Here is a 72,089-nt window from a genome sequence, read left to right on the forward strand (position 1 = left end):
TCGGTCAAATGTACTCGTCGACAGTCAGCTGTTGCTGGCAGCTGAGTGCGTTACGTGATGCTACTTCGGCCTCAGTAGGTAATTGAGTAGCAGAGACCTTTCTCGAAAAACCGTGCTGTTTTATGGCGCAGAAACATGGGTGATATTGCAGACTGATGCAGCAGCTCTTGGAGTGTTCGAGAGAAAGATGCTTCGGAAGATCTTCTTGGCGACGACTACCGCATACGATGGAACAGCGAACTCTACAAGCTCTACGCCGACATAGTCAAGCGAATAAACATCCAGCGGCTAAGCTGGCTAGGTCATGTCGTGCGTATGGATGAAGAAGCTCCAGCGAAAAAAGTGCGCGATGCGGAAGTTGGGGGGAGACGACGACGGGGAAGACCTTGGCTGTGCTGTAAGGATCAGGTAGAGAGCACACTTTCTACCTGAGGAGTAGAGGCGCGTGAAGAGCTGTGTTACGTCAGGTCCTAACCCGATAACGGGTTGGAGGACCAGTCAAGAGAAGAGAGACGTTTGAAGAAAACTCCAAAAGGTTAGTTAAGGTTGATGGGGATTTAGTAACCAACCATGTTGCTCATCAGAGAAAATCGATATACAATGATGTTGTATCTTAGATGTAATTTTTCTAACATTTTTGGTATGGCCGATACCTCTGTAATTCTCAACGTCAGCCTTGTTCCCCTTCTTGGAAATGGGAGTAATAAATGATTTTTTCCACAGATATGGAAAAAATGAATTTATAAGAGACAAATTAAATAGTTTCAAGAGAGGGGGAAACAGAGAAGAAGCACAGGACCAGCGGAAAAAGATTTCCTTAGTGATTTTAAATTCTCGAGAAAATCAGATTCTATTAATTTAGGGTTGCAGAAGATGGTCGAATGAGATATAGAGAATAGGTAAGGAGTTAATATTTTGTGTGCTTTGAAAAAATGTAGCGAAAAGATTGGAAATGTCACCAGCAGAATCCGCTTTTCGGCTATTCAAAATATAGAAAGTGGTGAGGAGTGCAATTTGCCCTTTGAATTAACAAAATCATAAAAGCGGCGCGGATCATTACGAAAGTTTAATCGGCAACGATTTAGATAGCCTTTATAGCATTCAGTGTTTACTAAAATACGGCATCATCCAAATCTGTGCATAAGTCCAAGGCTGGCCAATCAATACATATTATTCATCAAAGAATAATTGCATTTACTGAAATTGCGTTTTCCATTAAAATTATCGAAGGTCTTAATAGGGATCTTCGGGAGTGGAAAGAGGGTCCATAGCCGATGCAATGAACTCGACCACTTAATTTCTTTTATTCAATCCCCTAGTAACTTAAGCAGTAACATCCTTTTATACTTAACTAACCATCATTAAAACACTTTAACTAATACAATACTAATCACTCGCTGTGAGTCGGAGCACAGCGGCCTATTTCGGCGACTAAAATACCCCTCTAAGATTAGTACTTTATTACTACATTATTTAATATTAATTTCTGTTTTTTTTCCTTTTTTATACCCTGTACCCAAAGGGTACAAGGGTATATTAGTTTTGTGCGACTGTACATGTAACACACAGAAGGAGGCGTGGCAGACCCCACAAAGTATATATATTCTTGATCAGCATGACAAGCCGAGTCGATATAGCCATGTCCGTCTGTCCGTCCGTCTGTCTGTCTGTCCGTCTGTCTGTCTGTCTGTATGAACGCAAGGATCTCAGAAAGTATAAGAGCTAGAATAACTAAACTTGGAATACAGATTCTCCTGAGCCCGAGAAAGGACGAGTTTGTTCATTTTTTCCGATGCACCCCCCCCACTCCCCCCCTATTCAAGATTTTCTATAACTCCCGTAATTCTTGGATATTTTGAACTAAAATTTGGTAGACACATCCAGTTAGTGATTATATATCCGCATACCAAGTTTCATTATGATAGGTTTATCATAAAGAAAGTTATAGCCATATAACCAGGCCCAAATCACACATACATACATATATACAAGTACACAAACACGCATAGACACGATTCTGATGTAAATTTAGTTAATTAATTAAATTATTTAAATTAAATTAATTAATTAAATTAAATTTATTTATTTTTTTGTGGGGTGGTACAGGGTATTTAAGAGTTGAGCCTGCTCGACTTTAGCATTCCTTTCTTGTTTATGTTATACGTATTTTTTTTTGGTTTTCTTTGTGATACAAAATAAATAAAAGTACAACAGCTGCAGGCAGACCATGGGCAGAGATTACATTTTTGGCTATACTTTACAATTGATCTATCACTATAAAACTTGGCAAACGTACACAAATTCCAAGAATTATAGAAGTTATAAAAAAACACGAATTTCAGGAGAGTGGGGGGTGTATCAGAATAAAAACAATAAACTTGACCTTGGTTTTTCTAGCTCTTCCTGAGATCCTTGCACTCATACAGTCAGATGGACGGACATGGCTATATCGGCTTGTCTTGTCATCCTGCTCAATAATAATATACTTTGTGGGGTCTGCCACGTATTCTTCTGTGTGTTACATACATTCGCACAAAACTAGTATAGCCTTTTACCCTTTGGGTACAGGCTATAACAAACTTGGAGATAATTGTGTGTCACCGATTGGGCATGTCTGTTTGTTAGCGAAAATTTAAATCGTCATAAACTGTTATTTAAATTTATAATACGGAGCAGAGAAACAAAATGTAAGTACACATAATCACAAATAGAAGATATTTGCCAAATTTGATTGAAAAATTGCAAGAATTACGGGAGCTATGTGAAACAAGATAGAATGCTACAGTCGAGCAAGCCCGACAGTAAAATACCCTGTACTTTCCACAAAAAAGGAAAATTTAAGAAAAAAAATTTATTTACAAAATTGTTATTAATTTAATTAATTAATTAAATTAAATATAAAATATTCAACACATGCATGCGTGTATGTATGCAGCACAAAGTTGAACCAAAGCAGCAAAAACAACAACAGCTGCGGGCAGAGCAAGGGCAGCGATTTTATTTATGGCTATAACTTTCTTCAGAATTGACCAATCATGATGAAACTTAACATACGGACACATAATCACTAACTGGATGAATTAACCAAATTTGAGTTCAAAATTCAAAAAATTACGGGAGTTATGAAAAAAACTCGATTTGCTGGGAAATGGTGGGGGGGGGGGGGGGAGGTGCATCGGACTTAGGAGAATCTGGATACCAAGTTTCTAGCTCTTGTAATTTCTGAAATCCTTGCGTTCATATATGGACATGGCCACTTCGACTTTTCAGCTTGATCAAGAATATATATACTTTGTGGGATCTGCCACGCCTCTTTCCTCCTGTTACATACATTCGCACAAAACTAGTATACTCTTTCACCCTTTGGGTGAAAAGGACTTCTTCAATACGACTGCTGGTATCTTAAATAAACAACTTGCTGCTACATATACTTTGTGGGGTCTGCCACACCTACTTCTGCTTTCAGCTTGGTTTAATTATATCCTGTGGTGATCTTCCTCAATACAATTTCGTTTTCACAGCGGAAGCAGGATCGAGCCAAAAAGCTTTCAGACACGCCCTGAACTATAGGGAAAAGCACATCATCTGATGCGACAGTCTATCTACACTCCATGGTGTAGGCAATTTCTACAACCCTATCACTTTAGAAGGAAATGAACTCTACTATAGCTCGGCCAAGTTGGCCGGTAGGGCACCATGTGCGAAAATAATACCTGACCCACAAATAATATCGCAAAAAATATTGCTAAGATTTTGAAAACTCAAGAAATAGCATGGGCATCATTCTAACTTTTGTATAAGGTCCCTAACCAAAAAGAGCAAAATGCACTATAAGCCAATGTGGGACAGAAGAATCTGTAATGAACTGACTAGGGTTAGAACTGGTCACATTCTCAAAGGAGAATCTAAATCCAAAAACCAACCGAACATGTACTACACATTTGCACTAACTTCCACAACTCCAGAATCAACATTTTGTTGAGTCCAAGCCATCCAGCTTATTCATTCTCAAATTCTGTAATCTTTTCTATAAACTGTAAAAATATATAATTTAAAAGTTGTGGCGATGGCCAATGTACAAGTTCAATGCTACCCTTACTAATTTATTATTAGTTGTTATATTATTATTTATGTGAAGCAATTTACGTAATTAAAGAATAAATAACAAAAATATGTTTTTGAATACTTTACTGTATATTACTGTAAAACGAAAGGATTAGTAAAGTGCTTCTAAGTACACGACATTTTTGGTTATCATCATAAAGATGTTGATGTATGTATATGTACATCAAGAAGGGAAAAATATTAACACAAAACGAAAAATTCTTAAATTTTAATAGTTTTTTATAAAAGTTATGGGAAAAAAGCTAAAAAAAATGTAAAACTTAAAAAAATATATATTTGCATAATTAAAAAGTAAGTATTTAAACACTACAAACTTTGGATAACAATATTATTACTTATAAATATTAACCAAATATGTTGTTATGTATACGCATACATAAATATGTGTGTTTGTTTGTATAATGGGCGTATTCTTTCTGCAATTCATGGACACAAGTTGTTAATATACTAATTTCCGAAAAAACACCCAGAAATGCTCAAATCAGGATATTCATATACAATGAATTAAATTAAATAAAATTTGCTGCATAGCTCTATTCATTAAAAACACACGTAAATGAAACATTTATTGATTATTGTATTTAAACACTCACATTTTTAGTAATACATTTTTGACTTTATTTGTTTTTTTACTTTATTACTTTGTTTATAAAACATTTTGTGGTAACCATAATACTCTTCACAGCTTTAAATAATACAAGCACTAAAATACAACTTTGAATGAAATTTATTGTAGCCGTTTTCCAACCCAACCTAAGGAATTATCTCTCAGAACTGGATGTAAAACAAGCAAAGAAATGAAACTAATGCTGTTCATCCCTCAGTCTACTTGACATGAGAGTCGAAGAGTAAAAGTCCTTGTATTAGAGATGGTCATATAGTGAAATATTTTCATTTTAATTTTAAACTTTTACTGCGCTGATGAAATTCGATCGAATTAAATTTTATCACTGAAATTATAGAAATATTAGTAATATAGAATTCTGTGTGCAAACAATGTATTTATTACTAAATACACACCATGAGTACAATATATTAATGCGCAATTCAGTATAGTTCTCCAAGTATGGGGACATTCGATTGAATTACATATTTCCTTCATTAAAATCAATCAATTAAATTAGTATCTTTCTTTTTTTGGTATTCACTCTTAATCAGTAAGATAAGACATGTCTAAATAGCTACATATGTCCATCTATCCGTCATTCCGTCCGTCTGAACGAACGAAACGATCTCTGGAAGTACAAAGTTTCGAGTTTTTACATTAATTTTGATATTACATTGCAATAGTGCTTATGTGAACTCTTATCGAAATTGGTTAATTGTAAACGAAGTTATTGCCACAAATGTATTCTTAGCCCAAGATTTGCCCGCTGCTGTAGTTGTTGTTGCTGATTTGACTCATCTTTAAACTGCACAGACACACGCACACAGGCACGCACAGATGCGCATTAACACAATTTCCATGTAAATGTATTTTACTAAAACTGTACAAAACAAGTAAAAAAGATAAAGTCGGGTGTCCCGACATTGAAATACTCTGTTCATACATATGTTTAGAATAATTATAAAAATTAAAAAGTTAAGAAAATTTAAAACGAAATTTGATCGATTTTACCTCTCTCGGTATTCAACTCACGTAAAGGGTGTATAATTGCACATTTACAAAACAATTGCGTCTATGTGAGTGTATGTATGTCTATGCGCGTCTATTCGTGTCTGTGTGAGCATGTTTGCAGTCAACCAAAGCACCAGCATCAACAACAGCTGGGGGCAGCGCTTGGGCAGCAAATATATTTATGGCTATAACTTTCTGTTAAATCGGTTTATCATAATGAAACTTGGCATACGGACACATATTCACTAACTGGGGGCATTTGCAAAATTTGGGGGATGGAGGGGAATTCTACATTTTCTGTGTATTCACATGAGGCATCTGGGATTAAAATTTGGTGTCCCTAGCTCTTATATTCTCCGAGATATAGGCGATTAACGAATGGAAAATCGAGAAAACCCCCATAAGGGGGAAGTGGGGAAGGGGAGGAAATCAAAAAAATAAAGCAAACATGCACAGCGTACACACAAAACGCATCTTTTTGCAAAATTTGGTGTCTCTATATCTTATAGTCTGTGAGGTCCAGGTGTTCATACGGACAGACGGACAGGGCTAGATGGAGTCGTCTTGTCATGCTGATCAAGAATATATATACTTTGTGGGGTCTGCCACGCCTCCTTCTGCCTGTTACATATTTCAGCTCCCGTAAACCTAATATACTCCTGTATATTTCATGTACAAAGTATATGTGTCTATCTATGTGTTGAATATTTTTATACCCTGTACCCGTAGGGTAAAAAGGGTATATGAGGTTTGTGCAAAGTATGTAACATGCAGAAGGAAGCATCTCCGACCCCATAAAGTATATATATTCTGAATCAGCATGACGAGAGAAATCGATCTAGACATGTCCGTCCGTCCGTCTGTCCGTCTGGATGAACGCAAGGATCTCAGAAACTACATAGAAAAGCTGGAACAACCAAAGTTGGTATCCAGATTCTCCTAGGTCCCAGAAAGGACGAGTTTATTTTATTTTTTGGAATTTTCCCCTCCTTCCCCTGCTACAGAATTTCGTCAATAGCGTCCACATTTCAAATGCTACCTAAACCAAATTTTGCACACATAATTTATATATAATTGTCTACTGTTGTTTAATTGTTTATTCAAGTCGGTCAATTCTAAGAAATGTTATTAGCGAAACAAATTCTCGCCAGTACAACCCCCCCAAACTGCAGCAACAAGTTCGCTCTTCTTCTTCCTCTTTTTGCTGCTGCTTTGGGCGCATATAACTCAGTGACGGAAGTTTACCTGGGTACAGGGTATTACACTGTCGGGCTTGCTCGACTGTAGCGTTCTCTCTTGTTTATTTTATTATTATTATATATTATATAATAATATACTAATAATATATATACTATATTATTTATTTAAATAAATTTAAATTAAAAACAAACTTACTGTAGATTTCCGTTATGTATGTATATTCAATGCACATATATTCATATATACAAGTAGTATGTATATACTATAATGTTAAGAAGGAATTCTTGTGCATTATTAACTGATGTCGAAGAGGGGATAATTGACCTAAGCAGCTCACCCAGCCTACTTTTATTATGCTTCAACAACTTTTGAAATCACGAGCGGGGTGCATCACTAATTGGAACACAATAATATACCCCCAAAAAACAAACAGCTGATTTTAAAATCCGTAGAAGACCCATCTTTGCAGCATTTTATTTGCATTCTCATAACGTTAAGCTTATAATTTTACTTGAAATCGTTGAAATAAAAAAAATACCTTTAGTAGTTTATTGCCTAAAAACTCTGCTTTGTACCAAATAATCGGATGTATAGCATATACATATGTATGTACATATGAACAATAAAATAAGTGGTGAACCTTAGAGCTTTTGATTGAATTTAAAAACAAACATAATATTTTTTAATATTTTGAACTTCATATTTTAGAGACACATAAGCATGAAATAATTTTCAGGTTCGCATGAAAATGTGTACACACATACATACATATGTACATGCATATGTATGTTTGTATGTATGCATGAATAACCCTATGCTTAGAATTCGGGCGTTAAACCATCCTATTTACAGCATCCACTTAATTAGCGCATGCGCCTTCCAAAACAGTAGCTTCGCATGTTTTCTCAAACGCCTTGAAATGTTTGTTTACGTGGGAAATTTGATCTTGGTACTTTTACAGGTATTTGTGCTACAGTACTACTAAGTTATATTACACTTAAAATATTACAGGAGCCTTAATAAGTATTGGCCTCTATTTATGTATTTATCAATTTCCACCCTGTTCCAAAAAAATAAAAATCATGATACCGTTTTGTTGCATTGTTACATCCTACCTTTGTTTTTATAGCCTGTACCCAAAGGGTGAAGGGCTATACTAGTTTTGTGCGCATGTATGTAACACACAGAAGGAGGCGTGGCAGACCCCACAAAGTATATATATTCTTGATCAGGATGAGAAGACGAGTCGATATAGCCATGTCCGTCCGTCCGTCCGTCCGTCTGTATGAACGCAAGGATCTCAGAAAGTATAAGAGCTAGAATAACCAAACTTGGTATCCAGGTTCTCCTAAGTCCGAGAAAGGACGAGCTTGTGTTTTTTTTCTGATGCACCCCTCCACTCACCGGCAATTCGTGTTTTTTCTTAAAACTTGCGTAATTCTCGGAATTTTGAAATCAATTTTGGTAGGTACATCCAGTTAGTACTAATGTGTCATTCATTATAATAGGTCAGTTCTGAAGAAAGTTATAGCCATAAGTAAAATCGCTGCTCATGCGCTGCCTGCAGCGCTGCCCGCAGCTGGTGGTATATCAGAAAAAAAATACAAACTCGCCCTTTCTCGGACTTAGGAGAATCTGGAAACCAAGTTTGGTTATTCTTGCTGTTGAACTGGCTGCGATCATTGCTTTCAAACAGACGGACAGACGGACGGACAGACGGACGGACATGGCTATATCGACTCGACTTGTCATCCTGATCAAGAATATGTATACTTCCTTCTGTGTGTTACATACATTCGCACAAAACTAGTATGGCCCCTTACCCTTTGGGTACAGCCAAATAACAATACAAGATAAAGAAGAAGTACAGAAAAATTAATACGACCTGCAAGCATAGAGGAATCAATATCTCCGACAATCAATTTGTGGAGGAACAGAACACCAAGAACTATCCTACGGTGAGCTAACTCAGGCAGGTTAATAAGGAGAAGTCTACTGGAGTAGGAAGGTAATCGCAGGTTACGATCCCAGCTAAGACCACGAAGAGCAAAAAGAAGAAACTGTTTCTGAACCGACTCAATGATGCAATACTGAGGACACCAAACACATGAGCAGTATTCTAGCACTGGCCGTACTAGAGAACTGTAAAGTAGCTTGGTGGTGTAGGGTTCGTTAAATTCTCTCGACCATCGTTTAGTAAAACCAAGAACACATTAATGATGATGAAACTTGGTATACGGACTCATAATCACTAACTGGCGAAACTTTTCAATTTTCATTGAAAAATTCTAAGAAATACGGGAGTTTTGGATAATCAGAGATTGGAGTGGTGTGGGGTGAGGGAGGAAAATTCTAAAATACACATTTTCTGTATTTACATAAAGCACCTTGGACTATGTTCTAGATAGATATAGGTCTCATAGATATAGGTGATTATACGAACGGAAAATTGGACAATCCTCTATAGCATATTGGGCCAGAAAGCCGATTTTTTGGCATAAATTCGAAAGTTAGAGGCTTGAAATTTGGTACTTGTAATGACATGTATAAGAACTGTGTTAAATTTTGGACCGACGCCCACTCCTACCGCCCATATATGACACAGTTGTCACTTGTTTTTCAACTAATGTGTGTTCCTGTATTATTATTATACTAAATACAAGTACACTAATATTTATGACTATTTATGCTTTAACTTACAAATAATACAACAAATTTAGATGAAAACCAACCATTGCAAAACTCATGCCAAACATTAAATATTGGCATTTTGCATAAAATCTTTTGTGATCGCCCCACAGATAGGTTCGCATATTTTTAACACATTTTAATATACCCTGTACCCATAAAGTACAGGATGCGCCATCTTTTATGTCGATATGTAAATATTGAATAACTTTGTCATTAGTGAACCGATTGACTTGAGTAGACCAGTGTTGAAAACCTCAGTTCAAGAAATTGTACAGAACCAAATGAAATAAAAATATCTCATACTTGAAAATCGGTTGTTTATTTTCAAAGATATTCAATGTTTACGTACCGACATAAAAGATGGCGCACCTTGTATATATATTCTGGATCAGCATGACGAGAGAAATCGATCTAGACATGTCCGTCCGTCCGTCTGTCCGTCCGTCTGAATGAACGCAAGGATCTCAGAAACTACATAGAAAAGCTGGAACAACCAAAGTTGGTATCCAGATTCTCCTGGTCCGACAAAGGATGAGTTTATTTTATTTTTTTTAATTCCCCCCCCCCCCCCCTTCCCCCGCTACAGAATTTCGTCAATACCGTCCACATTTCAAATGCTACCTACACCAAACTTTGCACACATAATTTATGTATAATTATCTACTGTTGTTAAAAATTTCTAAACAAATTCTCTCCAGTACAACCCCCCCAAACTGCAGCAAAAAGTTCGCTCTTCTTTTTCCTCTTTTTGCGTCTGCTATGGTGCATATACCTCAGTGTCGGAAGTTTACCTGGGTACAGGGTATTTTAATGTCGGGCTTGTTCGACTGTAGCGTTCTTTCTTGTTTTTATATTAATTTCATCTTTTTTCTCTTGGCTTAACTATATTTCTTTAGTTGCTTAAATATTCAGCTGGAAATCGCGTCAGCATCCAAATATTGAGCAATGTTGAATAGCAGAATTCAACCTCAGCTAAAAAAAATTGCCCGAAGAGTCGCAAAAAGCATCTCTATATATATAGTATAAAACAGTTTGACTGACTGATTGGTGATCAACGTACAGCCGAAACGGTAAAAGCTAGGAAGCTGAAATTTGGACTTAAATATCCTTTCATAGTGTAGGTGCCGACTAAGGAGGGATTTTGCAAAATTCGAGCTCCAAAGGGGGGAAATCGAGCTCCAAAGTTTGTATGAAAAATCTAAAATTTTCACTACTTTAAACTTAGTTTGTTTACTCTCAGAAAAATTCAAAGAAAAACTGTATACTTGGTTTTTTGAAATTTTTTTTGGGGACTAAAATATGGATGTTTTCCTGTAAAAAAATGGGGCACAAAAGGAAACCGCGTCAACAGCCCACAGCACAAACGGCAAGAGCTATGAAGCTGAAATTTGGGCTCAAGGATCCTATAATAGTGAAGGTGCCCACCAAGAAGGGATTTTGGAAAATTCAAGCTCCAAAGGGGGGAAACAAGCTCCAAAGTTTGTTTGAAAATTCTGCATTTCTGCACTGATCAACTTTAAATTTGATTTTTATAATCTATAAAAGAATACAAACAAAACTGCATAATCGGATTTTCGAAATTTGTGGTGGAGCTTGAATTATTGGGATCTTAATATTTATTCACCTTTTCAAATGAAAAGTTTGTGTTATTAATTTTTTTCCGATCGATTTTAAAGTCCGTTTCCTATCGCGGATGGGCCACGTTTGACGTAAGATTTTGTAGTTGCTTGTGTCATTGGTCCACATTTGATTTGCCATGAAATCGAAGTGGTTCCGAATGGACAGTTTACAGCTGGCCATCGGTATACCGATGCTCTCCTTGTCTGGAAGGAGGGTAACGGTGGTACCTTCTCTTGCCAGTTCGTCGGCTATTCAGTTTCCCTCTATTCCCGATGGCCTGGGATCCAAATGAGATATACTGAGAACTGTGCAGCCATCTCGTGAACAGATTTGCGACAGGTTGAGTTCGATGTGATGTTGTCTAGGGATTTTATTGCCGCTTGGCTATCCGAGTATATGCAGATTTCTCTGATGTCTGTGACTGCGCTTGGCAGTATGAAGAGAGCTTCTTGAATAGCTGTGATTTCAGCCTGGAATACATTGCAATGATCCGGGAGCCTGAAGGCTTTTCTGATGCCGAGCTCTTCGCAGAAGACACCTCCGCCTACGCGGTTATCCAGCTTAGAACCGTCTGTATATATTTTTATTGAATTTTCGGAGCCTGGGGGGCCAACGTTCCATTCATCCCTGGAAGGTATGATTGTTCGAAAGGGAGTATGGAGGTACTCTTTTGGAGTACAATAGTCAGTGACAGAGAGGATTATGTCATTTCCTCTCAGGATTTTGGCGTGGCCAACACCTACCTCTGACCATTGGTTGGTTTCTCTCATGCGAAGGGCCGCCAGCGTGGCGTTCATTTTCCTCATGAGATGTGTTGGGAGTATTCCCAGAATCGCATCTAGTGCGTCGCTGGGGGTGGTGCGGAGTGCACCAGAGATCGTTAGTTCAGCTAGCCGTTGAACTTTATTTAGTCTCTGAAGAGACGAATGTCTCGTTAGCGATGGCCACCATATTGAGACTCCATATAGGAGTATGGGTCTGATAATTGCGGTATACAGCCAATGGACCACGTAGGGGGCCATGCCCCATTTCAGTCCAATGACTTTCCTACAGGTGTAGAGTGCGATTGTGGCTTTTCTCACTCTGTCTTCGATCTTCATGTTCCAGTCCAGCTTCCTATCTAGTATCAAGCCTAAATATTTGGCTGAACTGCTGAACGTTAAAGCTACCCCATTCATTGATGGGGGGTGAAGAGGAATAGTACCAGCTCTGTTTTGCTGGGGTTTACGTTTAGGCCACTGGACGTCGCCCAAGTAGACAGTATGCTCAGTGCATCGGTCATGCGCTCGCACAAATTTTGAGGGAATTTACCCGAGAAGGAGATAGTCACGTCATCTGCACAAGCCACCGCGCGGCATCCCCCTATCCCATCCAAGGATCGTAGGAGTGTGTTGGCTGCCACGTTCCATAGGAAGGGTGAGAGGACACCGCCCTGAGGCGTTCCGCTGCTTACATATCTGGATGATGTTGATAGCCCCAGTGTGGATTTGATAGACCGCCTGGTGAGAAGCTGTCTTACCAGTTCCACAGTGGAGTCGTCCATACCCAGGTCTGTAAGTGAGCTGGCATTTGGCATTTGGGGACACATTGTTGAAAGCGCCTTCTCTGTCTAGAAATGCGGTTAGTGTGTAATGTTTGGTACTGAGGGCCTTTTCAATACTTGAAGTAACGGAGTGTAGAGCCGTCTCTGTGGATCTGCCTTTGCAGTAGGCATGTTGAGAGCTTGACAGCTCTGAGAGCGAAATCATGCTTTTTAAATGGAGGCCTAGAAGTCTCTCGAAGGTCTTTACTAGGAAAGATGAGAGTTATGGGTCCATAAACCTTGGGGGGTGGTGTGCGAGGCTTTACCCGCTTTAGGTATGAAGATCACTCTTGATCTCAGCCAAGCTTCTGGGATTCTCCTCGTATGGAGGATTTTCTGAAAAATATCTGCCAGCCATCTGATGGCAGTATTCCCTGCGTGGAGTAGCTGTGTCGGAATGATGTTGTCCGGCCCTGCCGATTTATAGGGCTACTGATATGCTTCGAATATGAGGACCAATTTGTGCGTCTGGGATTCCTAGTCGTGATTGGTCTATCACTATTTAGAGATACCTCGAATTGGATGTATCTATGGTCCGAGAAAGAGTGTTCTGAGAGAACTCTCCACTTGGAAATGCGGTTATACAGTGCGTCTGACGCTAGAGTGAGATTAAGAACCTGTCTTCGATTTCTTATCACAAACGTTGGATCTGAGCCAACATTACAGAGCAGTGTGTTAGTAGACAGGATATAGTAGAAAATTGACTCACCCCGTGCGTTGGTGTCAGTGCTGCCCCACTGAGTGTGATGAGCGTTGGCGTCGCATCCTAAGAGCAGATCTATGTTTCTCTGCCTGCTGTCCTCTATAAACTGTCTCGTCAACGGAGGGGGAGATTGGCTCATAGCCATGTAGGCGGAGCATATTCTTATAGGCTTTGGCTTAGCCTCCATGCATGCCGCTGTGTTGTCGCCGTCGCTAAAATTAGATAGCAAGAAAATATTTATATTTTTCTTGAATAAATTTTTGCTTGTGCTGTTTGCTGTGATCAGCTTATACTCATTCATTCTCAATCCAGAAACCTTGCCTCTGCAGACCCAAGGTTCCTGAATGAGAACTATGTCGACATCGTCTTTGCTAAGACGATGCAGTAGTGCAGCTGCTTTGCAGTGGTGCAGATTAATTTGTAGAAACCTCAAGGGCATCTACATCTATCTCCACTGTTCTATCGGCCTCGTCGTCGTCGAGGATGGAGTCCTCATCATCCTGGCCTAAGGTGGCGAGCCCTCTCACGAGCTCTGACGTTTCAGAGGGATATCCCTCTAGGATATCCTCTTCGTCCGACGCGACCTCCATTCCAGGATTTTCTGGAACGACTGGCTCCGCGTCAACTAGTTCCGCGTTCTCCGTGGTTGGCTTGTGTCTGTGTGTCTCATCGGTAGACTCGTATGTCTACCGACTTGTAGGCATACCTCGCTAGACCACCGCTTTTGGCTAGCTCGTCCACAGATTCTTTTTTTATGACTAGGACGATCTGGCGCGTGGTCCCTTCCGGCTCCTCTACTTTGACCACACTCCAGTCGTCCGTCTTCATGTGAGGGTTGCAGAACTGGAGAATTTTCAAAATCTTCTCTGGCTTTTCCGGCTTAGCCGATACCCTTACTCTGGCGCGTGGTCTACTGGGTATATCACACCAGTCCACTGCTACCAGATTTGCACCTGGGTACACTTCGACAAGCGCCGCTATTGATTTTTTATACGCCTCGGCCGACCGCTTGTCGTGACAAGCGATGGCCTTGACTCTGCCCTGATGCCAGCCTGCATCATCGCAGATAGGTTGTGGTCCTCCATTCGAGACCAGGTCTTCTGCCGACCTCTGCCTTTTCGGGGCATTTTTGTGTCTTCTTACCGGAGCTGGCTTGAAATCCGGTAAGATTTTCTTTGCCCATTCTACCATCTTCCGACCATCGGGTGACGACTTGGGGGCAGAATGGTGCTTTTGCAGTATGTCTGCTGCGCGTCTCTTATCTAGAAACGTCGTTTTCTTTTTTGGTGGTGGCCTCGCCGAAGTGCCTGGCTCTGCAGAGTTACCAGCAACCTCCCCTTCGACTGCTGGCTTAGCAGCTTGGCTTAGCTACTTCGCCTTCGAGGTGGAGGGTGTCTGATGCTCTCCAGATTCTGAGACAACCGATTGGCTTGTCGGATTGTCTCCACCTGCACTGGCAGCAATGGGATGAGAGCTGTTGGGAGTTCCCATCCTGGTGACAGTCAAATCTATGACCGTATGGTTTGAGGGATTAGAAATCCCGTCCGGCTTATGGCGAGTTCCGGTCTCAGTGTTTTTGTTTGTTTTGTTAGTTTTTTTTTTTTTTTAAAGGTAGCATATTTGGTCTCACGAGTAGGCGGGAAGGGGTGGGTCACCCGTGGCATAGCCAGGGTACCACGGGAAGCCTGACTTAAAACTGGAGGCCGGCAGGTATCCAGAGTTCGCATAGTAGAGGCTGAGCACCCCCTCAGCCACGCATCTATCAGCCTACGCTGTTCCGCCTTGGATTGGGGAAAGTTTATAGAGTTTTCAGCTCTCGCCCGACTACCATTAGTCAGCACCACGAGGCAGAGACATGACCGTGCCAAGGGCCTGCTTCCAGCCGCCCTCGCAAGGAGAGTATAGTCGCACTTCCACTGGTGTATCACAATTACGGCGCGTACCACCTGGCTTGGTGATTACACGTTGATCCCCTTGTGATACCCATTGGCTGACGGCCGTAATCTACGTAACTAAATCTATAACTTTGCGTTCAAGGATTTTCAAAATATGCATTCTACAAATGCAGGCAGAAGAAACAATACAAAATATCAAACAGTTGGGGACAACTAAGTATACACACACACACACACACACATACAAGCAGCTGTTCGTGTAGTTGCGTGCAAACGATTGAAATAGCCAAAGCAAAATGTGAGACACTAATGTGTGAATGTACACACATACATACATATGTACACATCTATGTACATGTACACATCTATGTATGTATGTATGTTCATTCGTCTTGCACTGACAGAGCAAGAAATGTTAATTAATTAAAAATTATTTAACATTTGTAAAAGTAATTGGGGACATCAAATAGTTGGGGACATCATCACTCACACACAGAACAAGCAACAGTTCGTGTCTACGTATGAAAAAGTAAAGAGAAACATGCATGCATATGTACACACATATATATGTATGTATGCCTGTGTACGTACATATATAGCATGTATGTACATTCGTATGTATGTATACATTGGACAATCGAGCATTGTTGTTTGATTCTAATAAATAATGTTCTATGGTTTTAAATCAAATTTTTAAAACTAAAAACAACAACAACTGCAAGTCATGGGCTCGCGCTTCTTCTTTCATTTTGATCATTTACGCTTGTTAATTTCAAAGGCAAAAAAAAAGTTAACAGTTACCGTCGCTAGGCAACGACTGCGTAAGCGATAGTAAAGCAGAAACCGAAAGCGGACCTACGCATATTCTTCTTCACGTTGCGGGCAGATGTACGTATGTTTGTATATGATTTGTTCTAATTGATCTCAATAAATTATAGGATGTTATTATTTAAATGTTCTGTTAATTGCATTCAAACTTCGATGGAATTATTTATTGTATCGACGGATAGTTTATAGTTTTGATACTCTAACACATAGAGCATCCGACACATGCCCATCTCTAGCATCTCAGCTGATCGCATATTTACAGCGACTTGCCGTTTTAGTGTTAGCTAATAACGCTACAAATATACTTTGAACAAATCTAAGAGTCATTTATCGTTAACCCTATTTTGTGAGTTTATTCATGCGATTTACAAAAGCAGAAACACACCTTTTACATTCACAACAATCATATTTGGAATTGAAGACACAAATTAGTGTTGAATTAAAAAATGTAATACATACTTATATATGTATGTATGTATACAGCGGATTTAAATGTATCTACATATCAGCGTTGCTATTTGGAAAATGAACTCTTTAAAAAACTTTAGAAAGCGTCGAAAGAAGAATATCACGTAGTAATTAAAATTATAATTTTAAGCACATTTTACTTAGCCCAGCAAAGACGGGTAAGACCTGCTAGTATTTAACATATATTATAATAAATATTCAACTTTAATTTGGCAATATTTCTTTTTCGCAGAAAGTATCTTTTCAGTCCACAATAGACGGTCAACAAAAAAAATAAATTAACAAAGCCAGCGAGGCTGCAAACTGCTCCGCAGTGTTTAACAAATGCAGCTGTTTGACCAGAACTTTATCGCCAATTTGGGGTCGCCATTCAGGCTTCCTCAGATTATATTGGCACGCTTGGTCTTCGCTGGCCAGCCCCTGGTTCCTCCGCACCATCTGCGTGACAAATTGCATCAGCGCTGTGTACGTTTCGGGGCCGGCCGCAGTGGCTTCTGGCGCATCCTGATCTTTCCCATACAGCGTATGCGGTCATTTTGGCTGCTTCCCTAACACTGCCACCACGATACGCCAACAATGTTTGCGAAGAGCGGCACAGCACCACTTGGCTCTGCTTCAAAAATATTGATCGAGCGCCACTTGTAAGGTTGCTTTGGCCCTGTTATCCTCGCCGCTCAGAGTAGCTGCAAAACTGATCTTTGGGCACCAAGAAATATAGTTAGTGTTTAGGCACTAGCATGAGAACCTGTCGTCACGGACCTGCAGCAGATAGACGCCGAGGCTATTTGGTGACATGTGCGATTGCCACATGCGGCGATCCTCTGTTTCTTTAGGCGATCCTTTCTTCAGCAATACAATTTAATGACGGCAGCACACAGGTCACGTAGGCGACGGAAAAAGGGTCTTAGAAACGCGATAGTACTTATAAATAGAATTAAGACAACGCTGAGTCCTACAAACTCAGCGATAACATAAGTAAATTTAAGATGACGCTGCGCCTTACAAACGCAGCATATTATTAAGGGATGAAAATAATTAAAGAAAAGTATGCAGTTAGCAATAGCTGCGTGTCAGAATATTCTACATCGTAAAAGGGTACGCACGCGTTTTAGTGTAAACAGTTAGGCTACGTTTCGCTGTTTTTATAGCCTTTACCCAAAGGGTGAAAGGCTATACTAGTTTTGTGCGAATGTATGTAACACACAGAAGGAGGAGTGGCAGACCCTACAAAGTATATATATTATTGATCAGGATGACAAGACAAGTCGATATAGCTATGTCCATCTGTCCGTCCGTCTGCCTGTATGAGCGCAACGATCTCAGCAAGTACAATAGCTAGGATAACCAAAGTCGAGTTTGTGTTTTTTTTCTGATACACACCCCCCACTCCCCCGCAATTTGTGTTTTTCCTAACTCCGGTAATTCTTGGAATTTTGAACTCGAATTTGGCATATACATCAAGTTCCTTCATGTCATCATGATAGGTCAGTTATGAAGAAAGTTATTGCCATAAATAAATCGCTGCTCATGCGCTGCCTGCAGCTCTGCCAACGTGATGTAAATGTATGCTGTTAAAACTGAACATAAACATGTCTTCTAATTTAATTTAATTAATTAATTCCATTTTTTTAAATCATTTAATTAAAAAAAAAAAAAATTTTAATTTTTCTTTTTTGTGGAGAGTACAGGCTATTTTACTGTCGGGCTTGCTCGACTGTAGCGTTCTCTCTTGTTTTAAATCACGCGGGAATATTTGTGGTCCGCCTGATAACGAATTAGAATATACAAGCCAAAACATCCCAAACAATAAAAGTCAACATTTATACAAATCACTGTTGGCATTCAAATCTTAAAACACACAATGCTAAGGCGGACAACTTTTTCAAAAGCCAATGCGGGTGGTGTTATTTTCATAGTGTCATATACTTGTATACATTTATGTATTTAAATAATTACAGCTTTAAATGAATTATTCAATTTGATTATATTTCCTTATTTTTTATTTTAAATCATATTTTTCACACGAGTGAAGCTTATTGACCAGTACTGGATTTCTTTACCCTGTACCCTTACGGTGAAAAGGGTATATTATGTTTGTGCAATGTATGTAACAGGCAGAACGAAGCATCTCCGACCCCACATGGTATATACATACATACATATATTCTTAATCAGCACGACGAGAGCAATCGATCTAAGCATGTTCGTCCGTCTGGAGACGGTTCAGCGCACATTAACCAAACATGGTATATAGACGCTCTGTAAGAATCTTATGAATATTTGAATTTAACGGACTTATTATTTGCCATTATTAATTTGTTGAATTGGGTCACACTGAAGTAAAAATATGACCGCCTAGAATTTAAGTTTGTCATTGTCTTTGTAATTGCTAAAACGAACATACGCGAAAGAAATACAAAATTGAAACGAATTTATAATTGGAAATGAGAAGTGTTTTTATTGCCGCCGCTGAAACCTTACATTTTTCAATTTTGTATTAGTTGTGCAGTCAGCACAACTTTACAATTGTTTCGTTCTCAGTTTTAATTCGCGATCGGTTCGTCGTTTATAGTTGTGAAATAGTCGTATGCATATGTACAGTTGGTAGCCAACCGATTTACGTATGTGTGTATACAGGAACCGCCTAAACGTTTGTCTGAATATAATTGGTAGTCAACCAATATATTAATAGTCGAGTGCATATATGCAGTTGGTAGCCAACCAGTGTATTTGTGTGTGCAAACAGCCGAAACTCTGAATAATAAAATATAGTTGGTAGCCAACCAATATATTTCATAAGTGCGCCATTGCTCTCGCGCATTTCTTGGTATACATACGAATTTTCGCCGCGATGTTATATTCGTGGAGTGAGAAAGAACAAGACGACGCTTCCATTTCGCCGCGTTGAAAGTCACACATGTACGCACTGAGCTTAGAACTAGTTCCATTTGTGTGCGAAGATTAAAACTGGTAAATTGATTGGCACAGAGCCAACTAAAGACAAGATGTCAAGCTTGAGGACACTGCCAGAGTCTGTGCTACAGAGTCTGCAAGAAATCACCAATATCAAGGCAATGGTAAGACAAACTCAGCAAGATATAATTCGGTTAGACGAACGGGCTGTGACGTCAAAAGAAGCAGATCCAGCTCGCAAGGAGAATGTGTGTTTGCCGTCGTCATTAGACACACATTTTGGTGAGTTAGCTAAGAATGAAAATACGACGCAGGAAATTGACGGCCCGATGCCTCAATACAGACAAACGCCGGAAAGGTTGTACGATCTTCCACCCTTTTCTGGATCACCCGAAGAGTGGCCGTTATTTATTGCTAATTTTAACAATACCACGAATGAGTTTAAATATAACAGTCGTCAAAATCTAATTCGTTTGCATAAGTGTCTTATAGGCGAAGCTAAAATTACAGTTGCCGCTATGATGATATATCCGGAAGATGTGCCCAAGGTGATTGAGGAGTTGGAGTTTCGTTTTGGTCGGCCAGAATTACTCGTCGGTACACAGTTGGCCAAAATAAGGGAATTCCCAAAAATTCCATATAACAAACCGGATCGAATAATTCACTTGTCAACAAAGGTACGTGCTGCAGTCGCCTTTTTAAATTCCTCTAAATGTCGTCAACATTTGAGTAACCCAATGCTAATGGATGAACTTGTAAACAAATTGCTAAATGACTATCAAATGGATTGACTAAGATATGCAGATAAATTTCCCACAAGTCCCTCCATTGCCGATTTTTCAAAATGAGTATCCGATATAGCCAGAGTGGTCAGCCGTTTGCCAGCCATTACCGAGACATTTATAAAACAGCCGACTTTAACGAAACCTAAGCCCATGCTTCATTCAAATATAATTACTAATATTTTATTATGTCCTTTATGTAATAATAAGCACGCCCTGAGCCAATGTAAAGTATGGATCGAGAGTATGGATGTGTCAGCCCGTTGGAACATTGTAAAGGCCCACCGACTTTGTTTTGCTTGTCTTACTAAAGGTCACAACATGCAGAACTGTGAACAGAAAGTTAAATGCGGAATTGGAAATTGTACTCGCGTGCACCATCAAACGCTTCATCAAGTATCAGCCAATGGTCAGATTGCCCATTCCAATAACGAGAGACAAGAATCAGAAAGGCCAAGACCAATTATGACATTGATGCCAAATAATGTCTATAGTAATCAGTTGTTCAAGATATTGCCAGTTGTTTTGTGTGGTCCAAATGGAAAGTATGATGCGTTTGCTATGTTTAACGAAGGTAGTGCCATAACTATGATCGAAAGTAATATTGCGTCTAAACTTGGTTTAAAGGGTCTTGAAAAACCGTTGTCCTTACAATGGTACAATAATAGAATAGTCACCGAACGGTCCAAGCGTGTCTGCCTTGAAATTGCTGACAGTAATAATGCCTGTCGATTTGATCGAAAGGGTGTTCAGACAGTCAATGAATTACATTTGCCAGTCCAATCATTTTCTAAAGATAATTTCCATCACCTTCGTAATTTACCTATAGCGGACTATAAAGAAACCAAACCTGTTTTGTTGATAGGTCTCAACAATTTACACTTGGGATTATCGAGAACTATAACTGAAAATGGAAAAGTCGATCCAGTCGCCATTAAGACAAAGCTCGGGTGGTTGGATGGACCAATAACACTGCATGGAAAAACTGACACAATAGTGACGTATATCAAAGCCGTAGAAGAAGATGAATTGCAAAGTTTAGTAAAGGAATATTTTTCATCCGATCATTTTGGTATTTACAATTTACCACCAATTGAGAGTGTAGACAATAATAGAGCCAGAAACATTTTATTACAAACAACGACCCGGATTGGAAATCATTGTCAAATTGGACTCCTTTGGAAGGAGCACGTGGTGCTGCTTGATAGCTTCGACATGGCTCAAAAACGACTGACGAATATTGAAAACAGAATGAGCAGAGACGAAGAGTTTGCTCACAAGTATAAATCAGAGATGGAAAAATATATTCAGAAGGAATATGCACGAAAACTTACGCCAGAGGAACTAACCCATTCATCAGGAAGGGTATGGTATTTACCTCATTTTGCTGTACAGACTGTCCATAAACCTGACAAACTTCGTATCGTTTTTGATGCTGCCGCCACTGTTGCAGGCCTATCATTAAACTTGTCACTTCTCAAGGGTCCAGAACAAGCCAAGTCACTACTATCCGTGTTACTACAATTTCGATTAAACAAAATTGGAGTTGCTGCTGACATAAGGGAGATGTTTTCCCAAATTAAAATCCGACCGAAACAGTGATACAGATGAACCTATTCAACACTATGCCATGACATCTTTAATATTTGGAGCAGCGTGCTCACCATATTGTGCCGAGTATATAAAGAATTTGAATGCCGAAGAATTTCGTTACAAATTTCCCAAGGCTGTGGACGCTATCCTTAATCATCATTACGTCGACGCTTTGGTTATGAGTTTTGGCTCAGAATTGGAAGCCCTTGAGATTTGTAAACAAATTGTACACATACACCAAAAGGGTGGATTCGGTTTTAGGTATGTACTGGAACACCAACAAGGATGTTTTTCAGTTTGAAACAAAGTTTCACCGAATTCCAAATGTGGTAATGAGAGGCCTCAGGGTCCCGTCAAAGAGAGAATTGCTTGGAATAGGGATGGCCGTTTTTGATCCATTTGGGCTGATTGCTGACTTTCACATATATTCCAAAATAATCATACAAAAAACATGGCACTACCGGTTGGAATGGGATGATATGCTACCTCCAGAACTTCAAAAGGAATGGTATCACTGGTGGTCGGAACTACAGAATATGTCAAAGTTTCACATTCCTCGTTGCTATTCAATAAATATGAGCGAAAGCCCTCAATTACACGTCTTCGTTGATGCTAGCCAAACTGCATTTGCAGCGGTGGCGTATATTCGTATAACATATGTAAAGTTAATAAAAGTAGCCTTCGTAATGGGAAAAACTCATCTTGCGCCAACCAAGCTTATTTCTATTCCACGGCTGGAGCTGCAGGCTGCAATTCTGGATGTACGTCTTTACACTCTTATTCAAAAATACCACAATCTGTCGATAAGCAAAACAACGTTTTGGAGTGATAAAACAAAACAGCATTGGATTCACTCTAAACAACGGAAGTTTAAGCCATTCGTCGCTCATAGGATTGCAGAAATCATCGCCACAACAAGTCCGCCACAATGGAAGTGGGTACCCACCGCAGAAAATACTGCCGACATAGCAACCCGCCAAGCTGATAAGCTACAATTCTTCTCTGAAGGACCATGAATATCTGGACCAGCATTTAATAAAAAGCCAGAGGACTGCTGGCCACAACTTGATGTAAAGTCACCAATAGAACCAATCGATGAAGAAATTGTCGCATATTCCATCATACGTCTTTCGGGTCGACTTGCCATTTAATGCGCGAAATCACATAGTCTCAAAACTGGTGATGCGCCACTTTCACGAAAAGTTCCATCACCAAAACAATGCCGTAATCATAAACGAATGTCGACAAAGATTTTGGATACCGAACGCTAAATCCCTATTGAAGAAAGTACAACGTCAATGCGCTCAGTGCATTATAGATCGAAGCAAGCCGAGAACGCCGTTGATGGGTCAACTACCAGAAGATAGACCATTTACTCATACAGGAGTTGATCTTTTTGGTCCAATTAACGTTGCCATAGGTCGTCGCCGTGAGAAACGGTGGGTCGTCATATTTACTTGCCTGACTATTCGAGCAACGCACCTTGAAATATCCGAGAACCTGTCCGCAGATGCCCTCATAATTTGCCTACGAAACTTCGTAAACCGCAGAGGAATGCCCGACGTAATAAGGAGTGATAATGGCACAAACTTTATTGGAGCCCAGAAAGAATTAGCTGCGGAAAGTCGCCTCTTCGATGTTGAAGATGTTGTGGACCAAACAGCACGACGTGGCATCAAGTGGCTTTTCAACTGTCCCCTACATCCTATTACCGGAGGTATTTGGGAACGCCTTATTCGAATGTTAGAATCTTATGAATATTTGAATTTAACCGACTTATTATTTGCCATTAATAATTTGTTGAATTGGGTCACACTGAAGTATGAAATACCCGCCTAGAATTTAAGTTTGTCATTGTCTTTGTAATTGCTGAAACGAACAGACGCGAAAGAAATACAAAATTGAAACGAATTTATAATTGGAAATGAGAAGTGTTTTTATTGCCACCGCCGAAATTGCCACACTAGATAAATGTAGGATGTTGTTTGAAATTACAGTTTGACTTTTGTGTCATTTATGAAGTTTACTATTGAGTTATATTCTTGAACCGACTCATGCTTAAAGAAAGAGTGTAGATTGTTATATTTGGTTAGCGATGGGACGCGTTGTCGATTTGTATTATGTTTCAAATATGATGTGTGATGCGCTATCGGGAACGCCGCAGCTGTTACATTTGTAATCGTCGATAACATGCATTTTTGAAAGAGTGACTTTATCGAATGTGTACCCACTAAGCAGTCTGTTTATTAGTTTTATATTGTTTGAGTTAAAATTGCAGCTCTTATTTTGGAACCACGGTTTTCCAAGCGTGGTCGGAAAAAGAGCGCAGTATCCTCTGTTTTTCTCTGCCACGAATCTGGCGTACTCTAGTTCCCATTCGTCATGTATTAGACTGTACATGGTACGCACTGCATCCTTTAAGCTCCATTTTAGCACCATGAAGGTGCCGTCTGTTGTTGCTCTTTTGGCTGCCGTGTCCACGGCGGTATTTTACGGGAATACCCACATGTCCCGGTATGAAATGTAACTCTAGAGCTAAAACACTGGAACAGTTATTAAATTTTCTTTTTATGTTGTTTGCTATGGAATTGTTATGAGAATGATTTATTAGTGTTTGCACGCTGCCTCTGCTGTCCGTTAATATTGCCACATGGGAAATTCTCAACCAGATGGCATGATCAACCGCCTTTTCAATTGCAATAAGCTCTGAGGAGAGAGACGAGAGGATTTTGTTTGTAAAGAAACTATCTACAAACTCTGATTCTTCCTGCAAAAAAGCAGAGCTTGAGTGCTATTTAAATATTCTGCTTATTGCATTCAAACTTCGATATTTTGATGGTATCGGTGGCTTCAAATATCGAAAGTTTTACTCTAGCAAATTGAGATGAGAATTGTCAGTGCTTTTTGATCGTGGCTCATCGCTGCACGGCATTGACACGAGTGCCGAGTTTCATATTCCGAGTTTGTGCGTGACCGTATTGACTCAATATGGCACGAAAAGACTCAAATGTGAATTTAAAATTAGGATATACCCTTATAATTATTCCCCTTTTTTGCACATAGTCTATCTTAAAACGTTGCGTTATCTCTATATATAAAACAGTTTGTCCTGACTAATTGGTGATCAACGCACAGCCCAAACGGTAGAAGATGAAATTTGGACTCAAGTATCCTTTCATAGTATCCATCATAGTGTAGGAGCACACTAATAAAGGCTTTTGGAAAATTCTAGCTCCAAAGGGAGGAAAACGAGCTTTAAAAAATATTAGTTATAGTGGTCATGTTCGTTTAACGAACAATTTTTTGTCAAGAACAGAAAATGTTCATTTAAATACCTTAAATGCCTTCCTACTGGTAACTTACTTATAAGGTGAAAACATATGGGTAGGTTATGCACACACAAAATAAATACAATTGGAATCATTATATTGAGCCGGATTAAGACGGGCAATACCTGCTAGTATTAAATATTTACATGTTAGTTAATACACTAAATAAGGTAATATTAAGTGGGGAACATTGATTTGACTTAATTTCAAACACTTATAAATAGTAATTAAAATGTTATGCATTTTTGAAATTAAGTCATTTCAAGTCGACTCAAAGGTCCTATTAATTTACGACCCCATTAAAATGTGTATGGCCTCCACGTGGTGTTCCCTGGATACCGATGTAATATGTTTGCTCATATACAATATTACATCGGTAACAAATTTGAGCGGCGAATTAAAAAAAAACAATATATATTAAATTATCAAAAGATGTAGTATATACATACATATAAACATATATGTATTTTTATTTATTTAATTACACTTGTTTTACAAATTTTACCACATTTTGCGACCCTTAAATGTACTTATTTTCATATTAAATATCGGCTAATTTGCCAACCGACATTTTTACCAAGAACATAAATAAAATAAAATATTTTTAATTTAATATTTTTAAATTAATTTGATTTAAATGCCAACTGACATTTTTACCAAATATTTTGAAATTAATATGCAAGTCAAACAAAAATAAGAAATAGTCTATAAACAAAATTGCTTGTGCATAAATAAAAGTTGAGGCAGGTCATGACAATGTCAAGGCTACTGCCACGCGTTCATATATGAAGTGGCCGCATATGAACACAACATTTGCACACATACATATGTATGTAATTGTATGTATGTGTGCTTTTATAGGCATTATGAGAAACCCATACACTATTGACAAACTTCACTTGCATACGCATCCCAAAATACAATGCGACAGAAATATGGCAACAGTGTATGAAATTCTGATGCCCATGTGGCAGGTAAAATCTGAAAACGAAATTGAAGCTGCTGCTCGCAAACAGCAAAAGACCAAATGCACAAATACATATAAGCATATACATGTATATATGTGCACGCACACATACAAAGAGCATAAGCGGCGTGAACCGACCGTCTCTGTTGACTGTCTCTCTGCGAATGAAATGAAATTCGCTCACAGAGAGCACGAATGCGACAGCTCCCAGTCGGCTCGGAATATCCTGCATCTCTACAGATTTGGAGGGCTATAATTATTCACACTTGGAAACTGACATTTTGGTTCTGTGTCTATTAATAACAATAAATTAATGTCTTTTAACAATAATTCCATTTTCTTATTACAAAAATATTTTACATATATATTTTACATTTGTTCTTCACGCAAAAACTGTATTGTTTAATGGCCTCAAACTTCGCGAATAATGAATTATTTGGTTTGGCGATAAAATTCTTCTTAGTTTTTTGAGTACTCCTTACTTAAACAATATAAATACTCAATATATGAAAATTTAACGAAAAATATCGATTTTGATAATAGGAATGATGATGAAACATATTCTATAAACTAATGATTACAAATATATATATATCGATATTTAATTATTTCGATTTCTTAGCATCAACCCTAATTGGTGCATCTTCAAAAAGAAAAGAAATTCACGTCATCCACGCCGTCTTGTTAGAAAGTTTGTAAGTTTTTCAAAATCTTTGTAATGTATTGTATCTGGCTGTGTTCAAATTTTAATGAATTGATTGTTTTCTTGCGGCAGAATTTGTTTCTGTTTTCACCCGGCAAAAATTCTTTTATCACGCCGAATCTCAGATTGAGTGTGTGTGCATGCGATTATACTTGTGTGCTGGCATGTGTCGATGCAAAATGGAATACATACGTATATGTATGCATGAGTGAATGTGTACTGGTTGTCAATTGGTTGTTCATTACGTGAAATGCAGTTTATACTTACATACATATGTTCACATAAGTGGCATTTTCAAGTCTGACCATTTTTACATGATTTATTTGTTTTAGAAAAGACATTTACAACATACGAAGCGTACTTGACGCCCATCGGCAATTTGCAGCGGTAATCTGCAGCAAATTACGTCGATTACCGCCTCTACAAGAGTTTTTGCAACGCGTCCAATTTATCAGATACTCAAAGTCTCAATTAGAGACAATTGGCCCCGTTGGGAACCAGAACGGACGGTATTTGAAAAAACTGCAACATTTGCACTGTTCCTTTGGACAACTGAGGTACGTATATACATACAAACATACATAGATATGTATACAAACATGCATATGTATATAAATATATATATGTATATATATATAGCTTGTAACGAAATTATTCGAAACAAAATTAAAATTATTATTATTAAATCATTGTTGAAAATGTCAATAAAAAGTTTGTTAACTCGACATAATCTAAGTATATTTTTGCTAAAATACACAAATTTTGGTTGCTTTATTTACTTGCAGTAAGTTCAACAATAAAATTGCTGTTTTCTATTATTTAAAATCTGAATCATCTCTAGAAGTCGAAACGGCATTTAAAAGTCAAGATCCTTCTCAGGAACAAAAAGTCGACAACCCATTAGCGGACATGACATTACCAAGTGCCGCTCGCGTTTACACAGACGTCAACGCGCACAAACCGGATGAGTACTGGGATTACGAAAATTATGTAGTTGATTGGGGCAACCAGGACGACTACCAGTTAGTGCGGAAGTTGGGGCGCGGCAAGTACTCAGAGGTGTTTGAAGCCATCAACATCACAACCACGGAAAAGTGCGTCGTTAAAATATTAAAACCTGTTAAAAAGAAGAAGATAAAACGCGAGATCAAGATTTTGGAGAACTTGCGTGGGGGCACTAACATCATTACATTGCTGGCCGTCGTCAAAGACCCTGTTTCTCGTACACCAGCTCTGATATTCGAGCACGTAAACAACACGGACTTCAAACAACTATATCAGACGCTAACAGATTACGAAATTCGTTACTACCTTTTTGAGCTACTTAAAGCGTTGGACTACTGCCACAGCATGGGTATAATGCATCGGGACGTGAAGCCTCACAATGTTATGATTGATCATGAAAATCGTAAGCTACGCCTTATTGACTGGGGACTTGCTGAGTTTTATCACCCAGGACAGGAGTATAATGTGCGTGTGGCATCTCGCTACTTTAAGGGTCCCGAACTTCTTGTCGACTACCAAATGTACGATTATTCGTTAGACATGTGGTCTTTGGGCTGTATGCTCGCCTCAATGATTTTTCGCAAGGAACCATTCTTTCATGGTCATGACAACTACGATCAACTAGTGCGCATCGCCAAGGTGCTGGGAACCGAAGAACTATACGCCTATCTTGATAAGTACAATATTGACCTAGATCCACGGTTCCACGACATTTTACAGCGTCATTCCCGCAAGAGATGGGAAAGATTTGTTCACTCGGACAACCAACATTTGGTGTCCCCAGAAGCATTGGATTTTCTAGATAAACTTCTGCGTTATGATCACGTCGACCGTCTCACGGCTCGCGAGGCCATGGCGCACCCGTATTTTCTGCCTATTGTAAACGGACAGATGAATCCCAATAATCAGCAATAATGGTAGGTTTCTTTATCAAAGCAGAACTGCAGAGTATAAACAAATATTCAAAATGCGATAACCGAAGCTAGGTGCAAAGATCAGCATCTTAAAAACAAATTTAAACTTGGACCTTATTAACATCTACGTTTTCAGCGGGGCATGTCTTAGAGGTTGTGCTCACAGCCAAGAATATTGCGTGATCTTTTTTTTACCACCACGCCTACAAATATTTAAATAATACAAAATAATAGTATAAAAAGCAGAGTGAAAAGAGAAAGACTTCATTACTAAACACGCCTAGCAAAACTGTTGTTAAGAGAAAACCCCGACATTTTGAAGCAGATTAAATAAAATGCAAACAATTTAAATACAAATATGAAAACAGCAAAATATTTCTGTACGAACAAATAAACAATGGCAAAACTTCACTTATCAACGTATATTTATATATAGATACGAGTATTACTCAATAAAATATTTTCAGTTCTTGTAGAAAACTATTAAAATATATGCAGCGCAGCGCTAATTGTAAATTTCACATCAGAAAAAATCAAAGCTCGGTTTAAGAAAAAGCTAGAAAACTACATATTGATTTTCTTTCAGACAAAGACTTAAGGACAACACAATTTGGTGGAATCGCCATTATTCAATTTTATTTTAATTAATGGTAACCGCTAATATTTTGAATTTTCTTTCATGTAACCCAGGAACTTAATATTTACGAAGAAAAATAATAATAAAAAAAAAAATTTAACAAAAGCTAGACTGAGAATGTAAACTAAATCTAGATCAGCGGTGGGCACGAAATTGCAAATCGAGAGCCCTACAACAACATCTACAGCAAAAATCACCGGTAGACTTCTGCGTAAATTCTACTGAAAATCGAACAACGGCACACGAATTATGAGTATCTTGTTTTTGCATAAATCTGCTTGTGCGCCTGTCTGGCAAAAACTACATGTATTTTGTTTTTGTAAGTTCGCTCGCGATCGATCTTTTCCTTGTGCGACTGGCTGGCGCCACTTACCAAAACATAACGGAAAGAGCCACAACGTGCCCATCGCTGATCTAGATACATTAATAACAAGAAGTTGTTTTTGTAGCATGTCATATTTTAATGTATACATACTACTTATATGCATGTGTTCATATACGTCAAACAAGTTAGTCCAGTCTTTTAACGATATTGAGAATGTAATAAATATATTGTTTCAGATTTCTATAGTATAGAACTCGGAAGATAGAAGTGTTAGGAAAACGTTCTAACAGATAAATATGAATTGAAACAAAATAAGTATATATATCTAACGCAGAATTTCTAAAAGCATTTTTTTGACATTAATAACCGTCATACTAGTAGGCAGTTGGCGATTGATAAAATATTGCAAACTAGGTGAAGAAGGCATTGGGCGCATTCACCATGGACAACAGATCACTGATCAGTCCCTGCTGAATGGACTGATCATGATCACCAAATTTAGTTAAGATGATCAATAAAAAGGTATCATAAAACAAGTGGAGAAGCTTAAGTTCGACTTTGAAATACTCTGTACATATGTGATGAATAATTATGCGTGTTTGTGTGTGCCTGTGCAAGCAGTAAATACAAAAGAAGTGGGCACTGCTTGGTCATATATTCATATATGGCTATAACTTCCTGTTAAATCGGGCTATCATTATGAAACTTGGCATACGGACTTATAATCACTAACTGGAGTTATGGAAAATTAGTGATTGCTAGGGAGGGGGGAGGGAGAGAAATTCCAAAATACACATTTTCTCCGTATTCACATAAGACATCTGGAACTAAAATTTGGTGTCCCTAGCTCTTATAGTCTCTGAGATATAGGCGATTATACGAATGGAAAATCGGAAAACCCCATATGGTGGAAGTGGGGGGAAATAAAAAAAATAAAACAAACTTGCACACCGTGCACACAAAAGGCATATTTGTGCAAAATTTGGTGTCTCGATTGACTCGTCACGCTGATCAAGAATATACGTATATACTTTGTGGGGTCTGCCACGCCTCCTTCTGCCTGTTACCTTTTTCAGCTCGTGCAAACCTAATATACTCTTGTACATTTGATGTACAGAGTATAAATAGAGTGGTACATTTGTGATCAATTTTAAGCAGCTGCTCAGTCATGTGTATGTAATTGGTTGTGCATTGGGAAGAGCGTGCAGTTGAATTTATTTTAAATGAAGTTAATTGTTTCCGCTGCCTACGTTTTGGCCATATGGCCAAGCACTGCAAGGGGAGCGCACGGTGCCGCAAGTGCGGAAAAGAGCACAGATCCATATGCACAGATATTGCCTGTGCCAATTGAAAAGAAGGACATTTGGCAACACCACCAAATTGCTCTGCCAGACAAGAGGAATATACCATCCAAAAGTACATGGCTTTGGAAAATCTGTCCAGGCAGGAGGTAAAGATGAAATTCCCGTCTTTCTTCAAGAGGACGGTGCCTGACCTAACAGATCAGGAAGAATTTCCTCATTTAAAAAGGCCAGATCGTAGCTCAGTCACGCGCACTTACGACAGTCAGGAAGTGGCAAGGGGGGTGCATACCATCACACCATATGCAAGAGTTGCCAGGTTTTCGGAACGGGCACTCCAGTTCCGACAAAATGAAAAAGAGAGAAAGTTGTTGTCTGTGAAAGATGTGTTTCTTGAGCTCTGTGTTTTTTATTACTTTTTGCCTTTTAAAGCAGCTTTTAATTTGTAACACCATCACACCATATGCAAGAGTTGCCAGGTTTTCGGAACGGGCACTCCAGTTCCGACAAAATGAAAAAAGAGAGAGGGTTGTTGTCTGTGAAAGACGTGTTTTTCTTGAGCTCTGTGTTTTTTATTACTTTTGCCTTTTAAAGCAGCTTTTAATTTGTAATTATTGTTTTACACTGTACAGTTTATGTCTATTTGGCCCGTATTGTTTAGTGGTTGTGCATTTAACAGGTATTTATTTTATAATTTTTATAGTGTCGGCGTCAGTGCATTGCATTTTGTTTTTGCAATTATTTTGCTTTTAAGCAGCTCCCTTTGCGTGCATAAGGGTTGTGTGAGTGTTCGCGGCAGCCCTCTCATTGTGCACTTTGCTCTCACTCAGCTTTCTGTTGTTGTTTGTGTTTGCTGTTTTTCGCATTACCTAAAAGCTCATCTTAGTGCCGCTCAGTTTCTTTGCTCAATTTTTGCTTACAGCATTCTTCTTAAGCTTTGCGCCAACTACGTTATTTAGGTCATTCATCCTTATATTTATTCTGTCCACAATGTTTTGCTGCAACAAGTCTTGCACAGTTAAAGATGCAATTGATTATAATCAATTTCGGTTTGTTAACTGTTGGTTGTGCGAGAACTTAATGCATATTAAATGTGCAGGATTAAGTGGGCGTGACCTCGACAAAGTTTACTCACCTAAAAAAGGCTGTGGTGGTTTGAGGTGGTCATGCCCTGTATGCATTGACATCCAATTTAATTTCTCACGTATGTATAATAATGTGCGAAATAAATTTTTAAAATTGCAAAAGTTAACTAAGCAACTTTCAACTGAGTTCGACTCTGGAGAACAGTTGCTCAGTCAATATAAGTTTGTCTCTCCGCCCAAACGTAGTTTAGAGCCTCAATTTCTTGAGGTACCGCCTTGCTCGGCGCCGTCAACCTCAATACGCCTAAGTTCTGCAGTAGATCTTGATCTATCGCCAACAATATCGTTGTCTGCTTCCCCTGGAAATATGTTTGAAATTTCCCCTGTGCCTTCTCCTGCTCAGGTCACCTTAGCCCCTTTGATTGAACCTCCTGCAGTAAGCAAGATAGTAATGACCTCGAAAGCTTCCTCCATACAATTTTCTGCAATTTCCCCCGCAGTCTCATCACGTGCTGCAGATTGTGCGTCAGTTGCTGCTCTTTTGTATAGAGATTATCTTCCGATACCACTTGTGAATCTATAGCAGCCTATATTGCCAGTAAATCGACGGCTAGTGTATCTATTTCGAAGTTCAGTTTTGCTGAGCCCTGTGAAATAGCCTCGTTCAAAATAAGTGTTCCGCCAGAGGCTTTTACAATTATTTGTGACCCAAAATTTTGGCCTCCACATATGATTGTCCATGAGCTTAGGCAGAAAAAACGAGTTTCGTCACTGCCTGTTGATTTACAGTCTAGTACTCTTTCTTCGAAACCAACGTCAAGTATGGCTTCAAAAAACTAGACTCGCGACCTTTTCCGCTTAATATTCTGTATCAGAATGTTAGGGGTCATTTTTCCAAGCTCGGGAATTTATTTCTTAGTAGTTTTTCTTTTGATTCTAATATTATTGCGTTTTCAGAAACGTGGTTAAATCCTTCGATTTCTGATAATGAAATTTTATCAGGTGACTTTTGTATTTTTCGTCATGATCGTCCGAGTCGTCGAGGTGGAGGGGTACTGATTGCAGTCAAATCCAACCTCCGGTCGGAAATCATTGATGGTGATGTGCCAAATGATGTTGAATTTGTTGCTGTTAAAGTAACTTTTCCGTCTTGCTCTTTATATCACTTGCTCGTATATACATCCCTCTTCCAATATTCAAGTTTATATGCAACATATAACTTGTATTAATGCAATTTCCACTCATCTCCGTGGTGCCCTCAGCAGAACATGAATTTTTGGATTGCCTGTTGGACCTTTCTTTGTTTCAAATTAATTCTATACCTAATCACCTCAGCAAAATGCTTGATCTCGTCTATGTCACTGACCCTAGTAGCGCTGTAGTCTCTAGGTCTTAACCCCTGTCAGTGCCTGAAGATACTTACCACCCTACTTTAGAAATCTCCCTATCATTTTCAAATCACACCTTTATTCCTACACTTAATTCTAGTAAAACACGTCGTTGCTTTCGCAAAGGAAATTTTTCTTTGCTTAACGAACTTATTTTAGCAACTAATTGGTCCTTTTTGTATAGCCGTCAAGTTTTTCTATGACACTATTAATGCTCTTTTCGATGTCTGTATCCAAAATAATGTCATATCGTCTGCGTCATCAAAACCTCCTTGGTTTTCACCAAGACTTTCAAACTTAAAAAATGTTAAATCTAGATGCTTTAAAAAGTATAAGCAGTCGGGCCTATCTCTTGACTTCTATAAATACTCTATAGCGAAATCGAATTTTGTTCTTCTTAATTCACTATGTTACAATAATTACCTTGCCCGATGCAAGATGCAATTTGCACAGGACCCTAAACAATTCGATAAGTTCGTTAACTCTAACCGTAAATCTGCTTCTCTACCTTCATCATTTTTCCTTGGTGACAAAAAAGCCAGCAACGATTCTGAAGCTGCTGACTTGTTTGCCAACTTCTTCTAGTCAACTTATTCCTCTGTCTCTATTAGAAGTACCTCTTATCCTTATAGCATTTCATCTTCCCCACTATTTACGCTCCCATAATTACTGATAGCTGTCTACTTTCTGCTATCAAATCATTAAAATTTTCATACTGTCCTGGAGCAGACAACATTCCTAGTTGTATTCTCAAGAAGTGTTCTAGTTCCCTTTTACAGCCATTATATAAAATCTCGAATCTGTCACTTGGTTCCTCAATCTTTCCAACTATTTGGAGAGAATCTTTTATTATTCCTGGTGGTAAGTCTGATATTTCAAACTACAGAGGTATTGCAAAGTTGTCTGCCATACCGAAATTATTTGAAAAAATAGTTTGCAGCACCTCTGTAAATCTTTCATATCTCCGGTTCAACATGGTTTCATAAAGAGACGGTCTACTACGACCAATTTGCTGGAATTTATTTCCTTGGTAAATGAAGCATTTACTCAAAAAATGCAGACTGATGTCGTTTACACTGACTTCAGTAAAGCATTTGACTCTGTGAACCATGATCTTCTGCTCTTTAAGCTAAGTCGTATAGGATTTCCCTCCGCTTTTTTGTGTTGGATTTCGTCTTATTTAAAAGACAGATCCCAACGGATCTTGCTTAGGTCGCACATTTCTAAGCCTGTGTTTGCATCATCAGGTGTGCCTCAAGGTAGCCATCTTGGCCCCTTACTTTTTACATTATTTATTAATGACCTCCCCGCTACCTCGTTACACTCATATTCTTATGTATGCTGATGATGTGAAACTTATTCTGACTTACAAAGACCCTTCTCATTTTCATCGCCTGCAGGATGATCTGAACTGCATGCAATCTTGGTGCTTAGCTAACCACTTGCACCTCAATTGCTCTAAATGTACAAGTAAGTTCATGACATTTCACCGAACCTTGCCTTATTTAGGGACGTATACGATTGACAATGTGCCATTGCAACGTATATCGACTGTTGAAGACCTTGGAGTTCTGTTTTGATTCCAAATTGAACTTTAACCTTCACATATCTAGTATTGTCAATAAGGCCAAGGGATTACTTGGATTCATTAAACGTTGGTCCAAGGAATTTAATGACCCTTATACCACTAAGCTTCTTTACACTGCTCTAGTACGCCCTGTGCTTGAATACTGCTCATGCGTTTGGTCTCCGCAGTATAGAAAGCATCAGGAAAGTATTGAGTCTGTTCAGAAGCAATTCCTTCTTTTTGCTTTACGTGGTTTAAGCTGGGATCCCAATCTCTGCTTGCCATCGTACTCTAGTAGACTGATGCTTATAAAACTTCCTTCCTTAGTACATCGTAGGACGGTTCTTAGAGTAGTTTTTCTCCACAAGTTGGTTATTGGTGAGGTTGACTCCTCTGCCCTCTTAGGTCGCCTTAATTTTTCAGTTCCTAGTAGACCAACAAGGAATTATTTGCCGTTTATGTTGGCCAGATGCACAACCGATTACGCTTTGCACAATCGTTTTCGGGTCATGTGCAGACATTATAATGATCTTTCACATTTACTTTCGACAGGGCTCTCTCTCTGTTCTATCAAATCTATTCTTTATAATTATCTTCGGGGAAATCTCTGACCACTTACTGCTGTGAGTTGGGGCATAGCTTGCCGGACTGGCATTTAAAATTTCCCCCACCGGGTTGGAGATATCCCTCTTTTTCTTTTTCTTTTCGTCTCTCTTTCTACCTTTCTCTTTTTCTGTTTCTCTGTCTCTCTTTCCTTCCTTCTTTTTCTCTTTCTCGTTCTACTTCGTACTTTTTCTAATTAGTTGTTGAATAGAATTAATTTTTCACCTTTATCTACTTTTTGCATAGTTTTTTTAGGTCTTTAATGTCTCTGACCGCATATGGCTGTGAATCGGGGCATAGCTGGCCAATTGGCAAATAAAATTCCTCCAACGTGTCGGAGGCATTAATAGACGTCATCGTACAGCTTTGTGTTAGGCTTTCTTATCTTTTATTTTGTTTAGTTTAATTTGTTATATTAAGTTTTATAATATAATCGACAGTAGTATTGTTGATATTTTGAATAAAATAAAATAAAAAATAATTAATCGAAACCTGGTAGTTACCGCTCACAAGGGGGATGTGTCCGAAGTTGTGGCCGCAGAAGAGTCGTTAGCCCAGGAAAATCTAAATATAATAGGAAAAAATTGCGGCCCCCACTACGTTAATATCTAACTTGAAAAAATAATTTTTTGAGTTTGCGGCATCTGTGAGCGCTGCATTGCTAATCTGTGGGGATTTTAATGCAAAATCCACTACATGGAGCAGTTCCAATAGCGATGGCAAAGGGAATTGCTTAGAACGGGCGGCACTTAATACAGGCTATGTCTGTATCCATCATGGTTCCCCAACATTTTCACCTTATCCTGGTCAAAATTCGGTACTGGATCTCCTCTTCTGCAATTTGAACAATACGGAGTTTAGATGGCAGACGTTAAGCTGCAAGTTAACTAACAGTAACCATTTTCCGTTCTTAATAGACCTGGATCGCTTTAACTCGAGTACTAGCCACAAAAAAGTCCTCCACAATAGGATATTTGGCTTCACTCAATGACAACGTCCGCGTGATTACCAAAATAAATACTATTACTATTTCTGGAGTGAAAAAATATGTACCCAAGAGATGGTGGGACGAGGAAGCCGATAAATTGTTTCGACTTAGGAACGCAAGCAGGAAAAAATTCTATTTCTCCAAAAAGCTGGGGGATGCGCAGCTTCTTATGGTGGCGGAAGCAAAATTACAGAACCACATAAAAAACTGCCGCAGAGCCAACTTCAGGCGATATTATAGATGAGATGTCAACAATTCAATCGATGTGGTGTGGTACTAAACAGCTTAAACTCTATAAAAGAGTTAAAAGGACAGCGAACAGCTGGTCCAAGGCTGAGGATGAGGAGTTCCTTCAGCTAGTTAAGGACACACCAATCACAACATCCGGAACTCCGATTATGGCGAGATCTCCAGTCCTAGAAGGGGCCCAGCTTCTTTCAACTTCGATGATTTTATCTCTGTGCTGAATGCAAGAAATCCTGACTCGGCAAGGCGACTGGATGGCATCTCTTATAGGATGCTGCAGTCGTTACCGAACAATAAGAAGTCACAACTTTTCAATCTGCTAAATTACATCTGGCTGGAGACAAATCAGGGTAGTGATGGTGCCCAAAAGGTGCTATAGCTCTGACCTGATTGGTGCACTCCTAAAAAATGTAGAGCGTTTAATTAAAATAAATTAGATGAACATATCAGAAGCCGAGACCTGCTGCCGGAGAGATCTTATGCTTTCAGAAATACCAAATTGCACAACATTAATAATTCTAATTGCCTGCTGTGTCAATACGCCGATGATTTTTTCTTGGTTGGTTTCCACCGGAGTTTCGACACAGCCGTCTTAACTCTAAAAGACAGAGTAGAAAAATTTGAGAGAGAATGCAGTGCAACCAAATCAAAAGCCATACATTTCACGCGCGCAACAGACTACTCAATTTGTCACACCGCCTTGGTGTGACCTCATTAAGGAGGTAGCACAAATTAGCAGCTTAGGTAGAACCATCTCTGCCAATAATTCGGCTGGCGCACATATAAACCAGGCTATTTCGGATGCCAACAGATCCTGTGCCTTCCTTAAGCTTTTTAGTGGCTGCCAATTTGGTGTCTGCCCAAAGCAAGGAGTTTTATGGCACAAGGCTTTTGTTAGAAGCAGACTCGAGTACACGTGCTCTTTTTTCCGCAACTTATCCAGGTCTGCCCTAGCCAAGGTCCAAAGGCTTACCATTTGCACCTTAGGAAGGCACTAGGTCTAATAAAATGCACGTCTGTTCCTATTATATACCACCTGTCAGCTGAGATGCCCCCCAAATTTAGGTAGAAATTCCTCACAGCCAAAGAACTGGCCAAAGCTTTTGCTTTCAACCTGCCAATATGTGAATGGCTGTCCTGCTCTAGTACGGTAAATACCAGTTACGCGAGGGTGTACAGACAATTTGCCTCCATTTTGGACCACATTGAAGAAGTCCCTCTGTTTCCTCTCAATTGCCGCAAAATTAAAGGAGACACCGACTTTTTGAAGGGCTCAGCGAAGAACAAACACTCTATCGATGAAACAAGCATGCGGCGGATTTTCAACGAGAATGCCTTCAGTCTGAGAAGTAGAGGGTTTAAGCTGTTCTTTACTGACGGATCAGTCTCCGCGAGTCACTCTAGTTCGGCCTTCCCACGCGAAGAGTCAGGGCATGTGTTCATGAATATAATTCATTAGTAAACTTCATATCTATATTTTTAAAACAGTTTATCCTGACTGACTGGTTGGCAATCAACGCACAGCCCAAACGGTAAAAGCTAGGTGCAGAAGGCAAATGTAGAGCGTTTAATTAAAATAAATTAGATGAACATATCAGAAGCCGAGACCTGCTGCCGGAGAGATCTTATGCTTTCAGAAATACCAAATTGCACAACATTAATAATTCTAATTGCCTGCTGTGTCAATACGCCGATGATTTTTTCTTGGTTGGTTTCCACCGGAGTTTCGACACAGCCGTCTTAACTCTAAAAGACAGAGTAGAACAATTTGAGAGAGAATGCAATGGGCTAAATTTGTCCTTTAACGCAACCAAATCAAAAGCCATACATTTCACGCGCGCAACAGACTAGTCAATTTGTCACACCGCCTTGGTGTGACCTCATTAAGGAGGTAGCACAAATTAGCAGCTTAGGTAGAACCATCTCTGCCAATAATTCGGCTGGCGCACATATAAACCAGGGTATTTCGGATGCCAACAGATCCTGTGCCTTCCTTAAGCTTTTTAGTGGCTGCCAATTTGGTGTCTGCCCAAAGCAAGGAGTTTTATTGCACAAGGCTTTTGTTAGAAGCAGACTCGAGTACACGTGCTCTTTTTTCAGCAACTTATCCAGGTCTGCCCTAGCCAAGGTCCAAAGGCTTACCAATTTGCAGCTTAGGAAGGCACTAGGTCTAATAAAATGCACGTCTGTTCCTATTATATACCACTTGTCAGCTGAGATGCCCCCCAAATTTAGGTAGAAATTCCTCACAGCCAAAGAACTGGCCAAAGCTTTTGCTTTCAACCTGCCAATATGTGAATGGCTGTCCTGCTCTAGTACGGTAAATACCAGTTACGCGAGGGTGTACAGACAATTTGCCTCCATTTTGGACCACATTGAAGAAGTCCCTCTGTTTCCTCTCAATTGCCGCAAAATTAAAGGAGACACCGACTTTTTGAAGGGCTCAGCGAAGAACAAACACTCTATCGATGAAACAAGCATGCGGCGGATTTTCAACGAGAATGCCTTCAGTCTGAGAAGTAGAGGGTTTAAGCTGTTCTTTACTGACGGATCAGTCTCCGCGAGTCACTCTAGTTCGGCCTTCCCACACGAAGAGTCAGGGCATGTGTTCATGAATATAATTCATTAGTAAACTTCATATCTATATTTTTAAAACAGTTTATCCTGACTGACTGGTTGGCAATCAACGCACAGCCCAAACGGTAAAAGCTAGGTGCAGAAGGCATTGGGCGCATTCACCAGGGACAACTGATCACTGATCAGTCCCTGCTGAATGGACTGATCATGATCACCAAATGTAGTTAAGATGATCAATAAAAAGGTATCACAGAACCAGTAGAGAAGCTTAAGTTCGACTTTGAAATACTCTGTACATATGAGTTAAATAATTATGCGTGTTTGTGTGTGCCTGTGCAAAGCAGTAAAAACAACAAAAGAAGCGGGAACTGCTTGGTCATATATTCATATATGGCTATAACTTCCTGTTAAATCGGCCTATCATTATGAAACTTGGCATACGGACTTATGATCTCTAACTGGAGTTATGGAATATTAGTGATTGCTAGGGAGGGGAATTCCAAAATACACATTTTCTCCGTATTCACTTAAGACATCTGGAACTAAAATTTGGTGTCCCTAGCTCTTATAGTCTCTGAAATATAGGCGATTATACGAATGGAAAATCGGAAAACCCCATATGGTGAAAGTGGGGGGAAATCAAAAAAATAAAACAAACTTGCACACCGTGCACACATAAGGCATATTTGTGCAAAATTTGGTGTCTCGATCGACTCGTCTTGTCACGCTGATCAAGAATATATGTATATACTTTGTGGGGTCTGCCACGCCTCCTTCTGCCTGTTACCTTTTTCAGCTCGTGCAAACCTAATATACTCTTGAACATTTCATGTAAAGAGTATAAATAGAGTGGTACATTTGTGATCACTTTTAAGCAGCTGCTCAGTCATGTGTATGTAATTGGTTGTGCATTGGGAAGAGCGTGCAGTTGAATTTATTTTAAATGAAGTTAATAATTGTTTCCGCTGCCTACGTTTTGGCCATATGGCCAAGCACTCCAAGGGGAGCGCACGGTGCCACAAGTGCGGAAAAGATCACAGATCCATATGCACAGATATTGCCTGTGCCAATTGAAAAGAAGGACATTTGGCAACACCACCAAATTGCTCTGCCAGACAAGAGGAATACACCATCCAAAAGTGCATGGGTTTGGAAAATCTGTCCAGACAGGAGGTAGAGATGAAATTCCCGTCTTTCTTCAAGAGGACGGTGCCTGACCTAACAGATCAGGGCGAATTTCCTCATTTAAAAAGGCAAAATCGTAGCTCAGTCACGCGCACTTACGACAGTCAGGAAGTGGCAAGGGGGGTGCATACCATCACACCATATGCAAGAGTTGCCAGGTTTTCGGGTAGAGCTCCTCGGGAAACTTCAAAACCCAAGCACTCCAGTTCCGACAAAATAATTAATCGAAACCTGGTAGTTACCGCTCACAAGGGGGATGTGTCCGAAGTTGTGGCCGCAAAAGAGTCGTTAGCCCAGGAAAATCTAAATATAATAGGAAAAAATTGCGGCCCCCACTACGTTAATATCTAACTTGAAAAAATAAGTTTTTGAGTTTGCGGCATCTCTGAGCGCTGCATTGCTAATCTGTGGGGATTTTAATGCAAAATCCACTACATGGAGCAGTTCCAATAGCGATGGCAAAGGGAATTGCTTAGAACGGGCGGCACTTAATACAGGCTATGTCTGTATCCATCATGGTTCCCCAACATTTTCACCTTATCCTGGTCAAAATTCGGTACTGGATCTCCTCTTCTGCAATTTGAACAATACGGAGTTTAGATGGCAGACGTTAAGCTGCAAGTTAACTAACAGTAACCATTTTCCGTTCTTAATAGACCTGGATCGCTTTAACTCGAGTACTAGCCACAAAAAAGTCCTCCACAATAGGATATTTGGCTTCACTCAATGACAACGTCCGCGTGATTACCAAAATAAATACTATTACTATTTCTGGAGTGAACAAATATGTACCCAAGAGATGGTGGGACGAGGAAGCTGATAAATTGTTTCGACTTAGGAACGCAAGCAGGAAAAAATTCTATTTCTCCAAAAAGCTGGGGGATGCGCAGCTTCTCATGGTGGCGGAAGCAAAATTACAGAACCACATAAAAAACTGCCGCAGAGCCAACTTCAGGCGATATTATAGATGAGATGTCAACAATTCAATCGATGTGGTGTGGTACTAAACAGCTTAAACTCTATAAAAGAGTTAAAAGGACAGCGAACAGCTGGTCCAAGGCTGAGGATGAGGAGTTCCTTCAGCTAGTTAAGGACACACCAATCACAACATCCGGAACTCCGATTATGGCGAGATCTCCAGTCCTAGAAGGGGCCCAGCTTCTTTCAACTTCGATGATTTTATCTCTGTGCTGAATGCAAGAAATCCTGACTCGGCAAGGCGACTGGATGGCATCTCTTATAGGATGCTGCAGTCGTTACCGAACAATAAGAAGTCACAACTTTTCAATCTGCTAAATTACATCTGGCTGGAGACAAATCAGGGTAGTGATGGTGCCCAAAAGGTGCTATAGCTCTGACCTGATTGGTGCACTCCTAAAAAATGTAGAGCGTTTAATTAAAATAAATTAGATGAACATATCAGAAGCCGAGACCTGCTGCCGGAGAGATCTTATGCTTTCAGAAATACCAAATTGCACAACATTAATAATTCTAATTGCCTGCTGTGTCAATACGCCGATGATTTTTTCTTGGTTGGTTTCCACCGGAGTTTCGACACAGCCGTCTTAACTCTAAAAGACAGAGTAGAACAATTTGAGAGAGAATGCAATGGGCTAAATTTGTCCTTTAACGCAACCAAATCAAAAGCCATACATTTCACGCGCGCAACAGACTAGTCAATTTGTCACACCGCCTTGGTGTGACCTCATTAAGGAGGTAGCACAAATTAGCAGCTTAGGTAGAACCATCTCTGCCAATAATTCGGCTGGCGCACATATAAACCAGGGTATTTCGGATGCCAACAGATCCTGTGCCTTCCTTAAGCTTTTTAGTGGCTGCCAATTTGGTGTCTGCCCAAAGCAAGGAGTTTTATTGCACAAGGCTTTTGTTAGAAGCAGACTCGAGTACACGTGCTCTTTTTTCAGCAACTTATCCAGGTCTGCCCTAGCCAAGGTCCAAAGGCTTACCAATTTGCAGCTTAGGAAGGCACTAGGTCTAATAAAATGCACGTCTGTTCCTATTATATACCACTTGTCAGCTGAGATGCCCCCCAAATTTAGGTAGAAATTCCTCACAGCCAAAGAACTGGCCAAAGCTTTTGCTTTCAACCTGCCAATATGTGAATGGCTGTCCTGCTCTAGTACGGTAAATACCAGTTACGCGAGGGTGTACAGACAATTTGCCTCCATTTTGGACCACATTGAAGAAGTCCCTCTGTTTCCTCTCAATTGCCGCAAAATTAAAGGAGACACCGACTTTTTGAAGGGCTCAGCGAAGAACAAACACTCTATCGATGAAACAAGCATGCGGCGGATTTTCAACGAGAATGCCTTCAGTCTGAGAAGTAGAGGGTTTAAGCTGTTCTTTACTGACGGATCAGTCTCCGCGAGTCACTCTAGTTCGGCCTTCCCACACGAAGAGTCAGGGCATGTGTTCATGAATATAATTCATTAGTAAACTTCATATCTATATTTTTAAAACAGTTTATCCTGACTGACTGGTTGGCAATCAACGCACAGCCCAAACGGTAAAAGCTAGGTGCAGAAGGCATTGGGCGCATTCACCAGGGACAACTGATCACTGATCAGTCCCTGCTGAATGGACTGATCATGATCACCAAATGTAGTTAAGATGATCAATAAAAAGGTATCACAGAACCAGTAGAGAAGCTTAAGTTCGACTTTGAAATACTCTGTACATATGAGTTAAATAATTATGCGTGTTTGTGTGTGCCTGTGCAAAGCAGTAAAAACAACAAAAGAAGCGGGAACTGCTTGGTCATATATTCATATATGGCTATAACTTCCTGTTAAATCGGCCTATCATTATGAAACTTGGCATACGGACTTATGATCTCTAACTGGAGTTATGGAATATTAGTGATTGCTAGGGAGGGGAATTCCAAAATACACATTTTCTCCGTATTCACTTAAGACATCTGGAACTAAAATTTGGTGTCCCTAGCTCTTATAGTCTCTGAAATATAGGCGATTATACGAATGGAAAATCGGAAAACCCCATATGGTGAAAGTGGGGGGAAATCAAAAAAATAAAACAAACTTGCACACCGTGCACACATAAGGCATATTTGTGCAAAATTTGGTGTCTCGATCGACTCGTCTTGTCACGCTGATCAAGAATATATGTATATACTTTGTGGGGTCTGCCACGCCTCCTTCTGCCTGTTACCTTTTTCAGCTCGTGCAAACCTAATATACTCTTGAACATTTCATGTAAAGAGTATAAATAGAGTGGTACATTTGTGATCACTTTTAAGCAGCTGCTCAGTCATGTGTATGTAATTGGTTGTGCATTGGGAAGAGCGTGCAGTTGAATTTATTTTAAATGAAGTTAATAATTGTTTCCGCTGCCTACGTTTTGGCCATATGGCCAAGCACTCCAAGGGGAGCGCACGGTGCCACAAGTGCGGAAAAGATCACAGATCCATATGCACAGATATTGCCTGTGCCAATTGAAAAGAAGGACATTTGGCAACACCACCAAATTGCTCTGCCAGACAAGAGGAATACACCATCCAAAAGTGCATGGGTTTGGAAAATCTGTCCAGACAGGAGGTAGAGATGAAATTCCCGTCTTTCTTCAAGAGGACGGTGCCTGACCTAACAGATCAGGGCGAATTTCCTCATTTAAAAAGGCAAAATCGTAGCTCAGTCACGCGCACTTACGACAGTCAGGAAGTGGCAAGGGGGGTGCATACCATCACACCATATGCAAGAGTTGCCAGGTTTTCGGGTAGAGCTCCTCGGGAAACTTCAAAACCCAAGCACTCCAGTTCCGACAAAATAATTAATCGAAACCTGGTAGTTACCGCTCACAAGGGGGATGTGTCCGAAGTTGTGGCCGCAAAAGAGTCGTTAGCCCAGGAAAATCTAAATATAATAGGAAAAAATTGCGGCCCCCACTACGTTAATATCTAACTTGAAAAAATAATTTTTTGAGTTTGCGGCATCTGTGAGCGCTGCATTGCTAATCTGTGGGGATTTTAATGCAAAATCCACTACATGGAGCAGTTCCAATAGCGATGGCAAAGGGAATTGCTTAGAACGGGCGGCACTTAATACAGGCTATGTCTGTATCCATCATGGTTCCCCAACATTTTCACCTTATCCTGGTCAAAATTCGGTACTGGATCTCCTCTTCTGCAATTTGAACAATACGGAGTTTAGATGGCAGACGTTAAGCTGCAAGTTAACTAACAGTAACCATTTTCCGTTCTTAATAGACCTGGATCGCTTTAACTCGAGTACTAGCCACAAAAAAGTCCTCCACAATAGGATATTTGGCTTCACTCAATGACAACGTCCGCGTGATTACCAAAATAAATACTATTACTATTTCTGGAGTGAACAAATATGTACCCAAGAGATGGTGGGACGAGGAAGCCGATAAATTGTTTCGACTTAGGAACGCAAGCAGGAAAAAATTCTATTTCTCCAAAAAGCTGGGGGATGCGCAGCTTCTCATGGTGGCGGAAGCAAAATTACAGAACCACATAAAAAACTGCCGCAGAGCCAACTTCAGGCGATATTATAGATGAGATGTCAACAATTCAATCGATGTGGTGTGGTACTAAACAGCTTAAACTCTATAAAAGAGTTAAAAGGACAGCGAACAGCTGGTCCAAGGCTGAGGATGAGGAGTTCCTTCAGCTAGTTAAGGACACACCAATCACAACATCCGGAACTCCGATTATGGCGAGATCTCCAGTCCTAGAAGGGGCCCAGCTTCTTTCAACTTCGATGATTTTATCTCTGTGCTGAATGCAAGAAATCCTGACTCGGCAAGGCGACTGGATGGCATCTCTTATAGGATGCTGCAGTCGTTACCGAACAATAAGAAGTCACAACTTTTCAATCTGCTAAATTACATCTGGCTGGAGACAAATCAGGGTAGTGATGGTGCCCAAAAGGTGCTATAGCTCTGACCTGATTGGTGCACTCCTAAAAAATGTAGAGCGTTTAATTAAAATAAATTAGATGAACATATCAGAAGCCGAGACCTGCTGCCGGAGAGATCTTATGCTTTCAGAAATACCAAATTGCACAACATTAATAATTCTAATTGCCTGCTGTGTCAATACGCCGATGATTTTTTCTTGGTTGGTTTCCACCGGAGTTTCGACACAGCCGTCTTAACTCTAAAAGACAGAGTAGAAAAATTTGAGAGAGAATGCAATGGGCTAAATTTGTCCTTTAACGCAACCAAATCAAAAGCCATACATTTCACGCGCGCAACAGACTACTCAATTTGTCACACCGCCTTGGTGTGACCTCATTAAGGAGGTAGCACAAATTAGCAACTTAGGTAGAACCATCTCTGCCAATAATTCGGCTGGCGCACATATAAACCAGGCTATTTCGGATGCCAACAGATCCTGTGCCTTCCTTAAGCTTTTTAGTGGCTGCCAATTTGGTGTCTGCCCAAAGCAAGGAGTTTTATGGCACAAGGCTTTTGTTAGAAGCAGACTCGAGTACACGTGCTCTTTTTTCAGCAACTTATCCAGGTCTGCCCTAGCCAAGGTCCAAAGGCTTACCATTTGCACCTTAGGAAGGCACTAGGTCTAATAAAATGCACGTCTGTTCCTATTATATACCACCTGTCAGCTGAGATGCCCCCCAAATTTAGGTAGAAATTCCTCACAGCCAAAGAACTGGCCAAAGCTTTTGCTTTCAACCTGCCAATATGTGAATGGCTGTCCTGCTCTAGTACGGTAAATACCAGTTACGCGAGGGTGTACAGACAATTTGCCTCCATTTTGGACCACATTGAAGAAGTCCCTCTGTTTCCTCTCAATTGCCGCAAAATTAAAGGAGACACCGACTTTTTGAAGGGCTCAGCGAAGAACAAACACTCTATCGATGAAACAAGCATGCGGCGGATTTTCAACGAGAATGCCTTCAGTCTGAGAAGTAGAGGGTTTAAGCTGTTCTTTACTGACGGATCAGTCTCCGCGAGTCACTCTAGTTCGGCCTTCCCACGCGAAGAGTCAGGGCATGTGTTCATGAATATAATTCATTAGTAAACTTCATATCTATATTTTTAAAACAGTTTATCCTGACTGACTGGTTGGCAATCAACGCACAGCCCAAACGGTAAAAGCTAGGTGCAGAAGGCATTGGGCGCATTCACCAGGGACAACTGATCACTGATCAGTCCCTGCTGAATGGACTGATCATGATCACCAAATGTAGTTAAGATGATCAATAAAAAGGTATCACAGAACCAGTAGAGAAGCTTAAGTTCGACTTTGAAATACTCTGTACATATGAGTTAAATAATTATGCGTGTTTGTGTGTGCCTGTGCAAAGCAGTAAAAACAACAAAAGAAGCGGGAACTGCTTGGTCATATATTCATATATGGCTATAACTTCCTGTTAAATCGGCCTATCATTATGAAACTTGGCATACGGACTTATGATCTCTAACTGGAGTTATGGAATATTAGTGATTGCTAGGGAGGGGAATTCCAAAATACACATTTTCTCCGTATTCACTTAAGACATCTGGAACTAAAATTTGGTGTCCCTAGCTCTTATAGTCTCTGAAATATAGGCGATTATACGAATGGAAAATCGGAAAACCCCATATGGTGAAAGTGGGGGGAAATCAAAAAAATAAAACAAACTTGCACACCGTGCACACATAAGGCATATTTGTGCAAAATTTGGTGTCTCGATCGACTCGTCTTGTCACGCTGATCAAGAATATATGTATATACTTTGTGGGGTCTGCCACGCCTCCTTCTGCCTGTTACCTTTTTCAGCTCGTGCAAACCTAATATACTCTTGAACATTTCATGTAAAGAGTATAAATAGAGTGGTACATTTGTGATCACTTTTAAGCAGCTGCTCAGTCATGTGTATGTAATTGGTTGTGCATTGGGAAGAGCGTGCAGTTGAATTTATTTTAAATGAAGTTAATAATTGTTTCCGCTGCCTACGTTTTGGCCATATGGCCAAGCACTCCAAGGGGAGCGCACGGTGCCACAAGTGCGGAAAAGATCACAGATCCATATGCACAGATATTTCCTGTGCCAATTGAAAAGAAGGACATTTGGCAACACCACCAAATTGCTCTGCCAGACAAGAGGAATACACCATCCAAAAGTGCATGGGTTTGGAAAATCTGTCCAGACAGGAGGTAGAGATGAAATTCCCGTCTTTCTTCAAGAGGACGGTGCCTGACCTAACAGATCAGGGCGAATTTTCTCATTTAAAAAGGCAAAATCGTAGCTCAGTCACGCGCACTTACGACAGTCAGGAAGTGGCAAGGGGGGTGCATACCATCACACCATATGCAAGAGTTGCCAGGTTTTCGGGTAGAGCTCCTCGGGAAACTTCAAAACCCAAGCACTCCAGTTCCGACAAAATAATTAATCGAAACCTGGTAGTTACCGCTCACAAGGGGGATGTGTCCGAAGTTGTGGCCGCAAAAGAGTCGTTAGCCCAGGAAAATCTAAATATAATAGGAAAAAATTGCGGCCCCCACTACGTTAATATCTAACTTGAAAAAATAATTTTTTGAGTTTGCGGCATCTGTGAGCGCTGCATTGCTAATCTGTGGGGATTTTAATGCAAAATCCACTACATGGAGCAGTTCCAATAGCGATGGCAAAGGGAATTGCTTAGAACGGGCGGCACTTAATACAGGCTATGTCTGTATCCATCATGGTTCCCCAACATTTTCACCTTATCCTGGTCAAAATTCGGTACTGGATCTCCTCTTCTGCAATTTGAACAATACGGAGTTTAGATGGCAGACGTTAAGCTGCAAGTTAACTAACAGTAACCATTTTCCGTTCTTAATAGACCTGGATCGCTTTAACTCGAGTACTAGCCACAAAAAAGTTCTCCACAATAGGATATTTGGCTTCACTCAATGACAACGTCCGCGTGATTACCAAAATAAATACTATTACTATTTCTGGAGTGAAAAAATATGTACCCAAGAGATGGTGGGACGAGGAAGCCGATAAATTGTTTCGACTTAGGAACGCAAGCAGGAAAAAATTCTATTTCTCCAAAAAGCTGGGGGATGCGCAGCTTCTTATGGTGGCGGAAGCAAAATTACAGAACCACATAAAAAACTGCCGCAGAGCCAACTTCAGGCGATATTATAGATGAGATGTCAACAATTCAATCGATGTGGTGTGGTACTAAACAGCTTAAACTCTATAAAAGAGTTAAAAGGACAGCGAACAGCTGGTCCAAGGCTGAGGATGAGGAGTTCCTTCAGCTAGTTAAGGACACACCAATCACAACATCCGGAACTCCGATTATGGCGAGATCTCCAGTCCTAGAAGGGGCCCAGCTTCTTTCAACTTCGATGATTTTATCTCTGTGCTGAATGCAAGAAATCCTGACTCGGCAAGGCGACTGGATGGCATCTCTTATAGGATGCTGCAGTCGTTACCGAACAATAAGAAGTCACAACTTTTCAATCTGCTAAATTACATCTGGCTGGAGACAAATCAGGGTAGTGATGGTGCCCAAAAGGTGCTATAGCTCTGACCTGATTGGTGCACTCCTAAAAAATGTAGAGCGTTTAATTAAAATAAATTAGATGAACATATCAGAAGCCGAGACCTGCTGCCGGAGAGATCTTATGCTTTCAGAAAATGCCAAATTGCACAACATTAATAATTCCAATTGTCTGCTGTGTCAATACGCCGATGATTTTTTCTTGGTTGGTTTCCACCGGAGTTTCGACACAGCCGTCTTAACTCTAAAAGACAGAGTAGAAAAATTTGAGAGAGAATGCAATGGGCTAAATTTGTCCTTTAACGCAACCAAATCAAAAGCCATACATTTCACGCGCGCAACAGACTACTCAATTTGTCACACCGCCTTGGTGTGACCTCATTAAGGAGGTAGCACAAATTAGCAGCTTAGGTAGAACCATCTCTGCCAATAATTCGGCTGGCGCACATATAAACCAGGCTATTTCGGATGCCAACAGATCCTGTGCCTTCCTTAAGCTTTTTAGTGGCTGCCAATTTGGTGTCTGCCCAAAGCAAGGAGTTTTATGGCACAAGGCTTTTGTTAGAAGCAGACTCGAGTACACGTGCTCTTTTTTCAGCAACTTATCCAGGTCTGCCCTAGCCAAGGTCCAAAGGCTTACCAATTTGCACCTTAGGAAGGCACTAGGTCTAATAAAATGCACGTCTGTTCCTATTATATACCACTTGTCAGCTGAGATGCCCCCCAAATTTAGGTAGAAATTCCTCACAGCCAAAGAACTGGCCAAAGCTTTTGCTTTCAACCTGCCAATATGTGAATGGCTGTCCTGCTCTAGTACGGTAAATACCAGTTACGCGAGGGTGTACAGACAATTTGCCTCCATTTTGGACCACATTGAAGAAGTCCCTCTGTTTCCTCTCAATTGCCGCAAAATTAAAGGAGACACCGACTTTTTGAAGGGCTCAGCGAAGAACAAACACTCTATCGATGAAACAAGCATGCGGCGGATTTTCAACGAGAATGCCTTCAGTCTGAGAAGTAGAGGGTTTAAGCTGTTCTTTACTGACGGATCAGTCTCCGCGAGTCACTCTAGTTCGGCCTTCCCACACGAAGAGTCAGGGCATGTGTTCATGAATATAATTCATTAGTAAACTTCATATCTATATTTTTAAAACAGTTTATCCTGACTGACTGGTTGGCAATCAACGCACAGCCCAAACGGTAAAAGCTAGGTGCAGAAGGCATTGGGCGCATTCACCAGGGACAACTGATCACTGATCAGTCCCTGCTGAATGGACTGATCATGATCACCAAATGTAGTTAAGATGATCAATAAAAAGGTATCACAGAACCAGTAGAGAAGCTTAAGTTCGACTTTGAAATACTCTGTACATATGAGTTAAATAATTATGCGTGTTTGTGTGTGTCTGTGCAAGCAGTAAATACAAAAGAAGTGGGCACTGCTTGGTCATATATTCATATATGGCTATAACTTCCTGTTAAATCGGGCTATCATTATGAAACTTGGCATACGGACTTATGATCACTAACTGGAGTTATGGAATATTAGTGATTGCTAGGGAGGGAAATTCCAAAATACACATTTTCTCCGTATTCACTTAAGACATCTGGAACTAAAATTTGGTGTCCCTAGCTCTTATAGTCTCTGAAATATAGGCGATTATTCCAATGGAAAATCGGAAAACCCCATATGGTGAAAGTGGGGGGAAATCAAAAAAATAAAACAAACTTGCACACATAAGGCACCTTATCACCTTATCCTGGTCAAAATTCGGTACTGAATCTCCTCTTCTGAAATTTGAACAATACGGAGTTTAGATGGCAGACGTTAAGCTGCAAGTTAACTAACAGTGACCATTTTCCGTTCTTAATAGACCTGGATCGCTTTAACTCGAGTACTAGCTACAATAAAGTTCTCCACAATAGGATATTTGGCTTCACTCAATGACAACGTCCACGTGATTACCAAAATAAATACTATTACTATTTCTGGAGTGAACAAATATGTACCCAAGAGATGGTGGGACGAGGAAGCCGATAAATTGTTTCGACTTAGGAACGCAAGCAGGAAAAAATTCTATTTCTCCAAAAAGCTGGGGGATGCGCAGCTTCTTATGGTGGCGGAAGCAAAATTACAGAACCACATAAAAAACTGCCGCAGAGCCAACTTCAGGCGATATTATAGATGAGATGTCAACAATTCAATCGATGTGGTGTGGTACTAAACAGCTTAAACTCTATAAAAGAGTTAAAAGGACAGCGAACAGCTGGTCCAAGGCTGAGGATGAGGAGTTCCTTCAGCTAGTTAAGGACACACCAATCACAACATCCGGAACTCCGATTATGGCGAGATCTCCAGTCCTAGAAGGGGCCCAGCTTCTTTCAACTTCGATGATTTTATCTCTGTGCTGAATGCAAGAAATCCTGACTCGGCAAGGCGACTGGATGGCATCTCTTATAGGATGCTGCAGTCGTTACCGAACAATAAGAAGTCACAACTTTTCAATCTGCTAAATTACATCTGGCTGGAGACAAATCAGGGTAGTGATGGTGCCCAAAAGGTGCTATAGCTCTGACCTGATTGGTGCACTCCTAAAAAATGTAGAGCGTTTAATTAAAATAAATTAGATGAACATATCAGAAGCCGAGACCTGCTGCCGGAGAGATCTTATGCTTTCAGAAAATGCCAAATTGCACAACATTAATAATTCTAATTGCCTGCTGTGTCAATACGCCGATGATTTTTTCTTGGTTGGTTTCCACCGGAGTTTCGACACAGCCGTCTTAACTCTAAAAGACAGAGTAGAACAATTTGAGAGAGAATGCAATGGGCTAAATTTGTCCTTTAACGCAACCAAATCAAAAGCCATACATTTCACGCGCGCAACAGACTACTCAATTTGTCACACCGCCTTGGTGTGACCTCATTAAGAAGGTAGCACAAATTAGCAGCTTAGGTAGAACCATCTCTGCCAATAATTCGGCTGGCGCACATATAAACCAGGCTATTTCGGATGCCAACAGATCCTGTGCCTTCCTTAAGCTTTTTAGTGGCTGCCAATTTGGTGTCTGCCCAAAGCAAGGAGTTTTATGGCACAAGGCTTTTGTTAGAAGCAGACTCGAGTACACGTGCTCTTTTTTCAGCAACTTATCCAGGTCTGCCCTAGCCAAGGTCCAAAGGCTTACCAATTTGCACCTTAGGAAGGCACTAGGTCTAATAAAATGCACGTCTGTTCCTATTATATACCACCTGTCAGCTGAGATGCCCCCCAAATTTAGGTAGAAATTCCTCACAGCCAAAGCTTTTGCTTTCAACCTGCCAATATGTGAATGGCTATCCTGCTCGAGTACGGTAAATACCAGTTACGCGAGGGTGTACAGACAATTTGCCTCCATTTTGGACCACATTGAAGAAGTCCCTCTGTTTCCTCTCAATTGCCGCAAAATTAAAGGAGACACCGACTTTTTGAAGGGCTCAGCGAAGAACAAACACTCTATCGATGAAACAAGCATGCGGCGGATTTTCAACGAGAATGCCTTCAGCCTGAGAAGTAGAGGGTGTAAGCTGTTCTTTACTGACGGATCAGTCTCCGCGAGTCACTCTAGTTCGGCCTTCCCACACGAAGAGTCAGGGCATGTGGATAGCTTTTTCACTAATAAAATTCTTTCATCTCTCTTTTCAGAGCTAATCGCAATAGAGAAGGCGATTGACCATGCCATCCTTCTGAGCATTCCCAGGGTGGCAATCTTAACAGGCAGCGTGCAATCCCAAATGAAGTAATTTCAAAACAATTCTATAGCTAACAACATTAAAAGGAAAATAATAATTGCTCCAGGGTTTTAGCACTAGAGATCCATTATATACCGGGACACGTGGGTATTCCACAAAACAGCATAGTGGACATGGCAGCAAAGAGGGCACAGACGGCACTATCATGGTGGTAAAATTGAGTCTTACGGATGCAGTGCGTTCAATGTACAGATTGATACGACGACTGGGAACAGGAGTACGCTAGATTTGTAGCAGAGAAGGACCGAAATATTGCGCCCTGTTTTCGACTACTCTTGGAAAACCGTGGTTTCAAAACAAGAACTGCATAATGAATGCTAATAGGAAAAAATTAGTAAACATGCTGCCTAGTGGTTACTCTCTCGACAATGTCACACTAGCAAAACACTTGCTTAGTTCCCGACAACGCATCACACATTATATTTGAATGTCCAAAACATAGCACTAATCGACAACGTTTCCCATCGCTATCAAAATATAACAATGTGCACATTTTCTTTAAGCAACAGCCCGTTCATGAATATAATTCACTAGTAAACTTCATATCTATATATATAAAACAGTTTGTCCTGACTGACTGACTGACTGATTGGCAATCAACGCACAGCCCAAACGGTAAGAGCTAGGTGCAGAAGGCATTGGGCGCATTCACCAGGGACAACTGATCACTGATTAGTCCCTGCTGAATGGACTGATCATGATCACCAAATGTAGTTAAGATGATCAATAAAAAGGTATCACAGAACCAGTAGAGAAGCTAAAGTTCGACTTTGAAATACTCTGTACATATGAGTTAAATAATTATGCGTGTTTGTGTGTGTCTGTGCAAAGCAGTAAAAACAACAAAAAAAGCGGGAACTGCTTGGTCATATATTCATATATGGGTATAACTTCCTGTTAAATCGGCCTATCATTATGAAACTTGGCATACGGACTTATGATCACTAACTGGAGTTATGGAATATTAGTGATTGCTAGGGAGGGAAATTCCAAAATACACATTTTCTCCGTATTCACTTAAGACATCTGGAACTAAAATTTGGTGTCCCTAGCTCTTATAGTCTCTGAAATATAGGCGATTATTCCAATGGAAAATCGGAAAACCCCATATGGTGAAAGTGGGGGGAAATCAAAAAAATAAAACAAACTTGCACACATAAGGCACCTTATCACCTTATCCTGGTCAAAATTCGGTACTGAATCTCCTCTTCTGAAATTTGAACAATACGGAGTTTAGATGGCAGACGTTAAGCTGCAAGTTAACTAACAGTGACCATTTTCCGTTCTTAATAGACCTGGATCGCTTTAACTCGAGTACTAGCTACAATAAAGTTCTCCACAATAGGATATTTGGCTTCACTCAATGACAACGTCCACGTGATTACCAAAATAAATACTATTACTATTTCTGGAGTGAACAAATATGTACCCAAGAGATGGTGGGACGAGGAAGCCGATAAATTGTTTCGACTTAGGAACGCAAGCAGGAAAAAATTCTATTTCTCCAAAAAGCTGGGGGATGCGCAGCTTCTCATGGTGGCGGAAGCAAAATTACAGAACCACATAAAAAACTGCTGCAGAGCGAACTTCAGGCGATATTATAAATGAGATGTCAACAATTCAATCGATGTGGTGTGGTACTAAACAGCTTAAACTCTATAAAAGAGTTAAAAGGACAGCGAACAGCTGGTCCAAGGCTGAGGATGAGGAGTTCCTTCAGCTAGTTAAGGACACACCAATCACAACATCCGGAACTCCGATTATGGCGAGATCTCCAGTCCTAGAAGGGGCCCAGCTTCTTTCAACTTCGATGATTTTATCTCTGTGCTGAATGCAAGAAATCCTGACTCGGCAAGGCGACTGGATGGCATCTCTTATAGGATGCTGCAGTCGTTACCGAACAATAAGAAGTCACAACTTTTCAATCTGCTAAATTACATCTGGCTGGAGACAAATCAGGGTAGTGATGGTGCCCAAAAGGTGCTATAGCTCTGACCTGATTGGTGCACTCCTAAAAAATGTAGAGCGTTTAATTAAAATAAATTAGATGAACATATCAGAAGCCGAGACCTGCTGCCGGAGAGATCTTATGCTTTCAGAAATAAAAAATTGCACAACATTAATAATTCTAATTGCCTGCTGTGTCAATACGCCGATGATTTTTTCTTGGTTGGTTTCCACCGGAGTTTCGACACAGCCGTCTTAACTCTAAAAGACAGAGTAGAACAATTTGAGAGAGAATGCAATGGGCTAAATTTGTCCTTTAACGCAACCAAATCAAAAGCCATACATTTCACGCGCGCAACAGACTAGTCAATTTGTCCGCCTTGGTGTGACCTCATTAAGAAGGTAGCACAAATTAGCAGCTTAGGTAGAACCATCTCTGCCAATAATTCGGCTGGCGCACATATAAACCAGGCTATTTCGGATGCCAACAGATCCTGTGCCTTCCTTAAGCTTTTTAGTGGCTGCCAATTTGGTGTCTGCCCAAAGCAAGGAGTTTTATGGCACAAGGCTTTTGTTAGAAGCAGACTCGAGTACACGTGCTCTTTTTTCAGCAACTTGTCCAGGTCTGCCCTAGCCAAGGTCCAAAGGCTTACCATTTGCACCTTAGGAAGGCACTAGGTCTAATAAAATGCACGTCTGTTCCTATTATATACCACCTGTCAGCTGAGATGCCCCCCAAATTTAGGTAGAAATTCCTCACAGCCAAAGAACTGGCCAAAGCTTTTGCTTTCAACCTGCCAATATGTGAATGGCTATCCTGCTCGAGTACGGTAAATACCAGTTACGCGAGGGTGTACAGACAATTTGCCTCCATTTTGGACCACATTGAATAAGTCCCTCTGTTTCCTCTCAATTGCCGCAAAATTAAAGGAGACACCGACTTTTTGAAGGGCTCAGCGAAGAACAAACACTCTATCGATGAAACAAGCATGCGGCGGATTTTCAACGAGAATGCCTTCAGTCTGAGAAGTAGAGGGTTTAAGCTGTTCTTTACTGACGGATCAGTCTCCGCGAGTCACTCTAGTTCGGCCTTCCCACACGAAGAGTCAGGGCATGTGGATAGCTTTTTCACTAATAAAATTCTTTCATCTCTCTTTTCAGAGCTAATCGCAATAGAGAAGGCGATTGACCATGCCATCCTTCTGAGCATTCCCAGGGTGGCAATCTTAACAGGCAGCGTGCAATCCCAAATGAAGTAATTTCAAAACAATTCTATAGCTAACAACATTAAAAGGAAAATAATAATTGCTCCAGGGTTTTAGCACTAGAGATCCATTATATACCGGGACACGTGGGTATTCCACAAAACAGCATAGTGGACATGGCAGCAAAGAGGGCACAGACGGCACTATCATGGTGGTAAAATTGAGTCTTAAGGATGCAGTGCGTTCAATGTACAGATTGATACGACGACTGGGAACAGGAGTACGCTAGATTTGTAGCAGATAAGGACCAAGGATATTGCGCCCTGTCTCCAACTACTCTTGGAAAACCGTGGTTTCAAAACAAGAACTGCATAATGAATGCTAATAGCATAAAATGTCACACAATGTCACACTAGCAAAACACTTGCTTAGTTCCCGACAACGCATCACACATTATATTTGAATGTCCAAAACATAGCACTAATCGACAACGTTTCCCATCGCTATCAAAATATAACAATGTGCACATTTTCTTTAAGCAACAGCCCGTTCATGAATATAATTCACTAGTAAACTTCATATCTATATATATAAAACAGTTTGTCCTGACTGACTGACTGACTGACTGATTGGCAATCAACGCACAGCCCAAACGGTAAGAGCTAGGTGCAGAAGGCATTGGGCGCATTCACCAGGGACAACTGATCACTGATCAGTCCCTGCTGAATGGACTGATCATGATCACCAAATGTAGTTAAGATGATCAATAAAAAGGTATCACAGAACCAGTAGAGAAGCTAGAGTTCGACTTTGAAATACTCTGTACATATGAGTTAAATAATTATGCGTGTTTGTGTGTGTCTGTGCAAAGCAATTAAAACAACAAAAGAAGCGGGAACTGCTTGGTCATATAGTCATATATGGCTATAACTTCCTGTTAAATCGGCCTATCATTATGAAACTTGGCATACGGACTTATGATCACTAACTGGAGTTATGGAATATTAGTGATTTCTAGGGAGGGAAATTCCAAAATACACATTTTCTCCGTATTCACTTAAGACATCTGGAACTAAAATTTGGTGTCCCTAGCTCTTAAAGTCTCTGAAATATAGGCGATTATACGAATGGAAAATCGGAAAACCCCATATGGTGAAAGTGGGGGGAAATCAAAAAAATAAAACAAACTTGCACACCGTGCACACATAAGGCATATTTGTGCAAAATTTGGTGTCTCGATCGGCTCGTCTTGTCACGCTGATCAAGAATATATGTAGGAATGCAGGAATTAGGATAGAGAGAATGAAACACAATTGCGTACTCGAGAGCGACAAGCAATAAAAAAGGCAGTGTCAGCTCGATCATTGAAGAGAGAGGTTGTGTGTGCTCGTGAAAAGAAGAGTTAAATGAGAGTGAATCAAAATAAGATAATAATTGTCAAACTAACTTTAATACATATAAACTATTTCAATAAAGCTTAAGCTATTATATATTATTATAATACGAAGGTGTGTTGATTAAAAGAGAAACAGGCGGCAGGAACTTTGTATTCGGTACTACAGTGGCCAATTTGGATAATCAGTACATTATACCCTACAACTTTGGCGGCTCGTCCGGGATATTGTATAATTAAATTATTGCACTTTATTCACCAAATTATTGATGCAATAATATTGAAACAATTATCCACGTTAAACTAAGCTGCCCAGTATTGTGAAGGTTCCACGCGAAAATTTACACAGCAGAGCGAGATTCAAGGTTATACACAGACGTTGACAAACGGTAAATTTCCAACTTGCGCACGAGAAAGAGCAAGACGGCAACAACTGCGACACACCGAGCAACAACACACACCCTTGCAAAAGAAGCTGAAGGTAAGAGAAGACAACCAATGACGAACGAAACCCGAAAGCAGAACAGACGATCGAAGATGTGGCGCATATAAAAGTGCAGAAAAATTGAACAGTAGAACTGGCAGCAACCGATTCTATTGTTTCGCAGTATAGAGTAGAGACGAATTTTGCAAAGTTGCATTATTTAGAGGCCTTGAGAATGCGCGACGAGACGACGGCAACAGGCATCAGAGATAACGGAGGCAACGAGGCAAAACAGAGTTAAAGTGTTAACAGAACGGTGGCAGAGGCAACCGATCTGTTAGTGACGTCGAGGACAACAGGGTGTCCTACATTAACATAGCAGTGTTAACAGAGTCAGCAGCGTTAACAGAGTCGGCAGAGTTAACAGAGTCAGCAGTGTTAACAGAACGGCGGCAGAGGCAACCGATCTGTTAGTGACGTCGAGGACAACAGGGTGTCCTACATTAACATAGCAGTGTTAACAGAGTCGGCAGAGTTAACAGAGTCAGCAGTGTTAACAGAACGGCGGCAGAGGCAACCGATCTGTTAGTGACGTCGAGGACAACAGAGTGTCCTACGTTAACAAAGTCAACTTACTTAACAGCACCAATCGAGTCAACGTTGTTAACAGACCGGTGGCAGAGGCAACTTGCTTGTAGCAGACATAAGCGAGCGGCAAAGCAGAGGCAGAGCGGCAAAGCAAAGGCAGAGCGGCAAAGCGGCAAAGCGGAGGCAGACCGGCAAAGCAGAGGAAGAGCATAAAAGCAGAGGCACAGCGACGAAGCAGAGACAGCTGAGCAACAAAACTGGAAGAAATTACCAGCGTAAAGTATTTGATTAAAAGAATATTTTGAAATCATTTGTTAACTTGTAATGCTATTTTAAGGAACTCTAACACTATTTTAAGTTACTTCAAATTCATTGATTTTACTAATGTTACTTCGATCACACAACTTACTGTAAAGAGCTTGCAAGATAAACTTAAAGAGCTAGGGTTATCACAAAAGGGAAAGAAAGTTGAGTTACAGAATAGGCTAATCTCTCATTTTGAAATTGACAGGTTAAACGATTCGATTTACGAAGACACAGTCGAGATACAGTCTGAAATTCAAACCAGCATTCAACAGGAACCCAATACAATGTCGTTTACACCTAAGGATATCCAAGATTCCTTGGCAGAATCTTATGGTAGCGGTCAAAAAGATGTGAATGAGTGGCTGACAGATTTTGAAAATACTGCTGTAACAGTACAATGGAACGAGTTACAAAAGTTCATTTATGGGCGGCAATTGTTAAAGGGGGCTGCGAAGCTTTTTGTGAATTGTCAGGACAGTTTAACTAATTGGAGTATATTGAAGGCAGCATTAAAAGAGGAGTTTACAATAAAGTTACCCGCAAAGCAAATCCACAAGCAACTCGAGAGTAGAAGGAAGAAATCGGATGAATCACTAGTTGAATATTTTATCACATGAAGAATATAGCAAAGAAATCTGGTTTAGATGAAGAGAGTCTGGTGGAATATATAATTGAAGGGATTCCAGACTCCAAACAAAACAAAAGCTTTTTATACCAGGCCACCGACTTAAAAGAGCTCCGCGAGAAAATGATTATTTACGAGAAAACTGCTACTAAATCAGAGCCAAAGCAAAAATTCAAGTTTGAGAAAGGATCGCCTAAGAAAGATAAAGAAGACATTCGTTGTTACAAGTGTGGGGGTAAAAACCATTTAGCAAGAAACTGTAAAGAGAAAGACATAAAGTGTTTTAAATGTAATCAGTCAGGACATAGAGCAAATCAATGCGAATCTAAACTTGAGGAAAAGAAGGAGAACGGGAAGATGCAGCAACTAACTCAAAGAATATCTAATCGAGTATTTAAGGACGTTCGCATTGGCAACAAATCAATATCTGCATTATTCGATTCGGGCAGCGACATTTGCACAATTAGTGAGAGCGCATATAAGGAGTTATACACAGTGCCATTAAAGCCAGAGATTAAAGAGTTGATAGGCATAGGAAATAAGAAGATATGTACTCTTGGATCTTTCAAAATCAATACAGAGTTAGACGATAATCCGGTTGCAATGTGCTTTCATGTTGTTAGAGACAGAGAGTATCACTCTTTATAGTGGCGTGATTGGCAGCGACATATTTGATTTCGTAAGCGTGACTATTAGTAGCAATGGGGCAGTTTTCCATAGAAAAGAGGAACCGCTTGAAGAAGGGAAATGTAGTAAGAAAGTTTTAGCTCACCATAGCTCTACTCAATACCCATTCCCTTTTGATAGAGAAACATCGATACCAGACTTACAAACAAGTTTCAATCAACTGTTGACATCAACTCTGTGCGAGGACAATGGAGTAGAAATGAATCTTTCTCACCTGACAGGTAACATAAAAGCAGACGTTTTAAAATTAATTGAGAATTATAGTCCGGTGAAGCAAGTAAAATATCCAGTTGAAATGAAGATCATAGTTAAAGACGAAATACCTGTTTATCAGAGACCCAGACGTTTATCATATGAAGACCAAGAAAAGGTGAAGGGACAAATACAGGAGTGGTTAAAAGACGGAATCATTCGCTATAGTGTTTCTGAATATGCCTCCCCTGTTGTCTTGGTATCCAAAAAAGATGGGAAGAAGAGACTATGCTGTGACTATCGGCAGTTAAATCAGAAGATCATACGCGACAATTTTCCCACAGCTTCAGAAGGGCAAGGTTTTTACAACCTTAGATTTGTGTAATGGATTTTTTCATGTTCCGGTCGAAGAGAGTTCACGCAAGTTCACAGCGTTCGTAACACAAAACGGACAGTACGAGTTCAATTTCGTTCCATTCGGAATAACTAATTCCCCTGCTGTGTTCATGCGATACATTTCTGCAGTACTGAGACCACTTCTTGATGACGAAACATTAGTTCTCTATATGGATGACATAATTATACCAGCTGTTGATGAACAAGAGGGACTAGAAAAGCTTGGTAGAGTTTTGAATTTAGCCGAAAATAATGGACTAAAAATTAAATGGGAAAAGTGTCCGTTTCTAAAGCGTATGGTTACATTTCTGGGATACATTGAGAACTCGACAATCAAGATATCGAAAGAGAAAACAAGGGCAGTTGCCGACTTTCCAATCCCACGAGATAAGAAGGGGCTTCACCGCTATTTGGGGTTATCTTCTTATTTTCGAAGATTTGTTAGAGACTTTGCCACGATTGCTAGGCCCTTAACCAACATGATGAAGGATAGCGTTTTGTTCAAAATGGGACCAGAAGAGTTAGCATCATTTAATCAATTAAAGGCATGTCTTTCTGACGCACCTGTGCTGAGACTATTTAATCCAAAGGGTGTAACTGAGGTTCATTGTGACGCCAGCATGTATGGCTATGGTGCTATTTTGTTGCAAAGGGACTCCGAAGATCAGAGATTTCACCCAGTAGAATACATGAGCCGAAAGACCACACCGCCAGAGGCAAAATATCCGTCGTACGAGTTAGAGGTTCTTGCCATAATTCAGGCACTAAAGAAATGGAGGGTGTATTTACTTGGTATGAAAATCACGATTGTTACCGACTGCAATGCATTTGCAATGACTATGCAGAAAAGAGATGTCCCGTTAAGAGTAGCTCGTTGGGCAATCTTCCTTCAAGATTTCGAATATAAAATAGAGCATAGATCAGGGACAAGGATGAAGCATGTCGACGCTTTGAGTAGGGTCCATTGTCTTCTAATGCAGGATTCCTTAAAGGATAAGATCAGACAGGCACAGCTTCTAGATGAATGGATAAATGCAATTTTTAAAGTGTTAGAACAGGGAACGTACGATGACTTTTATATACATAATGGCGTGTTACATAAAGATCCCATTAAGGAACTTATTGTGATACCGTCTAACATGGAAAGAGAAATAATCACCAAGGCACATCGCCAAGGACATTTCGGCGTAACCAAGACAGTTGACTTAATAGAGAGAGAATACTACATTCCAGGTCTTGCCAGAAAAGTTGATGTCATAGTAAAATCTTTATAGTAAGTGAAGCAAAATCAGGGAAGAAAGAAGGATTCTTAAATGCCATAAATAAAGGAGATAGGCCATTAACAACTTTTCATATTGACCATGTTGGCCCTATGGAACAAACCAAGAAACGATATGAGCACATTCTCGTTGTAGTAGACGCCTTCTCCAAATTCGTCTGGTTGTATCCTACCAAAAGCACTGGGTCTTGTGAGGTCATTGATCGATTATACAAACAGTCTGAATTGTTCGGAAATCCCAAATGTGTAGTTACTGACCGAGGATCCGCTTTCATTTCGAGTAGTTTCAAGCAGTATTGCGAATCAAGTAACATCCAGCATTTGATGATAGCCACCGGAGTTCCACGCGGTAACGGACAAGTAGAGCGCATCAACCGTATCGTCAAGACTTTGCTGACGAAGTTATGTGCTGAAGATCCTCATGCTTGGTATAAACACGTAGGAAGGGTGCAAAAGTATATTAACTCCTCCCCTCCTAGAAGTACGAAAATATCTCCATTCAAAATACTGACCGGTTTAGAAATGAGAACAGAATATGACAAAGAGATCAAGGATATGTTAGAGGAAGAGTGGTTGAAAGATTTACAAGAGGAAAAGGACGAGATTCGGAATATAGCCAAGGAAAACATTGCCAAAATGCAAGAGGAAAACTGTAAGACATACAACAAGAATAGAAAACGCGAAACAGAATATGAGCTCAATGATTTGGTGGCCATAAAGCGTACCCAGTTTGGATCTGGACTAAAGTTAAAAAAGAAGTATTTAGGGCCTTATCGAATAGTTCGAAAATTGCGACATGGCAGGTATTTGGTAGAGAAGATCGGGGATGATGAGGGTCCCTACCATACAAGTACGGTCGCTGAATATATGAAAAAGTGGGGTCCATCATTCGAGGCGAATAAGGCTGTAGGATGGCCGAATGTAGGAATGCAGGAATTAGGATAGAGAGAATGAAACACAATTGCGTACTCGAGAGCGACAAGCAATAAAAAAGGCAGTGTCAGCTCGATCATTGAAGAGAGAGGTTGTGTGTGCTCGTGAAAAGAAGAGTTAAATGAGAGTGAATCAAAATAAGAACAATTGTCAAACTAACTTTAATACATATAAAATATTTCAATAAAGCTTAAACTATTATATATTATTATAATACGAAGGTGTGTTGATTAAAAGAGAAACAGGCGGCAGGAACTTTGTATTCGGTACTACAGTGGCCAATTTGGATAATCAGTATATTATACCCTACATATATGTATATACTTTGTGGGGTCTGCCACGCGTCCTTCTGCCTGTTACCTTTTTCAGCTCGTGCAAACCTAATATACTCTTGTACATTTGATGTAAAGAGTATAAATAGAGTGGTACATTTGTGATCACTTTTAAGCAGGTGCTCAGTCATGTGTATGTAATTGGTTGTGCATTGGGAAGAGCGTGCAGTTGAATTTATTTTAAATGAAGTTAATAATTGTTTCCGCTGCCTACGTTTTGGCCATATGGCCAAGCACTGCAAGGGGAGCGCACGGTGCTACAAGTGCGGAAAAGATCACAGATCCATATGCACAGATATTGCCTGTGCCAATTGAAAAGAAGGACATTTGGCAACACCACCAAATTGCTCTGCCAGACAAGAGGAATACACCATCCAAAAGTGCATGGGTTTGGAAAATCTGTCCAGACAGGAGGTAAAGATGAAATTCCCGTCTTTCTTCAAGAGGACGGTGCCTGACCTAACAGATCAGGGAGAATTTCCTCATTTAAAAAGGCCAAATCGTAGCTCAGCCACGCGCACTTACGACAGTCAGGAAGTGGCAAGGGGGGTGCATACCATCACACCATATGCAAGAGTTGCCAGGTTTTCGGGTAGAGCTCCTAGGGAAACTTCAAAACCCAAGCACTCCAGTTCCGACAAAATAATTAATCGAAACCTGGTAGTTACCGCTCAAAAGGCGGATGTGTCCGAAGTTGTGGCCGCAAAAGAGTCGTTAGCCCAGGAAAATCTAAATATAATAGGAAAAAATTGCGGCCCCCACTACGTTAATATCTAACTTGAAAAAATAAGTTTTTGAGTTTGCGGCATCTCTGAGCGCTGCATTGCTAATCTGTGGGGATTTTAATGCAAAATCCACTACATGGAGCAGTTCCAATAGCGATGGCAAAGGGAATTGCTTAGAACGGGCGGCACTTAATACAGGCTATGTCTGTATCCATCATGGTTCCCCTACATTTTCACCTTATCCTGGTCAAAATTCGGTACTGGATCTCCTCTTCTGCAATTTGAACAATACAGAGTTTAGATGGCAGACGTTAAGCTGCAAGTTAACTAACAGTAAACATTTTCCGTTCTTAATAGACCTGGATCGCTTTAACTTGACTACTAGCCACAAAAAAGTTCTCCACAATAGGATATTTGGCTTCACTCAATGACAACGTCCGCGTGATTACCAAAATAAATACTATTACTATTTCTGGAGTGAACAAATATGTACCCAAGAGATGGTGGGACGAGGAAGCCGATAAATTGTTTCGACTTAGGAACGCAAGCAGGAAAAAATTCTATTTCTCCAAAAAGCTGGGGGATGCGCAGCTTCTCATGGTGGCGGAAGAAAAATTACAGAACCACATAAAAAACTGCTGCAGAGCGAACTTCAGGCGATATTATAAATGAGATGTCAACAATTCAATCGATGTGGTGTGGTACTAAACAGCTTAAACTCTATAAAAGAGTTAAAAGGACAGCGAACAGCTGGTCCAAGGCTGAGGATGAGAAGTTCCTTCAGCTAGTTAAGGACACACAAATCACAACATCCGGAACTCCGAGTATGGCGAGATCTCCTGTCCTAGAAGGGGCCCAGCTTCTTTCAACTTCGATGATTTTATCTCTGTGCTGAATGCAAGAAATCCTGACTCGGCAAGGCGACTGGATGGCATCTCTTATAGGATGCTGAAGTCGTTACCGAACAATAAGAAGTCACAACTTTTCAATCTGCTAAATTACATCTGGCTGGCGACAAATCAGGGTAGTGATGGTGCTAAAGGTGCTATAGCTCTGACCTGGTATGTAACCATAGGCCTATCTGCCTGATTGGTGCACTCCTAAAAAATGTAGAGCGGTTAATTAAAATAAATTAGATGAACATATCAGAAGCCGAGACCTGCTGCCGGAGAGATCTTATGCTTTCAGAAAATGCCAAATTGCACAACATTAATAATTCTAATTGCCTGCTGTGTCAATACGCCGATGATTTTTTATTGGTTGGTTTCCACCGGAGTTTCGACACAGCCGTCTTAACTCTAAAAGACAGAATAGAAAAATTTGAGAGAGAATGCAATGGGCTAAATTTGTCCTTTAACGCAACCAAATCAAAAGCCATACATTTCACGCGCGCAACAGACTACTCAATTTGTCACACCGCCTTGGTGTGACCTCATTAAGGAGGTAGCACAAATTAGCAACTTAGGTAGAACCATCTCTGCCAATAATTCGGCTGGCGCACATATAAACCAGGCTATTTCGGATGCCAACAGATCCTGTGCCTTCCTTAAGCTTTTTAGTGGCTGCCAATTTGGTGTCTGCCCAAAGCAAGGAGTTTTATTGCACAAGGATTTTGTTAGAAGCAGACTCGAGTGCACGTGCTCTTTTTTCAGCAACTTATCCAGGTCTGCCATAGCCAAGGTCCAAAGGCTTACCAATTTGCACCTTAGGAAGGCACTAGGTCTAATAAAATGCACGTCTGTTCCTATTATATACCACCTGTCAGCTGAGATGCCCCCCAAATTTAGGTAGAAATTCCTCACAGCCAAAGAACTGGCCAAAGCTTTTGCTTTCAACCTGCCAATATGTGAATGGCTATCCTGCTCGAGTACGGTAAATACCAGTTACGCGAGGGTGTACAGACAATTTGCCTCCATTTTGGACCACATTGAAGAAGTCCCTCTGTTTCCTCTCAATTGCCGCAAAATTAAAGGAGACACCGACTTGTTGAAGGGCTCAGCGAAGAACAAACACTCTATCGATGAAACAAGCATGCGGCGGATTTTCAACGAGAATGCCTTCAGCCTGAGAAGTAGAGGGTGTAAGCTGTTCTTTACTGACGGATCAGTCTCCGCGAGTCACTCTAGTTCGGCCTTCCCACACGAAGAGTCAGGGCATGTGGATAGCTTTTTCACTAATAAAATTCTTTCATCTCTCTTTTCAGAGCTAATCGCAATAGAGAAGGCGATTGACCATGCCATCCTTCTGAGCATTCCCAGGGTGGCAATCTTAACAGGCAGCGTGCAATCCCAAATGAAGCAATTTCAAAACAATTCTATAGCTAACAACATTAAAAGGAAAATTAATAATTGCTCCAGGGTTTTAGCAATGGAGATCCATTACATACCGGGACACGTGGGTATTCCACAAAACAGTATAGTGGACATGGCGGCAAAGAGGGCACAGATGGCACTTTCATGGTGGTAAAATTGAGTCTTAAGGATGCAGTGCGTTCAATGTACAGATTGATACGACGACTGGGAACAGGAGTATTGGATATTGCGCCCTGTCTCCAACTACTCTTGGAAAACCGTGGTTTCAAAACAAGAACTGCATAATGAATGCTAATAGCATAAAATTAGGAAACATGCTGCCTAGTGGTTACTCTCTCGACAATGTCACCCTAGCAAAACACTTGCTTAGTTCCCGACAACGCATCACACATTATATTTGAATGTCCAAAACATAGCACTAATCGACAACGTTTCCCATCGCTATCAAAATATAACAATGTGCACATTTTCTTTAAGCAACAGCCCGTTCATGAATATAATTCACTAGTAAACTTCATATCTATATATATAAAACAGTTTGTCCTGACTGACTGACTGACTGACTGATTGGCAATCAACGCACAGCCCAAACGGTAAGAGCTAGGTGCAGAAGGCATTGGGCGCATTCACCAGGGACAACTGATCACTGATTAGTCCCTGCTGAATGGACTGATCATGATCACCAAATGTAGTTAAGATGATCAATAAAAAGGTATCACAGAACCAGTAGAGAAGCTAAAGTTCGACTTTGAAATACTCTGTACATATGAGTTAAATAATTATGCGTGTTTGTGTGTGTCTGTGCAAAGCAATTAAAACAACAAAAGAAGCGGGAACTGCTTGGTCATATAGTCATATATGGCTATAACTTCCTGTTAAATCGGCCTATCATTATGAAACTTGGCATACGGACTTATGATCACTAACTGGAGTTATGGAATATTAGTGATTTCTAGGGAGGGAAATTCCAAAATACACATTTTCTCCGTATTCACTTAAGACATCTGGAACTAAAATTTGGTGTCCCTAGCTCTTAAAGTCTCTGAAATATAGGCGATTATACGAATGGAAAATCGGAAAACCCCATATGGAGAAAGTGGGGGGAAATCAAAAAAATAAAACAAACTTGCACACCGTGCACACATAAGGCATATTTGTGCAAAATTTGGTGTCTCGATCGGCTCGTCTTGTCACGCTGATCAAGAATATATGTAGGAATGCAGGAATTAGGATAGAGAGAATGAAACACAATTGCGTACTCGAGAGCGACAAGCAATAAAAAAGGCAGTGTCAGCTCGATCATTGAAGAGAGAGGTTGTGTGTGCTCGTGAAAAGAAGAGTTAAATGAGAGTGAATCAAAATAAGAACAATTGTCAAACTAACTTTAATACATATAAACTATTTCAATAAAGCTTAAGCTATTATATATTATTATAATACGAAGGTGTGTTGATTAAAAGAGAAACAGGCGGCAGGAACTTTGTATTCGGTACTACAGTGGCCAATTTGGATAATCAGTACATTATACCCTACAACTTTGGGGGCTCGTCCGGGATATTGTATAATTAAATTATTGCACTTTATTCACCAAATTATTGATGCAATAATATTGAAACAATTATCCACGTTAAACTAAGCTGCCCAGTATTGTGAAGGTTCCACGCGAAAATTTACACAGCAGAGCGAGATTCAAGGTTATACACAGACGTTGACAAACGGTAAATTTCCAACTTGCGCACGAGAAAGAGCAAGACGGCAACAACTGCGACACACCGAGCAACAACACACACCCTTGCAAAAGAAGCTGAAGGTAAGAGAAGACAACCAATGACGAACGAAACCCGAAAGCAGAACAGACGATCGAAGATGTGGCGCATATAAAAGTGCAGAAAAATTGAACAGTAGAACTGGCAGCAACCGATTCTATTGTTTCGCAGTATAGAGTAGAGACGAATTTTGCAAAGTTGCATTATTTAGAGGCCTTGAGAATGCGCGACGAGACGACGGCAACAGGCATCAGAGATAACGGAGGCAACGAGGCAAAACAGAGTTAAAGTGTTAACAGAACGGTGGCAGAGGCAACCGATCTGTTAGTGACGTCGAGGACAACAGGGTGTCCTACATTAACATAGCAGTGTTAACAGAGTCAGCAGCGTTAACAGAGTCGGCAGAGTTAACAGAGTCAGCAGTGTTAACAGAACGGCGGCAGAGGCAACCGATCTGTTAGTGACGTCGAGGACAACAGGGTGTCCTACATTAACATAGCAGTGTTAACAGAGTCGGCAGAGTTAACAGAGTCAGCAGTGTTAACAGAACGGCGGCAGAGGCAACCGATCTGTTAGTGACGTCGAGGACAACAGAGTGTCCTACGTTAACAAAGTCAACTTACTTAACAGCACCAATCGAGTCAACGTTGTTAACAGACCGGTGGCAGAGGCAACTTGCTTGTAGCAGACATAAGCGAGCGGCAAAGCAGAGGCAGAGCGGCAAAGCAAAGGCAGAGCGGCAAAGCGGCAAAGCGGAGGCAGACCGGCAAAGCAGAGGCAGAGCATAAAAGCAGAGGCACAGCGACGAAGCAGAGACAGCTGAGCAACAAAACTGGAAGAAATTACCAGCGTAAAGTATTTGATTAAAAGAATATTTTGAAATCATTTGTTAACTTGTAATGCTATTTTAAGGAACTCTAACACTATTTTAAGTTACTTCAAATTCATTGATTTTACTAATGTTACTTCGATCACACAACTTACTGTAAAGAGCTTGCAAGATAAACTTAAAGAGCTAGGGTTATCACAAAAGGGAAAGAAAGTTGAGTTACAGAATAGGCTAATCTCTCATTTTGAAATTGACAGGTTAAACGATTCGATTTACGAAGACACAGTCGAGATACAGTCTGAAATTCAAACCAGCATTCAACAGGAACCCAATACAATGTCGTTTACACCTAAGGATATCCAAGATTCCTTGGCAGAATCTTATGGTAGCGGTCAAAAAGATGTGAATGAGTGGCTGACAGATTTTGAAAATACTGCTGTAACAGTACAATGGAACGAGTTACAAAAGTTCATTTATGGGCGGCAATTGTTAAAGGGGGCTGCGAAGCTTTTTGTGAATTGTCAGGACAGTTTAACTAATTGGAGTATATTGAAGGCAGCATTAAAAGAGGAGTTTACAATAAAGTTACCCGCAAAGCAAATCCACAAGCAACTCGAGAGTAGAAGGAAGAAATCGGATGAATCACTAGTTGAATATTTTATCACATGAAGAATATAGCAAAGAAATCTGGTTTAGATGAAGAGAGTCTGGTGGAATATATAATTGAAGGGATTCCAGACTCCAAACAAAACAAAAGCTTTTTATACCAGGCCACCGACTTAAAAGAGCTCCGCGAGAAAATGATTATTTACGAGAAAACTGCTACTAAATCAGAGCCAAAGCAAAAATTCAAGTTTGAGAAAGGATCGCCTAAGAAAGATAAAGAAGACATTCGTTGTTACAAGTGTGGGGGTAAAAACCATTTAGCAAGAAACTGTAAAGAGAAAGACATAAAGTGTTTTAAATGTAATCAGTCAGGACATAGAGCAAATCAATGCGAATCTAAACTTGAGGAAAAGAAGGAGAACGGGAAGATGCAGCAACTAACTCAAAGAATATCTAATCGAGTATTTAAGGACGTTCGCATTGGCAACAAATCAATATCTGCATTATTCGATTCGGGCAGCGACATTTGCACAATTAGTGAGAGCGCATATAAGGAGTTATACACAGTGCCATTAAAGCCAGAGATTAAAGAGTTGATAGGCATAGGAAATAAGAAGATATGTACTCTTGGATCTTTCAAAATCAATACAGAGTTAGACGATAATCCGGTTGCAATGTGCTTTCATGTTGTTAGAGACAGAGAGTATCACTCTTTATAGTGGCGTGATTGGCAGCGACATATTTGATTTCGTAAGCGTGACTATTAGTAGCAATGGGGCAGTTTTCCATAGAAAAGAGGAACCGCTTGAAGAAGGGAAATGTAGTCAGAAAGTTTTAGCTCACCATAGCTCTACTCAATACCCATTCCCTTTTGATAGAGAAACATCGATACCAGACTTACAAACAAGTTTCAATCAACTGTTGACATCAACTCTGTGCGAGGACAATGGAGTAGAAATGAATCTTTCTCACCTGACAGGTAACATAAAAGCAGACGTTTTAAAATTAATTGAGAATTATAGTGTAATAACATACGTACTTTTTATTATGAGTTTTTATTAATTATTTATTAACTTTTATGACACTCAATCTTAAAACTTGAACTTATACTGATTTCTTACATTTTACTTAAAATGAACTTAGCTAAGGCCTCGTAGCTGCGCTGCCAGAGACGCCGGCAGCGGAGCGGCCGCATTATGTATTTTACTTATGTATTTGTACTCAGCGCTGTTGGCAGCGAGAGCGCGAGGGAGAATGTTATGTGCACTTGAGGTGGCTGACACTAGTTGCACTGACGCTGCACTTATGTCGCCCAATGCATGTGCGATCATATTACATCGCGTCCGAATTATGCTTGGCTTTTTGAATTAATTTATTCACTGCAATAAAGTGTTACAGTGTATGTTCTTAAGAGTGCACTGCGTACAGTGTGTACTCCTTATGTATGCACACTACATCTCCCTCCTTTTGAAAAATAACGTAATATTATGAAGTTATTTTCTAAATTATTTATCTATTAATTTCATGTATATCTAGTTATGAAATATGTTTATATCTTTATGATTCGTTTCTTATTAATCTATTTGTTTTGTTTGTTTAATAATGTTTTTAAAGGGAAAATTGATATATGTATGTATATACTTATTTGTATGTATAAATTTTGTTTTTTTTTTTTTTATCTTATTTTTATTTTATTTTATTATTTTTTTTTTTATATGTATATGTATATATATATATTTTTTTCTTTCTATTATTATTTTTTTTCGATGGAATCATAGAAAATTGATGTATATTTTTTTTTGTATTTATTGATATTTATATATATGTATTTATGCTTGTGTATGGCCATACTTCAAGTTACGAATTAAAAATCTTTAACCTATCCTTATGTACTGTTTGTTTTTTGTCTTTATTATTTGATATTATTATGTTATTATTTTCTTCTACTTTTTCTACCTTATATGGTCCTGTATATTTAAAATCTAGCTTGTGACCTGTTTCATTTTTCAATAGAACCTGGTCTCCTATTTTTAACTTCAGATCTAAACTATTCTTGTCATAACTAATTTTCTGTTTATGTTTATTTGACTCTAGCATTAATCTTGCTCTTTTCAAAGCTTGTTCTATCCTAAACTTAGATTCCTTAGCATAATCTTCTATATTGTAAAGTGGTTCTATTCTATCTATGCTATTGAAATACTCTGGTAAATTTGAGGTTCTACCAAAAACTAGCTCATATGGACAGTAATCATGTGCCATTGAGGGTGTAGTATTAAAAGAATATACGAAGTACTGTAACCACACATCCCAATCTGATTTGTCGACTGAGATGTATGACCTGATGAACTCATTAAATGTTCTGTGGCTTCGCTCCACGGTTCCTACAGTCTGGTGATGATGTGCAGTAGATGTTAT

At 40.0% G+C, this 72,089-nt stretch overlaps 1 protein-coding gene across 2 annotated transcripts; it reads left to right on the forward strand.

Moving 5' to 3' along the window:
* Nucleotides 1–26,949: 26,949 nt before the first annotated feature.
* Nucleotides 26,950–29,359, forward strand: LOC115628095 (casein kinase II subunit alpha). 2 transcript variants are annotated; one of them, XM_030524073.1, is made up of 3 exons: nt 26,950–27,009; nt 27,350–27,574; nt 27,803–29,359. In XM_030524073.1, exon 3 carries the CDS (start codon nt 27,927–27,929, stop codon nt 28,935–28,937), a length of 1,011 nt encoding a protein of 336 aa, XP_030379933.1. In that variant the 5' UTR covers nt 26,950–27,009; nt 27,350–27,574; nt 27,803–27,926; the 3' UTR covers nt 28,938–29,359. The 2 variants fall into 2 exon arrangements, with proteins under 2 accessions (XP_030379933.1, XP_030379932.1); XM_030524072.1 differs by having other exon boundaries at nt 27,350–27,573; nt 27,859–29,359.
* The last annotated feature ends 42,730 nt before the right edge of the window (nt 29,360–72,089 follow it).

The sequence above is a fragment of the Scaptodrosophila lebanonensis genome, unplaced genomic scaffold (genome assembly GCF_003285725.1).
Source record: "Scaptodrosophila lebanonensis strain 11010-0011.00,11010-0021.00 unplaced genomic scaffold, SlebRS2 tig00000101-arrow-pilon, whole genome shotgun sequence".
Taxonomy (NCBI): domain Eukaryota; kingdom Metazoa; phylum Arthropoda; class Insecta; order Diptera; family Drosophilidae; genus Scaptodrosophila; species Scaptodrosophila lebanonensis.

What these genes read in the sequence shown, in the direction of transcription:
- LOC115628095 (XM_030524073.1), top strand. Translation starts at nt 27,927, where the DNA reads ATGACATTACCAAGTGCCGCTCGCGTTTACACAGACGTCAACGCGCAC.